The sequence below is a fragment of the Megalobrama amblycephala genome, linkage group LG24, assembly GCF_018812025.1.
Source record: "Megalobrama amblycephala isolate DHTTF-2021 linkage group LG24, ASM1881202v1, whole genome shotgun sequence".
Lineage (NCBI taxonomy): Eukaryota > Metazoa > Chordata > Actinopteri > Cypriniformes > Xenocyprididae > Megalobrama > Megalobrama amblycephala.
Genome location: NC_063067.1, coordinates 22,252,692 through 22,324,780, shown reverse-complemented (window position 1 = coordinate 22,324,780; position 72,089 = coordinate 22,252,692). Strand labels below are relative to the sequence as shown.

Sequence of the window (72,089 nt, the reverse complement as noted above, 5' to 3'; positions counted from 1 at the left end):
GCAGTTTAATATACAGGTGCTGGTCATATGATTAGAATATCATCAGAAAGTTGATTTATTTCACTAATTCCATTCAAAAAGTGAAACTTGTATATTATATTCATTCATTACACACAGACTGATATATTTCAAATGTTTATTTCTTTTAATTTTGATGATTATAACTGACAACTAAGGAAAATCCCAAATTCAGTATCTCAGAAAATTAGAATATTACTTAAGACCAATACAAAGAAAGGATTTTTAGAAATCTTGGCCAACTGAAAAGTATGAACATGAAAAGTACAAGCATGTACAGCACTCAATACTTAGTTGGGGCACCTTTTGCCTGAATTACTGCAGCAATGCGGCGTGGCATGGAGTCGATCAGTCTGTGGCATTGCTCAGGTGTTATGAGAGCACAGGTTGCTCTGATAGTGGCCTTCAGCTCTTCTGCATTGTTGGGTCTGGCGTATCGTATCGCATCTTCCTCTTCACAATACCCCATAGATTTTCTATGGGGTTAAGGTCAGGCGAGTTTGCTGGCCAATTAAGAACAGGGATACCATGGTCCTGAAACCAGGTACTGGTAGCTTTGGCACTGTGTGCAGGTGCCAAGTCCTGTTGGAAAATGAAATCTGCATTTCCATAAATTTGGTCAGCAGCAGGAAGCATGAAGTGCTGTAAAACTTCCTGGTATACGGCTGTGTTGACCTTGGACCTCAGGAAACACAGTGGACCAACACCAGCAGATGACATAGCAACCCAAACCATCACTGACTGTGGAAACTTTACACTGGACCTCAAACAACATTTCCTCCAGACTCTGGGACCCTGATTTCCAAAGAAAATGCAAAATTTACTTTCATCAGAGAACATAACTTTGGACCACTCAGCAGCAGTCCAGTCCTTTTTGTCTTTAGCCCAGGCGAGACGCTTCTGACGCTGTCTGTTGTTCAAGAGTGGCTTGACACAAGGAATGCGACAGCTGAAACCCATGTCTTGCATACGTCTGTGCGTAGTGGATCTTGAAGCACTGACTCCAACTGCAGTCCACTCTTTGTGAATCTCCCCCATATTTTTGAATGGGTTTTGTTTCACAGTCCTCTCCAGGGTGCGGTTATCCCTATTGCTTGTACACTTTTTTCTACCACATATTTTCCTTCCCTTCACCTCTCTATTAATGTGCTCGGACACAGAGCTCTGTGAACAGCCAGCCTCTTCTGCAATGACCTTTGTGTCTTGCCCTCTTTGTGCATGGTGTCAGTGGTCATCTTTTGAACAACTGTCAAGTCAGCGGTCCTCCACATGATTGTGTAGCCTACAGAACTAGACTGAGAGACCATTTAAAGGCCTTTGCAGGTGTTTTGAGTTAATTAGCTGATTAGAGTGTGGCACCAGGTGTCTTCAATATTGAACCTTTTCACAATATTCTAATTTTCTGAGATACTGAATTTGGGATTTTCCTTAGTTGTCAGTTATAATCATCAAAATTAAAAGAAATAAACATTTGAAATATATCAGTCTGTGTGTAATGAATGAACATAATATACAAGTTTCACTTTTTGAATGGAATTAGTGAAATCAACTTTTTGATGATATTCTAATTATATGACCAGCACCTGTAGTTGGCTGGGCAGCGGTTCTCTTCATTTTTGGTGCTACCCATGCTCACTCAAACAGTAGAGCACCACTCGCGTTGTTTTGGTCAAAGTGCGACGCGCATTGGTTGGGCGTTACCAATCGGTTCAATGGAGGGGGAGTATTTTTTGTCTAATTTATTATGACAAAGTCATATTTGATTAGAAACAAAATTATTGTTACAAATTAAATGAATTCTACATAATTTTCAGATTTGAATACCTCCCCCCATCCCCCCACAAACTACGCCCCTGTTTATGTTAGTAAATGTACTTGTTACCAAACAAATTCTGGGAAGATTTATTTTGTCAAAAATACTTGCCCCTGGTCTAGACGGTTGTTGTCCAGCAGATGGCAGTGTGACGATGTTCAGCTGTTAGCTCATTGTCATTCATCAGCAGCAGAAGAAACAACCGGGAAACTGCTTTGATAGGAATTAAACATCACTGACAGGTGAAAACATTTTTAAACACCTTATCATGTATTATTATCAACATTATTTACATAATTTACTCAAACATATGTAACGTTAATGTTAGTGGTTGATCTAAATGAATCTGTTGGTCCTGATGTTGATATCTTAAATTGTATTGCGTTTGTAACATCCAAAATGAGAAACTACACGGATTTATGTGTTTTATTTATTTCCATTTTGTGTCTGTATGTGTGTGTATGTAATACTCAGGGATCGGTCGTTATGTCTCAGAGGAAGAAAGCGGTTTCAGCTTCTCTGAATAAAACTCAGAGAGTAAGTAATCACACTCAGGTGTTTAAACAAAATATACTTATGTTAAGTTATGAATATGATAGTATATGATTAAATTGTTGCACGGTGTGAGAGATCACATTTGAACCGATGTATAATGTATAATGGCAATATATAATCATCTAAGGAGAAAACCAACCATCAAGATCGTGTTCTCAAAGTGTTGATCTAGCTTTCAAATTATGTTTATACAGGGTTCCCACTCTTTCATGAACACCAGATTCAAGGACTTTCAAGGACTTTTTCAAGCACCGTTTATTTTATATCAAGCACCTATCAAATTCACATTACATATGGAGTGTCATGAAAGACCTCTTACAGTACGTAACATTTTAATCATACTATTGCATATGCACCCATTTTAACCCGGAAGAGGAACAGAATCATTTGTACGTTAATTTTGGAAATATATATTTGCAGCTTTCTTATCCCTAAATGTTAATAATTATTCCATACTAGTTTTGGTTTTCATTTTTTATGAATCATTACTTCAGTAAAAACATTATAATATAGAGAGAATATTGTAAAAATACATTTTGCAATTGAGTGAAAAAAAAGGATTATATGGATCGTAAATGTGGCTTTAAGTCAGAATATATACAATATATTATAGTTCACGAGTTCACATATCCATATAATTAAATACAGTAAAGTTATGCGTATTTGGCGTGCTGTCCGGGGAGAGGGCTCCGAGCTTGAAATTTTGGCCCAAACCCAGAGTACTCCCCTCGGTGTGGTAAAAGTAGATAGAACTATAAGTGAGGAGATGGGGTGGAGGAGGGATGCTGATAAACTCTCAGACGAACAGAGGTAAGTCTGCTGTATTTATACCTCTAGTCATTGGTTGAGTTGAGTAAAACTGAATGCTCTCCACCTGTGCTAATTAGGTTAATCTGAACTTGCTCCTCCCGAACTTTGTTAAGAAAACATCATATATAAGCTTGCAATTCTGAGAAAAAAAAAATCAGAATTGTAATTTATATATCACAATTCTTATGAGTTTCTTGTTAAAGCTACTGTAATTGAAAAAAAAAATGAAATTGAAAAGAAATTGGAAAAAAAAAGGAAATTCTGTCATTATTTACTTACCATAAGAGTTGTTTAAAACCCAAATACATTTCTTCTGTTGAACATCCGAGTTTTTTTTTGAAGAATGTGGGTAACCAAACAGCTGGTCCCCAGTGAGTTCCATAGTAGGAAAGAAAATACTATGGATGTCAATGGGTAGTAGGAAATGTTTGGTTACCCACGTTCTTCAAAATGTGTTCTTTTGTGTTCAGCACAAGACAAATGAATACAGGTTTGGATCAACTTTAGAGTGACAGAATTTTCATTTTTTTCACAAGTCGCAGCATTTGTTGTCTGTCCCTTTAAGGCTCTTGCGCGCATTTAATATATTGACACGGATTCGATTTTCTCTCAACTGCTGAACTTTACACTTAACCGATGGTGTAGTGTAAACCTTGTGTGTATTGACTGTATTAGCAGAATAAGATGCGAATGATAACTTTGTCCAGCAAATGCAGTGTTTGACAGGGTTTTAGAGTGTGCGCGCTTCGGCTCAGAGAAGCCTGTGTTAGACGAGCACGCAGATAAAATGTTTCACTGGCAAGGCTTTAAAACGCATGCAAATAATAAACTTTTGTGATTGTGAATAACTGCAGTGTTCCGTGAGTATAACTCTATCGCTGTTTTAACATGTGATGTGAATGTATGTCGCTTTGTACTGCACAGTATGTTGAGACAGAGGCGCCAGGACTGCAACTAACTGACAGAAAGCGATATAGCACGATACAATATTTCTTCAAAAGCAGATCATGGAGACCTTTTAATCGTCCACGATCAAAATCGCACACACCTATAAGAATGTTCATTTCGGACACAACAAGTGTCACAGCTCAAATGTCCAAGCCCTGCCTAATAACAAGTAAGGGAAAGTACCGCAATAGAAAACACTCGGAAACTGATTGTAAAATAATATTCCAAAACAAATATACTAGGACTAAGAGGGGCATCTTATAATAAATTTTCACAAAATTTGTTTCAAATTTAATTCAAGCACTTTCAAGGACCAATATTGTTTTCAAGTACTTTCCAGGCCTTGAATTCATGTGTCTGAAATCCAAGTACTTTCAAGTACTTTCAAGAAGCGTGGGAACCCTGTTTATAGCAAAGCGCAGGTAAACAGAAGGAAACAGAATTTTGAGAGCTGCTTGAGTAATAAGTTAAACACTGTATATCAACATATATTGTCAATGATATTGTGAGATTGATTGTATGTGTGTGTGGACTGCAGCGCTCTCAGTTATTGCTGAATGAGGGTGATGAGGATGCAACCTTCAGCCAGATAACATCATCACAGGTCCAGAGAGCTCGAGAGAACTTCACATCTGATCAGATAGACCGCAAGGTACCTGTGAAGTCATTGATGATATTCATTTCTTTTTAAATCATATTCTGCATGTGAAACAGTCTGGTAATTAAACATCTGTGCTGGAGAGTTACTGAAAAGTTGTGAGTTAACCCTCTGTAAAAGTAGATTCCGTACTGATGGAGTTCAGTATGAATATGTATGCTTACTTTTCTATAAGCTAGTGTGCTCCAAACTGCTACTTTCTTACAAGAGTACAATAATAATAATGATTTAAAAATAAATTTGCAAATAATATTATAATGTTGTGTAGTTTATCATAATATAGACACAGCCAGTTTTATTCATTGAGAGATTTATTCGTGAAGAAATAATTACCTAATAATTTTATTGGAGTCATACACTCATGATGAACAGTTAGTCTATGCCATGCATGCATTAATTTGAACCACAACAGCTATTATGGAGGTGGCTTGATGTAGAGCAGGAAATGCAGATAACTTGATCTTGACCCTTAAGAAACTTTAATTAATGTTGGCATGTAAACAAATCTTCTTCAAACGTAAAATTAAACTAATTGCTAATTACAACACTGAAATAAAAATATAAAACCTGTACTAGAAATCATGAATATAAATATAAGTGCAAATTTCATTGATCTATTATAACTTTTATGTTGTTGTAGCTTGGCTGTTTTCTTAAAGGTCCAGAAATTCATCAAGCTTTTCGTCAGGTGTCTTTTTTAATTATATGATGCCACTACATTGCTGTCTTTCAATGCAGTCAATCGCTGCATTGCTGATCATGGTTTTGAGTATCAATACATCTGCCCTTTTCAATAAACACAAGAGCGCACAGTAATCTCAGACAATTTAATTAAGATATTTTAATCCAATCCACAAATTTGTTTGAAGAACCAAATTAGGCAGTTCAGTTATCACGATTAGAAGATCTGGCATCTGTCAAATCATCTCAGATTTATTAAGTGAGGTATGAAGAACGGACCCCATTTCATTGTTGATTCAGTTCAATAACTGTGTAAAGTTCATCGAATATGAAATTAGTTCAATTTATTTATAAAAGCAGCTCTGCAGAAAACAATGTCATTGTCTAGCTTAGTTCAGCTCTCAATAATCCAATAATGTCAGTGCAGTCAGATCAATAATATTGCTGAATATTAAGTGTTTCCAACTAAGCAAGCCAAAATGTTACAAAAATGTTAATCAGTAATAGTTATATTTTAATATATTTCTCTGCTTTATGCCAAGGTGGCAGAGGTGGTCCAATTCATCTTGATTAAAGACCAAAAAAAAATACCCATTCGAAGAGCAGGTTTGTCTTCTATAGTCAGTATATTACACTTTATTAGATCCCTATTATAGTTCTGCTTTTTAGAGAAATAATTATTCATAATAGAAATATTGTATTTATATTTGAAACATTTTTTTTGTCTTTCCTGACTTTTGACTGATTTCTGCAGATATTGGCAAACATGTGATCAAGGATTACAAACACATCTATACAGATATCATCAACAGAGTTTGCCGTACATTTGAGCAGGTACAACATGTGGAGAATACCATGACTAAATGGCCTTTTATGGGTGTGAATTTGAGCAGAGATGAACTCATGTATTTGATGCAGGTGTTTGGATTAAAGCTGGTGGAGACTGATCCCAAAAATCACATTTATATCCTGATCAATAAGCTGGAGCCCATTCATGGAGAGCCTGTGAGCATGTAAGTAACACACACACACTTTGGATAAACACTACTATAACACGCTTCCACGTACATGTATGCATTAGTCCCCCCCCCCCCCCCCACACACAAATAGCACAAATTCATCTTCTTTGAATCCTGTTTTCAAAATTTGCGTTTTTAGGCCCCCAAAATGCTTTTGTCATGTAAATGAACGGCCAAAACACATAAAAAGTTTTCCATTTTTAGTTGAACTTAAAGCTGCTGCAGCGGTCCCTTATTAGTGCTTCTACTTGATGTGCTTCTGCAGTAATTCAATTTATAAGTTTTAAGTAGGTTTGCAAAGGGGCGTAAAGTTTGTGATACATTTCCGGAAACTTCCCATGGGAACTTAACCTGGGGAATTTTTTTTTTTCTGGAAGCTTAACAGGAATTTATGGAAATTTGAAATTTTATATAAATTTATATAAAATGTATACAAACATAAAAATAAACATTAATAAAAATGTATTTCTGTGATGCAAAGCTGAATTTTCAGCAGTCATAACTCCAGTCTTCAGTGTCACATGATCATTCAGAAATCATTCTAATATGCTAATTTGATACTCAGTTATCAACAGTTGTGCTGCTTGTTTTTGGAACCTGTGATACTTTTTTCAGGATTCATTGATGAACAAAAAGTTAAAGAACAGTATGGAGTCAAAATGCCTTAAAGTTTTGCACAAAAATAAAGTTTTGCAAAACACAAAAAAGAATTGAGCAATAAAAAAATGTTTTGCAAACAAAAATAAAGAATTGCAAAGGAAAATAAAGTATTGAGCGGAAAAAGTTTTGCAAACAAAAATAATAAATTGCAAAATAAAATAAAAATTGCAAAAATAAAAATATAATCAATTACAAAAGTCAATGACAGCTGTAATCCTATTTTATCTTTGCCACATATTTTTCATGCTCAAACCTACTAAATCATTTGCAACGCTCATTTTATTCTGCGTTTCAGTCAAGTGTGCGCTCACGATACCGGTTTTCCTTTGCACTGCACTTTTCTGTGCGGATCTCTTTATGGCACTGGTTTGACGTGGGAGTGGAGTCAAGAAATGGGGGCACGCCCCTGCGAAATGCATTGGAGGGAAACGTAATCGGCGACAGGTGAAATAATTCTTTGAAATGGTTAAAAATAATGAATGGTTTGTTTTTGTTGGTTTGTTTAGCATATGTTGTCGCCGATTACGACCTCCTCCAATGCATTTCTTATAGTAATATGACCCGTTGCGCTCTGTCTCCCTGCCTGTATCCACTTCTGTGTCCTTAAACATTCGTTTTTGGGGTCGACAGCTTATAAAAACTTATTTCTGGGTTTTTTAGCTTGTTAGTTGCATTGTCACACAGCAGCTTTTAAGCATTGTTCTGTTTTTTTTAATGAGTCAGAAAAGACAAGAAGGCAGCCTCACGCAATACAAAGTCAATGGAGACAGTTGGATTGTTTTTTCCCCGGTGGGCATGGTTTTCAGATTATAATAAATGCGCTCTGTGTCTATGCTTGATCTGTTCTGTTGTGATCTGCGTCTCCTGCTGATGACGTGTTTCGCGGGGGCGTGCCCCCTTTTCTTGACTCCACCCCCACATCAAACCAGTGCCATAAAGAGAACCGCACAGAAAAGTGCAGCGCAAAGGAAAACTGGTATTGTGAGCGCAGGCTTGACTGAAACGCAGAATAAAATGAGCGTTGCAAATGGTTTAGTAGGTTTGAGCATGAAAAATATGTGGCAAAGATAAAATAGGATTATAGCTGTCATTGATTTTTGTAATTGATTATATTTTTATTTTTGCACTACGTTATTTTATTTTGCAATTTATTATTTTTGCTTGCAAAACTTATTTTTTCTGCTCAATACTTTATTTTTCCTTTGCAATTCTTTATTTTTGTTTGCAAAACATTTTTTTATTGCTCAATTCTTTTTTTTGTTTTTGTTTTGCAAAACTTTATTTTTGTGCAAAACTTTAAGGCATTAATTTGACTCCATAGAACAGCGTTTATTCAAAATAGAAATCTTTAATATCACTTTTTATCAATTTCACACATCCTTGCTGAATAAAAGTATTAATTTAAAAAAAAAAGAAAAAAAAAATACTGACCCCCAAATTTTGAACGGTAGTAAATATTGTTATAAAAGATTTCTATTTTAAATAAATGCTGTTTTTTAACTTTTTAATCATCAAAGAATCCTGAAAAAAAAGTATCACAGGTTTTAAAAAATATTAAGCAGCACAACTGTTTCCAACATTGATAAGTGAGTATCAAATTATCATATTAGAATGATTTCTGAACGATCATGTGACACTGAAGACTGGAGTTATGACTGCTGAAAATTCAGCTTTGCATCACAGAAATAAATTATATTTTAATAGATAGATACTTTATTAATCCATCGCAGGAAATTGTATGTAATGTATATTAAAATAGAAAACCATTATTTTCAATTGTAATTATATTTCACATTACCGTTTTTTTCTGAATTTTTGATCAAATGTGTATGTTATAGAGAAATGCACAGTGCGTGCGGGGTGTATGGCCTCAATAACCCTGCAGTAAGTAGTGTGCTGTGTGAATGTAATTGAGGAATGTGCAGGGTAAAAAATTCAACTGAAATTGCATTAAATCTGGTTGTTTTAACCAAGATTATGCTGCAAGATGTTTTTTTTTCTCCAACTACATTTAAGTTCCCTGTTATGAGCTAACCTACGATTTTGAAAATTCCATGTTTATTCCCATATATTCCCGTTAATTCCCATGGAATGTTTCCAGCCTTGTAAATTCCTGGGATTTGCAACCCTAGTTTTAAGTCAAGTCACCTTTATTTGTATAGCACTTCGTACAATACAGTTTGTTTCAAAGAAGCTTGAGCACATAATTGCGTGAGCAGGGCGTATTTATTTTCCCAAATGGGCTGATTCTGAACAGACTGTATCTTTTGAACTTCCTGTTGCCATGAAAATATCAACAGGTATTGGCGAAAATAGACAAACTGACTGACTCTGAGCTGACCTTTTGTGAGATTCATTCAAACACACCTGCACTAGTCTAGCTGTTTTGTGCTGCACTGATTCTTCTATTCACACAGGCGTCCTGAAAACCCAAAGAAGGGTCTGCTATTTGTCATTCTCAGTGTCATTTTCATGAAGGGTGGTGTCATCAAAGAGAGTGAGTGCTTGGCCATTCACACAATCACATTACTCTTCAGTTTCGATGGATGGTTTGTTAATGTGTTTTCCATGAATGCTATAGATCTGGTGTGGAATACACTCAAGAAGCTGCGGGTGGATCCAGGGTTTGTGGACAAGATTCTTTTGGAAAAAGTAATTTTACTGTTACTTTTCTTTAAATAATTCACTTGTGATACTTGTGTCTCATCACAGGGAGAAACATGACGAGTTTGGTGATGTAAAGAAGGTGGTCACAGATGAGTTTGTACGGCAGAAGTAAGAGAATGTGTCTTTCTGCAACAAAATGATTGGTTTTCTTTAAAGGTGATAAAGAGGATCTTTTCGTCGACTGAGAAACCAGAGACTGTTACTGAGTTTTTGAAATGAGCGCATGCGTAAGAACAGCCCCCCCTCCTTTCGAGGGAACGCCTCCCAAAACTCGTGCACGAGTATTGGAAAACGAGTGTTTACCACCGGCATTCGCTGTATCGTGTTAGTGGATTCATTATGTAGGACTCACCGCAGGTAACTCATAATCTGCCGTTGTTACTCCTGTCTCCGGACAAAAACATTGCATGCGGCGCCTGTGGAGTGTAGAAAGTTACTGGAGCGCGCATCCGCGCTGGTCTCTCACAAGGAACGTCATGGCAGTGATTGACAAGCCAGAGGGCCAATCCGTGCACGTCTCTCACAAGGAGTGTCACGGCAGTGATTGACAAGCCAGAGGGCCAATCATTTACGCGATGATCGCGTAAATGATTGGCTGATGTTTTTAAGGCCCTACCTCGTGCACAGATGATGTATATTAATATTATTCCTTTCAGTGCACTTAATAAATAGTATTTTATCAGTTAGTAAAGACAGTTTCAAGTAATATTGCAAAAATGTATAAAACAAAACATCCTCTTTAGCACCTTTAAATAGTGCAAAGTAACCCCTCCTAATTTGACCCAAGCCCTCACTTTGAATACTCGTAACTCAGGCTACAAGTACAGCAACTGATGTGCTCAGAGGTTGTGGGTTTGAGTCCCAGTGAGAATTGGTGTGTTCAGAGCTGCTGTTCCTTAGACCATGAACAGGTGGTTTATATCACACCATAGACAATGAAGGGGTCTAGCAGAATGAAGGCAAAGAAAGATTCATGATCTTCATCAGATGACTCCTGACATGTTTCTTTGACTTCTGAACCATTCAAGCTAGCAAGACAACAATTATAACCATTGGCATTGAGCAACTGTTTGGAAAGATTTCTAGTCAAGAGGGACTGTTAATGAAATTGGTGTACTGAGAGTGACTTAAGATAAAGCCTAGAGGGTAATGGTTAAAGATCTTTGGGCTGAAGGCACTTTTGACAGCTTTTTTACATTGAGACACACCTGCAGGTCAAGTTAGCAAAACTTTTTCATTTTTATTTCACATGTCTGTTTCAGATATTTGGAGTATGTGAAGATTCCTCACACAGAGCCGGTGGAATATGAATTCCGCTGGGGACTGCGGGCAGAGAAGGAGGTGTCCAAACTCAAGATACTGGAGTTTGTTGGAGAGGTTTGTTCTTTTTTACTTATTACATTCACCCAGGGATGTGCAGAGAGTTTCTCATAGGCAGGGGATCAATTTTAAAAAAGGGGAAATCTATAGCTATAATTTGACCACAGTATTATTGTTGATAATTTTTGTACGTTCTATTCATTTTGAAAATGGGCAGGGGATTGTGCCATTAATGTAATTTAAAATAATGTTTAATGTTTATGAACGTAATTAGAGGTGCATTGATAAATCTTTTTTTTTTCTTGTTTAACATTATTACTGTATTGTTCTGAATAAAAGATGACACCCCACCTCCCTATTTTTTCAAGATGAACATTTTGGAACAACAAATCTTGTATTTTATAAAGAAAATCTTCATAAAGAAAGTCTTTTTGCGCTCGTGATCTTCGAACTTTACACTCTGACACACCATATATGTATTTCTTGGCTCACTCGTTTTACATATATTTGACATCACCTATTGTAGTGGGAGTATTATTGACATGTAAAAGTCTAGACCCTGAATATAAGACAAACATGTTTTTTCAAATGTATCTCTAAGAAAAAAACATCTTATATTCGGAACAAAACAGTAGTGTGGGGCGCGCCTCCCTGGGGGGCCGCAAGGACAAGTCAGGAGAGGCGTGGAGGAGTAGGGCTATATCCTGGCGACAAATGTCATTTGATTAGGGATGGGTATCGTTAAAGGGTTAGTTCACCCAAAAATGAAAATTCTGTCACTTATTACTTACCCTCATGCCATTCCTCACCCGTAAGACCTTCGTTAATCTTCGGAACACAAATTAAGATATTTTAGTTGAAATCCGATGGCTCCATGAGGCCTCCATAGGGAGCAATGGCACTTCCTCTCTCAAGATCCATAAAGGTACTAAAAACATATTTAAATCAGTTCATGTGAGTACAGTGGTTCAATATTAATATTATAAAGCAACGAGAATATTTTTGGAGCGCCAAAAAAAAAAAAAAAAAAAAATGACTTTAGTGATGGCCGATTTCAAAACACTGCTTCAGGAAGATTCGGAGCACAAATGAATCAGTGTATCAAATCATGATTCAGATCGTGTGTCAAACTGCCAACAGCTGAAATCACGTGACTATGGCGCTCCGAACAGCAGATTCGATATACTGATTCATTTGTGTTCCAAATGACTACTGCGCTGGTGAGCGTTGTAGTCGTTGTAGTCCAGAGCTGCGCTTGGAGTATTTACAACAGTGTGATTCACTGAAGGAACCTGTAGGGGGAGCTTCGCAAATCTTACTGAGTTCCGCTTTAAAGCTTTAACGACTACAACACTCACCAGTGCAGTAGTTTTGCAAATACAGTACAAGAAATCTTGATGGAGGTGGGTAATTTTCGAAATTGTCTTATAAAGTCATAATATATACATTGTTTTTGAATTACTGTAAAGCATTTTGTCACTCTCGCGTGAACGTGAACATGAGGCAAGATTGTGTCGGGTCGGTGCAGCTCAAATTGCAAGTGCTGTTTTCTGGCGTAAGCGTGCCAGAGGGTGTTAGTGCATGCCTCAAACACACCACTACAAGTCAATTAACCATTCGTAAGGACTTAGAAAATTATTTATGAAGGTAAAAAAAGTTACTTGTTTTGCTTTAAGTTTGGGTTTAGGGAGGAAGGAACACGCACAGCTGTGAAGAGAATGAAGGTGTGCTAGACAACTAGTTTTTAATAGTTTTACCTCAGATATCTTCTTTATGATCCTTGGAAGCCAAAATTGAAATCAAAAATAAAATTTGCTTAATAATCACAGTCCTAAAGTGTAAGCAGATGTTTAGTTGTTTAGTTCTCTCTTCCATCGTCACCATTAAACAGGGTTTAAATGTTGTGCGCGCACTGTAGCTCCTCTGCATGAGCGCGATCTCTCTTCTGGATTGCAAAAGCAAAAATGCATCATAGACAAATGTCCTAATATTATTGCATACAGACACAGCTGGCGACTCTGGCGAGATAGAATTCACAAGATAATGTCTATATAGCAATAATAAATGTATGTGTATTTTCTTCATAATTTCTCCAGTACCGATAGCAGAACCGTTAACGTCAGAGCTTATCGATACACCAGTCTTTCAGAATTTAGCCCCGGGGGGCCAATTTAATACCGGGTTTCGGTACCCATCCCTACATTTGATAGAGATTTTATAATTGCGGTATGTAAATCAGTGTATCCGCACAGGACTTAAAATTACTGACATGTTAGAGTGATTGTAGGCGCGTGTTTGTCCTATTTTTAGATCCTTGGTTTTGACGTGTTTTTGTTTTCTTTAAAGGTCCCGTTTTTCGTGGTTTTTTGAAGCTTTGATTGTGTTTATAGTGTGCAATATAACATGTGTTCATGTTTCGCGTGTAAAAAAACACAGTATTTTTCACATAATTTACTTATCTGTATACCACTGTTTCCACTGTCATAAAAACGGGCTGATGACTTCCTTGTTCTATGAAGTCCCTCCTTCAGAAAGTAGAGGGATGTAGTCCAAACTGGCCGTTCGATGTAGGCGACTTCTGTTAAATAAAATATCTCGCTTGGCATTGAACTTTGAGCTTTAAAATTTTACAGATTTTATTTATACTCTAACAACAACATTACACACTAACTAAAGTTTGAAACATGGGATCACGAAGAACGGGACCTTTAACAAAATTAAAATAAAAATAAAAAATATTCCAATCCATTTATTGTCCATTTTTGGTCAAAAACAAACAACAACAAAAAATAAAGAAAGAAAAGAATTGTCTATTTCATGCATTTTACAAAACAATCCATTCAAGTACATTATGCAGGGGTGTGATTCTTCCGGAAAAATCCGGAAATCCGTCTTTTCCGACCTGAAAATGATGCTCTCGTAAATCATGCAAAAAAAATTGGGGGTGGGGGGTCAGGGTTGTACGGAGCCCCTAAAGGGACAAGGTGGTAGAAAAAAAAATGGGAAGGAAGGAAATTTTACTTGGTGGTGGAAAAAAATTTGGGATGGGAGGAATTTTTTTTTTTTTTCAAATCTTTGCGTTCCCTCGCAAAGAATGCGTTCCCTCGCAAAGATGTTTTGCGTTCCCTCGCAAAGATGTTTTGCATTCCCTCGCAAAGATGTTTTGCGTTCCCTCGCAAAGTTATAATTGTTCCCTTGCTGTGAGCTCGGACAAACACTTCCTCTTTAATGTCCCGCTGGCTGGCAGTAGTGTTTTAGTTAGTAACATACGTTAATAATGCACACAAATAATGCGCGGCTCATAGAGTTTGAACTTGTTGGACTCAAAAATGAATGCAGTCAGTGCTTATGTCAAGCAGTTCGGTTGGTAATATATTCACAGATTCAAGCTTCCCGGATTAATAACTCGTGAGCTAAACGTTGTTAAAACACAAATGCAGCTACTTCCAATCATAGTAGCCTAGACAACAAGCTACAACAACCCAATTTTCCTCAAATGTGTTTTATAATAAATTGGTCTCTATGAGCAGGCGGCGGAGATACACGCCTGAAGGGACCGTCTGAAAAGTGCAAGGGAACGATTATAACTTTGCGAGGGAACGCAAACATCTTTGCGTGGGAACGCAAAACATCTTTGCAAGGGAACGCAATCTTTGCGAGGGAACGCAAAACATCTTTGCGAGGGAACGCAAAAGATTTGAAAAAAAAATAAAAAATTCTCCCGTCCCAAATTTTTTTCCACCACCACATAAAATTTCCTTCCTTCCCATTTTTTTTTCTACCACCATGTCCCTTTAGGGGCTCCGTAGGGTTGCGCCGGTTGCGATGGGTCGAGTATTGGTAAACATAATGACCGCTCACCGCTGTCAACGTTTTTTGTGCCTCTGATTCATGTCGTCATGTCACTCCGCAAGTAGTCCAATCATTTGTCACGATTGAAGTTCAAAGTGTACGCGCACTGTTATGAATGCGCACACAACCGCGCCCAACCATCTACTCACGTGAACAGCTTCAGTGAACACTGATGATTCAGATAAGCAAATCCATATTGTCTTTCATTTTTATATGCAGGTCTAGTAAAATTTAACCAATCTATTGATCATTTTTGTCATGATTCCATAACATTAATGTTAAACGATTCTGGGCTAATTTAGCAAAGTAACGGCAAGGCTGCCAACTCTCACGCAATTGACCCAATTCTCACGCTCTCACGCCACACCCCCATATTCTCACACAGACTCGTGCAGCAGCGAGGAAAAAAAAAATCGCGCCGCATGATCTCGCAAAGCAACGCGCAGAGAGACCAGACAGACAGTGTACAGACTAGTGAGTTTTTGTGACAATTGTGAGGGAAATACACAATTTATTCCCATAAACGGTGTAGTCAGCCGTTCCCATCTGCACCGTGTGAATTGTGAACGCAGGCAGGTCAGTGAGTTACAGGGCGCTCCGTGTCTCCGTCCAGTTTAGGCTAGTAACTAATAGGCCTATGCTGTTATATAGTTTATAGGGGTGTGACGAGCGAGACTAAATTGTGACGAGATTTCTCGTCGAGGCGAAAAGTAGTCTGTGATGTTGCCATGACAGAGTGTTAGGATGATTAGGAAAGAATATGCCACCTCTACGTTTACATTACGCCTCCACTGTCCTTTTGCTTTGTATTTAAATAAAAAAAAACATTTAATTCAGTTGGATAACAGTCGCCTCCGCTCCATATTCACAGAGTTACACGCGATCACGAAAGTGAAAGTAAACGCGAGCGCGCATTCAAACAAGATTTCAATACCCCGCATTTTGAAAGCGGCTCCCTGATGAATACAGATATCTCTCAATATGAAAGCTATTTTAGGCTGGGCAATGTAGTTGTAACCATCTCTTAGCGCTGTATCAAAGAAAAATTGGTCTTATTTGCACTTTGAATATTGAGAGAGTGCGATTATGGTTGCATTTATTGTAAAGTGTTACCATAAAAATGAATAACAGTTTTCTCTTAATCTTATTAAGCACAAACAGTAAGGTTTCATTTGTTAACATTAGTTAATGCACTGTGAACTATCATGAACTAACAATGAATGACTATTTTTATTAACTAACATTAACATGTTAGATTAATAAATACTGTAGCACATATATTGCTCATTGTTAGTTGATGTTGGTTAATACATTAATGTTAATAAATGAGACCTTATTGTAAAGTGTTACCATTTTTATTTATACTGTTTTTATTTCTATGATCAGTTTGTGGAAAGGAGTTCAGTTAGGAGGTCAAAAGTTGTAGAAGTTCATAAATCATGTACAGTAAGATCTGAAGAGACTGAAATCATACAGAAGAGAAGTCAGTCAGTTGAGTTAGTGTCAAAACCTTTTACATTACTTGAGTATTGTTGTCTTTTACTGCATATGATAATTCATACTCAGAAAGTAGAACTGAAATGACATTCATTACAAGATGATTAGTTAAAACATTTCAAATACACCTGCAGACTATTTTTTTCTAGTCGTGTATTTCACCATCTTGTCTCGTCTCGTGAACTCAATCTCGAGTCTCGTCTTTTGAGATACCTGTCTCGTCACACCCCTAATAGTTTATATAGAATTAAGTTAGCATTAGCAGAGTTGTCTGTTTTGCAGCACTGAGCAGTTATTTTACATAACTTTATCATAAAAAAACAGTACAAAAGCAAGCCATGCCCCTCCATAAGCCCCTCCCCATAACAAAGCCCCGCCCCCATGGTAAGTGCACCGTATAGTTTCCTGCTTTTTTGTCCTTTGCCAATCACACCTATGATTATGGTCACATGGGTAAATGAAGAAATAAAAAGTGGAACATGCTTGTTATTAAAGGGTCATGAAACCCCCCTGTTTTACCCTGGTCGTTCACACCTCTGAGTTTCAAAAAGTCTGTGAAAATGGGCATGTAAAGCTCTGGAAAAGTGGGAGTGTAGAGGGGGGGAAGAGGGGAGAGAACAACCAATGAAGCACAGACATACAACACACTCATTATACAGAATAATGAATATCAATATATGAGCATGGAGAGAATGACAACAAACTCCCAAGCACAAGGGAGAAATGTGAAAGAATATTTAATAGGGCTAATAATAGGCTACTTTGATTACATTTACGAGCACTGCAGTCTCAAAATCAGTATTTTAGAATAATCGTGTCGTCGCGTTACAACTGTATCAGTGTCCAGTTTGCACATATAATTCATTTGAAGAAGACTTGATGAAATATGTGTGCATAACTACACCGTGCTGGTTAATGTTTGGTGCAGGAGAATGTGTGAAATAAAAACTTTAAACACGGATACTTTATTCTGTATGAGCTATGTGCCACGTGGCTAGTGTTATTAAACTCATTGCGGAGCTCCGCGCTGAAACCGAGCATATGCGCGCTCCGCCTGTATATCACAAAAACAATCGTATTTTTCATGTGTTCGTATTCAAACTCCAGTTCTGACTGCATCGCGAGCAAAATACAAACAACACACGTGCTGTGCTGAGGGAAACAGCCTATGGCTTGCGTATTTGAACGCAGCTAGAGCAGGCAGAGATGAATGAGCCGCACTTTTGAGACATTTGAATTCTCCGCTGTAATGCGATCTCAGGCGAACATATTTTCCATTTGTGCTGGTAGATTACAGCAAAACAATCCACATGCACACAAACCTCTGCTCTGGTCGCGTCGCAGGAAAACACATTGTGTTGTAGCACTGAGGAAACGAACACCAACGATATGTCTCTGAATGACAACAGACCGAGGCGAGAGAAGTGATACTTCCTCATGCATAATACCGCAATTATAATCGTATGCATACTACAGTGCAGTGATTGGATTGAATGAGCTTTATGTCATGAATATATATGTCGAGAATCTATGTCAGCATGTTCGAAAGTACACGATGACGTCAGATTTTGTGACGTTGCTCCGACTCAGCTTTTCAAACAGGAAGACAGAAATCGCTCTGAAAAATGCAAAAATAACTATTTTTCACTTATGAATAACATTAATGAGTACCTTTAGTGTTTTCAATGATGTGCAGCCTATACATATCTGTTTACATCTAAAAAAAAGTGTTTTGGGGTTTCATGACCCTTTAAAAGTGCAATAAACCACGCAGGAGAACTGAATTCAGTGCTTACATGCTGACAGGCGGCTTTCTGTGTGAGACACACTCGAAGTGCGCACAGAAAGCCGCCTCTCGGACAGTGTGCAATCACGAATTGAGTTTGGTGGCTTATTGCGCTTAAACTGTGAAATACACACATTTATGTGTCATAATACCCGTCTACAGCACCTCTCACATACACAAAATATACATATTGTTGGAAATCTCAGAAGCATAGACCAGGAGACTTTGGGATCTCTTGAAGCAGAAGTTACTCTTTATTGAGAAACACGCTGTGCGTCACTGTGGTCATCCAAAATCTAACTAATGCAGTGTATACATGATGTTTTATAGGCATTCAGTGGGCAGTCCTTAAAGGTGTTGCCCTTACACACAGCCTTAGAAGTGACCACTAAAACAAAAGCATCTGAAGACAATACAGGAAATTACCCCCGACTGTGTAGATAATAGTACCCCAAATGGTAAACAGTAGCTGGTCACGAGAACTAAGACTTTGTAAACATTCACACATAGTTTGACTTCCAGTTGGAAGATCAAAGCATTCAAATGCATAGGTGCTAATCCAATCAGTCTGACAGTATTGCCCATACCTTTACATTATCATAGAGACAAAGGCACTGCTGTATCTTGAGCTTGTCCTGCCAAATGGTCAGGATGTAGGATCCGCAGATCTTAAACAGATTCTTAAATTTGTAATTCCACAGTATACATTCTTCTTTGAAACAGTCTGTATTGTATAAAGATATAGAATATATATAACACTCATGCAATTACTACTCAATACACACATTACACACACACATAATAACATTCGCATATTCACTGCTTTTAAATCTCACATACATAGCATCCACTTTGCTTTTGGTGTTTTTTTTGTTTTTGTTTTTCCTTCCACATCATGCATTCAAATTGTGTAGTAAAATATAATATATAAATCGTGTAACCTCTGTGTAATGTTTTATACCCTTACATCAGTGGTGCAATTCTCCAGTTTCTAGAGGGCCAGAGCCCTGCACAGTTTAGCTTCAACCCTAATCAAGTCCTTCAGTATCTAAGTTTGGCACCCCTGTCTTTACATATTTGACATTTTAGCACCCATTTAACAATAACCATTATAACCTCCCTTTCTTGCCGTCTGCAAAAAAACGTGGTGATCTATATAGTGATTTATATAGATTTTTTCCATGGATAACTTTTACCTTTAATCCTAAATATGACTACAGCTTTTCAAAGTACAAATTGTTACTGTATTTATCATTACTTTATTACAAAGTAATAAAGTAATAAATAATACATTATTTCAATTTTCTCAGAGTTTGTAATTTAAATACTTGTGTATAATTAACCCTAATATTACTGCCTTGTATTAAATTAATCTTAATAAACCATGACCTCTCTTTTTCAAATGTCTTGTCCCAACCATGTTACATTTGGTCTTTTTCACCCCTGATATTTGATTTGCATCTATTGTCATGGGCTATTAATTAATAAACAGACTAAAACGCACATTGCTTTGCACATGGTTTTTAAAATAAGCTTCATTTCTTTTAAACAATTTTAGTTTTGGTTGACATGTGGCCCTGACATGTTCTTGACAGGATTTACCCTTAACTAATGACTGTTGAAAAGCCATGTTGTTTTATTCATGAGTGTAATGCATTTCAGTTGAGCACATATATTACACTAATGTATCTGAATAAGTTCTAGTGAGTAACACTGTTGTGGTATGGGTCTGTTCTCTTGAAGCTTTTTGAGCAGGATCCTCAGAGCTGGACACAGCAGTTCAGAGAGGCCAGTACTGCTGGTACCAGCAGCCAGAGGACATCGTAACCTGTGTTTCCATCAAGTTTAATGCTTTTCATTTATTACTGAACCATTTTTTTGCCCAATAGTTTTGTGTAAACACAAAAGTTATAAACACTTAACTATATTAATTGTAATATTTCTTTGTATTTTGTAAACAAAATAAAGTTATTTGACAACTCTCTCACTGCATTCACAGTGTTCTCTTACAACATTCCTGGTATGGTTTAGAGGTAATGTGGCCATAAGTGAAGCGTTAAGGCTCCGGTTGCCATAAAAACAATCAGTGACCTGAGACACCCTTAGCATAAAAAGATTCAACAGCTGAGACATAATCTGAACAAATATCACAAACATTTGATAAACAGAAATAGAATGAGTCCCAGGTGGGAGGTGGGGGGTCAAGTAACAACAGTATACGGTGTGGTTTTATGTTTTTGATGTTATTTATTTAATGGTTTGGATGTTACCTTAGATCTTGCTCTACCACACCCATATGACATTAATTTTATTTGTGCAGCAGATCTGCCAGTTCTTGTTGTCAGATGTTACTCCGCTCTTCCAGAAAGGCATTTGCAGGTTCTCAAACATGTCTGGGGGGACATATGGTTACACATGGTTTGGCTCTGTGAGGATGATCAGCTGTCCTTCTGTCTCCCTGTAACAGGACTATGGCAGGTTCATGCAGGTGATCATGGACACTGGGCATCTTTCCTGGTGTTTTCAGAGTCTCTCAAGTGTCATCAATTATTTTAACCATGACCTTAACAGCCTACCACCTGTCTTATGGACTGTTCCACAGGTGCATGTGCAAAAATTGTTTATGGTTCATTGAACAAGCATTAAAAACATTGTTTAAACCCTTTCCACTAATTTTCTGTAAAGCTTATTTGGATTTTACAAATTTTTCTTTAACATACAGTATCCTGAAAAAGGGATGTTTCTATTTTGGCCGAGATAAACTTTGTTTTTGTCAAAACCTGTATTATTTGAACTGTAAAGTTTAAATCAACTTTTTTAACAGCCATTTTATGGTTTGGATGTTACCATAGATCTTGTTCTACCATGCCCATATGACATTAATTTTATTTGTGCAGGTCTTAAAAAGCCTTAAATTTGATTTTAAAAATCCTGCAGATAGCCTGGACAGTTCATGTCAGATTTGTTGCTGATTTTAAATATTTAAACACGAGTATGGCAAGTCGTTTTTGAGATTTCTGGATTTCCCCATTCAAGTAGAGAGGACTTGGTCTTGACTGCCTGAAATAGCAGCCATATTTGCAGTGCCTCTGGGCAGCTGACTCGTCAAGTCAAGTCACCTTTATTTATATAGCGCTTTTTACAATGCAGACTGTATCAAAGCAGCTTTACAGTGATAACTGGCAAATAATTTTGGCTGCACAGCAGCTCTTAAAGAAAATGGTGTCATTGACCAGCTTAAATAAATTCAGTATTGATTCATTCCGTTGTAAAAATCAATAGTTATTCATTTTGGTAATTTATCTATACATCAGCACTGGGGAAAACAGTGATGTCATTGTCCAGCTCATTTCTGTTCGCATACAATGGTGGCAGGCAGATCAGAAACATTGTTGAATATCAAGTGTCCCCAACTAAGCAAGCCAAAGGCGACAGCGGCAAGGAACCCAAACTCCAACAGGTGACATCAGGTGACCAACCGGCGACAAAAATGGATAAAAAAACCTTGGGAGAAACCAGGCTCAGTCGGGGGGGCAGTTCTCCTCTGGCCAACAGCGAACAGTGCATGATTATGATTCAGGCAGCGTTACAGGTCATAAGTCCGATTGGGATCGCAGCAGTCAAAATATTTAATCCAGTTTCATCTAGTGAACAGACTTTTCTTGAATGGGGCTTTATCTGGGCTAACCAGTAATGTTCTTCCACATCCTGATTAAGTAATGCATTTCTATGTATCTACAGATAATAAAGTTATGAGATTTCTTGTGATGGGACCATAAAAATACTCCAGAAAAGACTTGATTTAATCTCTGTGTGGAGGAGTTGGATGTATGCCAGGTCTTCAAAAAACAGAAGACTAGGAAAGCTTCAGGCCCAGATGGTGTTTCACCTGCCTGTTTAAAAGTGCGCTGACCAACTGGCCCCAATCTTCACACAGATCTTCTGGAGCAGTGTGAAGTTCCCTGCTGCTTTAAACACTCCACTATCAATTCCTGTCCACAAAAAAAAAAAAAAAAAATTACTGGACTTAATTACTACAGACCTGTCGCTCTCAGGTCTGTGGTCATGAAGTTGTTTGAAAGACTGGTGTTGGCCTACCTGAAGAACATAACTGGTCTCCTGCTGGACCCCTTGCAGTTTGCCTAAAGAGCAACCAGGTCTGTGGATGATGCAGTCAACATGGGATGCATTATACCTGGGACTTATGCAAGGATCTTATTTGAGGACTTCAGTTCGGCCTTCAATACCATCATGTCTGAACTTCTCACAACCAAACTGACCCAGCTCACCGTGCCCACCCCAATCAGTCAGTGGATCACCAGCTTTCTGACCAGACAAGCAACAGCTAGTGAGACTAGAAAAACTCACATCCAGGACTCTTACCATCAGCACTGCCTCCCCCCAGGGTTGCGTGTTCTTTTCAATGCTCTTCTCCCTGTATATGAACGACTACACTGCAAAAGACCCCTCTGACAAGCTTCTGAAATTTGCAGATGAAACAAAAGTCATTGGCCTTACTCAAAATAGTGATGAGTCTGCTTAACACAAAGCATCCCTGAAGTGTCAGCAGAGATTGTGTCAACTAGACCATCCCCTGTGAAGGCCTCATTGACACGACAGCCAGTGGCACAGATCCCCAACAAACCGTTTCTATACCGGCGTGATGAATGCGATCTTCAAATAGATGTAACTGGATTAAATATTTTGACTTATGACCTGTAACACTGCCTGAATCATAATCATGCACTGTTCGTTGTTGGCCAGAGGAGAACTGGCCCCCCGACCTTTCTCCCAAGGTTTTTTTTATCCATTTTGTCACCTTTTGGAGTTTGGGTTCCTTGCCACTGACACCTTTTGGCTTGCTTAGTTGGGGGCACTTGATATTCAACAATGTTTTTGATCTGCCTGCATTGACGCCATTGTATGTGAACTGAAATGAGCTGGACGATGACATCACTGTTTCCTCCAGAGCTGCTGTATAGATAAATGAACTAGGGGGGCGCGCAAGATGGCGACCGTTGAGGAGGTAGTTTTCAGAAGCTGAGGAGAAAAGTTTGTTCCTTCACCTCATATCGTTCTTTTTTGTTGAATAAATTGACCAATCGGATGTTTAAATGTAATATCTTATTTTTTAACAACCAAATAACCCGGATAGTTGCTGTAAATTGCATTTGAACGTTGAATCTGACCCAGTGAGACTGCATCGAATGGCGGAAAAACGAAAAGAGAGAGAGAGTAAAAGCAAGGAAATATAGCCTAACAAATCCGCTGACAAAGATGAAGAACAAAGACGACGAAGTGCACATTTATGGCAATGACATTGAAACAATGCACGCATATGTAGTGCAAGGCGCCGGCAGCGCCATAGTTCCTTTACCGGATTCAACTCCCTGCACCCCTAATCCGAAGAAAAGCAGAGATGAACCGTCCCTGTCTGAAATTCAAGAAAACATTATGCGATGCATAAATGAAAGAGTCAACGGATTAGAGGAGCTCTTAAGGGTAAATACGGTGAGCATTGAAGCTTTAAAGAAAATGACGGAATTCCTCTTCAACGAAGTAAAAGATGTCAAAGATGACATGAAACAATTGAAAAAGGACATGAAAGTGATCCATGAAGTCAGCGATGCACATGGTAAGAAAATGTCTGAGATCGACTCTAGGCTTAACGAGGTAGAACGGTACAAAAGGAGATGGAATTTGAGATTGTACGGTCTGGCGGAGCAGTTGGGTGAAGACGTAAAGGCACAGGTGGTGGATATTTGTTGTGCAGTTCTTCCAGAACTTACCAGCAAAATACAACAAGATGTGGATATCGTACACCGGCTTGGAAGAAAAATTGATGGAAATGCCACAAGAGGGAGAACCATCATTATCCAGTTTGTATCCAGATCCTTACGAGACTTGCTTTGGAAAGCGGCGAAAAACAGCACCTACCTAAAGTCCAAGGAACTACAGTTTGGCGAGGACTTAACGAACATGGACAAAGATATACGTAAACAACTGTGGCCAAAGGTGGAGGCTGCTCGGCAGGTAGGAAAGAAGGCTTACTTCGTAGGCGTACGAGCCTTCGTTGATGGAAAGGAAATACCTCCTTAAAGACTAAATATGAGTAAAGTTATACGTGAATATGTCTTGATCGGGAACTGCATACGGACATGTCGGTGTCAATGCGGTCGTTATTGGAGTTATGACATTTAGAACATAGTATGTTTTTTGTTTTTTTCTCAATTTACAGACTGAATAGATCTTTGTTAATTGAAATATCACTATAATGTGGTGTTGTGCAGTATTTTTGGAGGTTTTGATTTAAGTAAATTATTATTAAGGTCAATTTGGGTTGAAGTTATACTGTTGAGGTGTTAGGAACATGTTTTGTTTCACATTTGTTAAGCCTAAGGTTGCTAATATAGCACATTGGTATCTTTGTCAGTTTTATCGTTAACTGTCAGGGGAATTCGTGATTTGCTGAAAAGGAAAGCAGTATTTTTGTTTTGCAGGAAATTTAAATGTGACTTCTATTATATTCAGGAAACACATTCATCTTTGTCAGATTATAGTTTTTGGAAGAGTCAATGGGGGAATGATTTATGGATGTCATATGGGAGTAATCGAGCAGCTGGTGTTGCGATCTTAAAAGGTACATTTAAGGGGAAAATAATTAAAACTAAAATGCACGATTCGGGTCGATGGGTAATATTGGTAATTGAAAAGAATACTTAATTGTTTATTTTGGGGAATATCTATGCAAGTAATTTTACTACACAAAATATACATTTATTTTTGAACTTTGAAGAACAAATTGAAAAAACAGTGGAACGATATAGCAATGCAAAATTAGTACTTGGAGGGAATTTCAATACAATATGGGATTCTGAAAAGGATTGTTATCCACCCCGTCCAAGTAACAAGTCTGTTCTTCCAGAATTATATAATTTATGTTCTACTTTTGATTTGATTGATATATGGAGACATAAGTGTCCAGAAAAAATTCAGTTTACATGGTGTAAAAAAAATCTTTCTCAACAGTCACGTATAGACTATTGGTTAATTTCAAGGAATTTAATGAATTATGTTAATGAGGTTTCTATAGAACCATCTGTTCTTACAGATCATAAAGCTATTTTTCTCTCGTTAAATACAACTAAATCCAAAGATATAAAAAAATTTACTTATTGGAAAATGAACCAGAATATATTGACAGATGTGCAGTTTAGAAATGAAGCAAAAAAGGTTATCACAGAATCCTGGAAGAAGGCAAAGCTAACTAACTCTTTTGGTGCAAATTGGGAATTCATGAAATATAACATCAGAACTTTAGCCATAAGGAGAGGAAAAGAAATAGCAAAACATAGACGAGAGAATGAAGAAAAAATTATACAAAAAATTATAAGCCTTTCTGGAAATTGTAATATTGATCAAGAAAATAAAAATAAATTACTACAACTGCAGTTAGAGCTGGATAAAATTTATGAATATAAAGCAAAGGGTGCTTTCATAAGATCAAGAAAGAAATGGTTAGAGGAAGGAGAAAAAAATACAAAGTACTTTTTTAGCAAGGAAAAAAGGAAGGTAGAACTTACATCTATGGTCAAATTGAATATTAATGGACATTTAACAGAAAAATTCTAAAGAAATATCAAAATATACAGCCCAGTTTTATGAGAAATTATATTCATGTGATAACAAATTGAGTAAGCCACAGTCTTTTTTAGAATCTATTAAAAATGACATTCAAAAGATAAGTGAATCTTCTAGTAAATTGTGCGACCAAGAGATTTCTTTAAATGAAGTATTTCACTGTATTAACAAACTAAAAGACAATAAGTCACCAGGAAATGATGGATTAATTTAGTGAATTTTATAAATATTTTCAAGAAGAATTGTCACCTTTTTTATTAAGTGTATTCAGTGAAGCTATACAACAAGGTTATTTATCCAGTTCACTGAAACAAGGCTTAATAACCTTATTACCAAAGCCCAATAAGGATTTATTATTTCTAGAAAATTGGCGTCCGATTACACTAATTAATAATGATGCAAAAATTTGTTGCTCGTATATTTGCTGAAAGATGGAAGAAATATCTTGATCCTTTAATTGATGATTGTCAATCAGGATTTATGAAAGGTCGGTACATTTGCAATAATATTAGGCTCATTTTAGATTTAATTGATTATAACGAATTTATTATAGATAATAGTTTTGTTTTATTTGTTGATTTTTTTAAAAAGCGTTTGATACTATTGATCATAACTTTATGTTAGAGACCCTAAATTTGTTTGGTTTTGGAGAATATTTAAAAAAAAAAGAAGCTATTCAAACACTATACAATGGCTGTAACAGCTCAATTAAATTATCACATGGAACATCATCCAGGTTTGAAATTAGTAGAGGTATACGTCAGGGCTGCCCCATTTCTCCATTCCTTTTCTTACTTGTAACACAAACCATGGCCATTCATATTAAAAAAGATACATTTTGTGGCATTAGAATTTTGGAGAAAGAGTTAAAGTGTTCTCAATTAGCGGACGACACTGTCATTTAAAAAAAAAAAATGAAACTGAAATTAAAAAAGCTATTGAGTGCCTTAATATTTTCTCGTCTGTTTCCGGTTTATGTTTAAACATTAAAAAATGTGTGTTATTTCCTTTGAAAACATGTATTCATAATAACATACTTGGTATTCCAGTAAAAGAGATTGTAGATTATTTAGGTATTAAGATCAGTAAGGACCAAAAGGAGAGAAATAATTTAAATTTTACACCAATTATTAAGAAAGTTAAACAAAAATTAAACTCCTGGTTAATGAGAGATCTATCATTAAAAGGAAGAATATTATTATCTAAAACTGAAGGGTTGTCACGCTTAGTGTATACATCTCTTGCATTAGATGTTCCACAATCTGTTATAAAAGAGGTAGATACTATTTTGTTTAATTTCATCTGGAAGAACAGACCACATTATTTAAAGAGTTATGTGTAACCCAATTGAAGATGGTGGTCTAAATGTACTTGACTTTAATACTGCTAACTGTGTATTTAAAAACAAATGGATAAAGAACTACTTGAACTCTAAAGATAAGATCTGGAATGTCATCCCTGAATTAATTTTTGATAAATTGGGGGGTTTAGAATTTTTTTTGAGGTGTAATTTTGATGTAAACAAGGTTCCGATAAAGCTTTCTTCTTTTCATAAACAGGTTTTTTAATTATGGATGCTCATTTTTAAGCATAACTTTTCTCCACACAATTCTGTGATTTGGAACAACAAATATATTAAGTTTAAAAATAAATCTTTATTTTACAGAAATTGGTACGATAATGGTATAATTTTGGTGAGGCAGCTATTTAAGAATAACGGACAGCTCTTTAATTACTGTGAATTCCTGAGTCATTATAAGATCCCTGTAACTGCTAAGGAGTTTGCAGTATAGTATTTGATGCTATTCCTAGTGGTCTTATTCAACTTTTATCAGGCAATATATCTTCTGAGCCTTTTCCCTTATATACAGATCAGTTAAGTATTAATGGTGTGAAAATTATAGATAAAAAATTGAATAATTTTTATATAAAAAAATTATGTAGATGTACATTATTGCCTAAATGCAAACCCTTTTGGAAATTGATATATAATCAGGTTGAATGGAAAGAGGTCTGGAGTTTACCTAGTAAATACTGCCTCACCAATAAAGTTAAAGAAATTACATATAAGGTTATTCATTTGATTTATCCAGCGAGACAAGTAGTCTCAAGATTTTTCAGAGACATGGAGACTACATGTGTCTTTTGTCATTCAGAAGAAGAATCCATAAAACACTTATTTTTTGAAAGTGTATTTGCCCAGTCATTTTGGATTGATATTGAATATCTAATATTCAAATTAACAAAATTAAAGATTCAACTATCTGGTAAAGATATATTTTTGTTATATAAAAATAAGATTTTGGAGCAAAATTTGATGATTAACTTAATAATTATGTATGGAAAATATCACATACACAGAAATGGAATAATAATAAACCTAACATTATATTGTTTAAAATTTAATTGAAGCATTATATTGAGGCCCTAAAAGATGCAAGAAATAAAAAGCGATACGGATGTATAGAATTTTTGAATCCTTTTCTTTTTGGAACACTCTGTAAGTTTTTTTCCCCTGTAGTTTTTTATTTTTTTCTTAGTTTGTTTCTTCTTTCTGTTGTTTCCTTTGATGCTATTATGAATGTAATACACATAATAGTTGAACACATTGTGATCCTCTGTATGTATATTGTTCTTGTTTTGCAATAAAAAAAAAAAAAAAAATAGATAAATGAACTAAATTAATAAGTAATGATTTTTTACACAGGAATGAATCAATACTGAATTTATTTAAGCTGGACAATGACACCATTTTCTTCTAGAGCTACTGTGCAGCCAAAATTATTTGCCAGATATCACTGTGAAGCTTGTGGCAGTATAGATATTTTCTGTACTGCTTCTGTTTATTTCATGTTCTTTGCCACCGCCTGTCACCTAAACTATAAGCATCAGGATTGGAGGAAAGGACTAATTAAGGGGAAGCGTGAAGGTATATATGGGCTAGGTTTAGAGACTGGAGGCAGGTTCAACTGACCAGAGACGTTGCGTTTCCTTTGGAGGCAGTCAAAGCCACTGGAAGGCAAGCCTGCAACCTTTAGCCAAAAAAGTGTAACGGCTAAAGCTAACGCTCCGCCCCCCGCAGTACGCAGGGAACGAGACCAGAGGCTGTTTTTTTGAATGGAAGTCAATGGACGAGAGGCTTCACTGTGCTGATTAAACAGCTTTTGTGGGGAAATAGCTAAACTTTTAATTAATCCACAGCCTGTTTGCCAATCTTCCGAATGTTTTACACTAAACAATACTTTCGTTGGGAACTATATGTAGATTTTAGCTTGATAAAAATGTATTTTTTTAAGAGAAGGCAGACTAGGGAATGTTGCGACTGACGTTCACTGCCATTACACAATAGGCTGAGAGGTGCCGCATGTGATTAAGTTAGCCGTTACGCTTTCTCCAATGGTAAGAGATACAGACCCTCTTATCTCCCCATTATATACAATCTCTGGAGGCAGTCCTTGCGAGTGGATTTTACGTTTCCGGGAATCATGGCGAGGAGGTGGGGTGCTAACGTTACCTGTTTAGCCTGTCGCTAGCGGGCGTTGTCGTCGGCCGGTGAATGCTCTTCATCAAGTTTGGGAACTTGACTGGAGAGTTGTACTATATTCCTAAAATTCGTCTGCTTGGTGCTACATTTTTTCTTTCATCTCTCTCCCTCTGTCTCTCGAACACATATACACAGCATTATTTTTTTTCCTGATGTTTGTATATTTGTTTTGCTATTTGTTTTCAAAGTTGATTTATATTGAATAATAATTCAAAGTGTTTTTTTCTTTTCTTATTTACAATTTCCCTATTCTTTTTGAAGTTGAGTTGTTTTTGTTCATAAAATTTGCAAACCTACTAATATTTCATTAAAAGACAAAGAAAGATGCATTCAATGAATTGATATTCTTTATTACAGTTTTTTACAATCACTTTGCTACTATTTTCAGAACCTTGATGTCATTTTTCAAAACTCTAGACACAAAACTCACAACGGTTATCACCTGTAACACAGGCTGTCTAATATTCAGACAATAATACCACATACTGTAAATCCACTGTAAAACACCTTGATATCCTGTCAGGTAATGCGCTGTACTTTATTCTGCACTGTCAACCTGCTGTAATGTTCAAAACATTGCATTGTGCATTCACATCTTTAAAGAAATCTTGCATTGGTTCAAAATACAAATTTACTTTGAAATACCATTGAAACATAACTATAGATCACCCACACACAGCAACCGATAGTTTCACTGTGTCATTGTTCGTACAATCATTAAATATTGTAGAACAAAATAGGTGATACAGGTTTCATTATGGTACTACATGTACAGTAAATACATCTCTGTAAAAGTACTGCAGTAGTAGAGAGAATACTACAGACACAGTGGAATCATTGAACAAAGTTTGTAATATATTGATGCAAAACACTACTGTTACGAATCCTGTCAGTTCCGGACTACATTTCCCATCATCCCCCCTGTCAATCACATGCACTCACTCCACCTATCACCTGTTGCCACATCCACCCTAGCACACCACACTGATCACCACACCCAGCTGCAGCTCATTATCAGGACTATAAAGGACTCACACTCACACCACCAGTTTGCGAAGTCTTGATTACCCAGTGTGTCATTTCTGAGCGTTTCCTTGTTTCCTGTCTGCCTGTGTTTGATCATGCCTGTTCCTGTTTATTGACCCGTTGCTGCCTGTTCTGACTCTTGCCTTGTATACTGTTCTGTGAATGATATCCGCCTGCCTCGATCTACTGCCTGTACCCTGACTACGTTTCTGCCTGTTCCTTACTGTTCCTGTTTGCCCCTGATCGACCCAGCCTGTACAACTATGCTCACTGTAAATAAAAGCTTGCATATGGATCTCTGCCTCAGTCCCGCTACGTTACAGAAGACTTCGCCACAACAACGATCCAGCAGCTTTCCCGGAAAACGTTTACACGGTATGGACATTACACAGTTATTATTGTGGAGTACACAGGGTACACGATCTTTGGAGGAATATGTGCAGGAATACTTGGACATTGCTTACCTCTCTGATCTACCGGACTGTGCTCTGATTGACTTCTTTTGTGATGGCGTCAACCAACCTCTCCAGAGTAGATTAAAACGAGAGGGACCGCGTTCATCACTCTGCGGTTTTATGGACTATGCTCTGTTGTCAGTTGGTTCTCCATTTACTGTGGGAGTCGCGGAGGAATGCGACACCCTGGTAGATCACGTAATGGCCGCCGCGCCAAGGAACACGCACCAGATGGCGGCGACAACAACAACAACAATAACAACACCAGTTCATGTCTCCGCTGATCGCTCAGAGTCACGTTACGTTACTGGTCCCATCCGAGAGCGGAGAGGATTACATTCCAGTGTGGTTGATCCACCGCTGATTTCAGCGCGAGCGGCTGGCATTCCAAGGCATCAACCGGCCGCTACGCTCCCAAGCCCGCCGGACGCTTCGCACGTGAGCTCGCTGGTAGCAACGCACACAAATTCAGCGGTTGCAACGCACTCAAAGTTGCCAAGGGCAACGCATTTAAATTCACCGGTCGCAACGCACTCAAGCGCCCTGGACGCGATGGACAAGATGGCCGCCCCTGCAGAGTCAGTGAACAAAGGGGTTGTTCCAGCCGTTGAGTCCGCTCCAGTCAGTGAGTCCGTTCCTGAATCAGCTCCAGTCAGTGAGTCCGTTCCTGAATCCGCTCCAGTCAGTGAGTCCACTCCAGAGCCCGCTTCAGCCAGTGAGTCCGCTCCAGCCAGTGAGTCTGCTCCAGAGCCTGCTCCAGCCAGTGAGTCCGCTCCAGAATCCGCTCCAGCCAGTGAGTCTACTCCAGCCCCGCATGCGCTTCCTGTCAGTCCCGTCATGGCCAGAAGGACTGTGTTCACGTTCTATGTTCTGGCTGTTTTGCGGGCCTGGAGGATGTACTCGGGCTCCTTTGACTATGGACCAGTCTGCCAGCCTGAGCCCGCTCCCGGAGCAGTCCAAGCCCCTGCAGTCCCGGAGCAGCTTGAACCCGCTGCCACCCCGGAGCAGTCCAAGGCCGCTGCAGTCCCGGAGCAGCCTGAGCCTGCTGCCATCCCGGAGCAGCTCGAGCCTGCTGGCGTCCAGAGCTGTCCGCTCTCCCTGACATGACCACGGAGGCCGTCACCGAGCTGTCCGCTCTCCTTGATACGGCCACAGAGCACCCTTGGTCGGCCCTGCCACCACCGCCCAGGCCATTTGTCCTGCCGCTGCCGCTCAGGCCATCTACCCTGCTGGCGCCACACCGAGCTCCTTGCCCTTGAACCCGCCAATGCCTCCGTTGATTTCCCCAAGAACTTTTTGAGGGTGGGCAGTATACCTAGGGGTGGGGAGCTGGTGGGTGGGGAGCTGGTGGGTGGGGACCCTGCCCAGCCACTGCTGTTATGGCCATTTATGGACTGTAGCCCACTAGGGCCATTTACGGACTGTAGCCCACTAGGGCCATTTATGGACTATTGCTGCGGCTGCCCAAGCCGCATGACCTGCCGTGGCTGCCCGAGCCACCTGACCTGCCGTGGCTGCCCGAGCCGCTGACCCGCGTGGCTGCCCGAGCCGCCTGTCCCGCCGTGGCCACCCGAGGCTCCTGACCCGCCGTGGCCGCCCGAGGCTCCTGACCCGCCGTGGCCGCCCGAGGCTCCTGACCCGCCGTGGCCGCCCGAGGCTCCTGGCTGGGCCCGCTCCTGACCCGCCGTGGCCGCCCGAGGCCCCTGACCCGCCGTGGCCGCCCGAGGCTCCTGATGGCTGCCCCTGGCCCGACCCACCGTGGCTGCTTGAGTTCCTGGACCTGCCCTGGAGACCTCCATACCCGCCTGCACATCCAGTATCTCCTGCCTGTAGGCCTCCAGGGCACCCACCCCCCCTCCCCAGTTGTGCCATCTACGGCGCGAGGACGCGCCTTCCGGGAGGGGGACATTCTGTTACGAATCCTGTCAGTTCCGGACTACATTTCCCATCATCCCCCCTGTCAATCACATGCACTCACTCCACCTATCACCTGTTGCCACATCCACCCTAGCACACCACACTTATCACCACACCCAGCTGCAGCTCATTATCAGGACTATAAAGGACTCACACTCACACCACCAGTTTGCGAAGTCTTGATTACCCAGTGTGTCATTTCTGAGCGTTTCCTTGTTTCCTGTCTGCCTGTGTTTGATCGTGCAGGCCTGTTCCTGTTTATTGACTCGTTGCTGCCTGTCCTGACTCTTGCCTTGTATACTGTTCTGTGAATGATATCCACCTGCCTCGATCTACTGCCTGTACCGACTACGTTTCTGCCTGTTCCTTACTGTTCCTGTTTGCCCCTGATCGACCCAGCCTGTACGACTATGCTCACTGTAAATAAAAGCTTGCATATGGATCTCTGCCTCAGTCCTGCTACGTTACAACTACAGTACAATCACAACATGGGTTTATTTGAATCAAAGCAAAAATAATTAGCTTTGAAATAGAAAAGAAAAGACAGTACTGTAAAACATCAAATGCAGTGTTCCTCAACTTGCTTGCTTGTACTGTAAGAAACAAAACAGGAGTGCACTGCAAAACATGCTGTTCTTACTTAGAGTTTTTGTCTTGTTTCTAGTCAAAATGTCTTAAAGATCTTAAATCAAGAAGCATTTTCTTGACAAGTAAAAATTATTTTCTTGTTTTCAGGAAAAACGTACTTAATTTTGACTTATTTTTCCTGAAAATAAGAAAATAATTTTTACTTGTCAAGAAAATGCTTCTTGATTTAAGATCTTTAAGATATTTTGACTAGAAACAAGACAAAAACTCTAAGTAAGAACAGAATTTTTTGCAGTGTGAGAAAGTGGTACAGTATTTGGGGCCATAGACACAGTATCTGATGAAGCATTATGATAAAATATTAGGCTACATCCATGGAAATTGTAGTCTAATTGGTTCATGCTCCATGCTAATTGGTGACAATGAATCTCGTTAACCTGAAACTTTCATGATTTACAGTAAACATGGAAGATTGTTTGTCTGTTTCCATACAACTATGCATTAAGAGTAATGCAACAGTTACTTATCATTTTGAGCAGTTCTATCAATTGATAGTTCGATCATTGTAAGAAAATGAATAGACACTCATTTGAAATGTAATGTGTGAATTGCCTTTTGAAATAGTAGTACTTTGATGTTAAGTTGTGTCATATTGAACAGGTGATTTTTGCTGAATGAACAAATGATCTAAGTTTTATGTGTATTGTATCCAAGCAATTGAGAAAAGGGTTAGAGTTTTGAAAAATGTTGTGATCATTGGTTGTGAGTTTTGTGTCTAGAGTTGTGACAAATGACATCAAGGTTCTGAAAATAGTAGCAAAGTGATTGTAAAAAACTGTATATAAATTTATGTAACGGATGTTTTTTTTTTTTCATTTTTTTAAATCTATCCGAGGTGAGTATATTATTATCTGTGGCAAGTGCATACTTGTCTGGCGCCCGAACTAAAATACTAATTGTTTACTCATTTATTTATTTATTTTTTTCTCAAGGTTTTGGGGACTAAGAGTCAACTTAGGACTGCGAGTGGCCATTATTATAAGTGCTGATGTGGTTTCGTGGTTAGCACTTAGCGTTACCACGCTGAGGACCTGGGTTTGATTCCCCTGACGGACATTTTCCTTTTTGTTGTTGGGAACAAGGTTATTATAGTTTTGCATTTTTCATTAGTTTTTATTTTTATTTCATTTTGACTTTTTGTTTTCAAATTCAGATTAGTTTTAATTAGTTTTTAAAGTGGGTTTGCTAGTTTAGTTTTTATTTTTTGAAAATGCTTAGTTTTAGTTTAGTTTTTATTAGTTTTAGTGTTAGTTTTAGTCTTTTTTTGTAATTTGGGTTATTTGTCAGAGGCAAGATTCAAAAAGGTCAGGAAAAAGTATTGTGTAATAATAACTCAACAAAAACATCATACAATTTTAGAAAATATTCATTCAAAAATAAAACCAGTACATAAAACGTACATATGGGCACAAATATGTAAACAGTCTCAACACTCCGCAGTAAGTGCCGCGTCAGAAACGGAAGTGCTAAAAATCGCTAAAAATGGGCTTCACTTGTCTCAATTGAGTTCCAATGGGGTTGCTGTGTCCATTTCTTTTACTGTCTATGGTCTCACCTCGCTCCGTCCATCCTTCAGCCAGGTGTCAATCAATTGGGGGCGGGTGCAGTAAATGCACTTATTTTGGATGTTTCTATAATACAAATTATTAATACTAATTCGAAGTTTAGTTTGCAAAAGATATCAGCAGTTTGGTTATGTTTGTAACTTCTTTTTTTTTTTTTTATCCCTTGGCCTCTTTGGCGCCCCCCTAGCGAGATTGCGCCCTTAGCATTTGCCTATACTGCCTATATAACGGGCCGGCTCTGACTGGTATATAATTTGGCTGCACAGCAGCTCTTAAAGAATAGTGTCAATGCAGGCAGATCAAAGCACTGTTGAATAAATGTCAAGAATACTGTTGAATATCAAATGTCAAGTCAAATGTCAAGTGTCCCCAACTAAGCAAGCCAAAGGCAACAGCGGCAAGGAACCCAAACTCCAACAGGTGACATCAGGTGGCAAACAGGTGGCAAATAGGTGTTAAATGGAGAAAAAAACCTTGGGAGAAACCAGGCTTAGTCGGGGGGCCAGTTCTCCTCTGGCAAACAGTGCTTTGTTACGATTCAGGTTGCTATCATAAGTCTGATAGGATCGCAACATTCAAAGTATTTATTTCAGTTCCATCCAGTTGTGGATCGTATTCATCACGCCGGTATGGACGGTCTGTTGAGGAACTGTGGCACTGGCTGTCGTGTCGATGAGGCCTTCACAGTGGATGATCTAGTTGACTCAATCTGTGTTGATACTTCAGGGTTGCGTTGTGGTCGTGTCAGGGCACCGGTCCTCGGTCTCATCTGGATATCTCATCTGCAGCTGCAGTTCACGCTCACGCTCTGCTAACGCACTGCTTCCGCTCTGCTGCCGCTTGCGGTGTGAACCCGGCCTAATAATCCTTTAACGGATTTGGAAATATAAATTTATAATGTGTTATGTGTATGCCAGGTTAAAGAGATGCGTTTTTAGTCTAGATTTAAACTGACAGAGTGTGTCTGCTTCCCGAACAATGCTAGGAAGATTGTTCCAGAGTTTAGGTGCCAAATAGGAGAAGGATCTACTGCCTGCGGTTGATTTTGATATTCTAGGTAGTATCAGCTGGCCTGAATTCTGAAATCGCAATAGACGTGAAGGACTATAATGCTTTAAGAGCTCGCTTAGGTACTGGGGAGCTAAACCATTTAGTGCTTTGTAAGTAATTAACAAGATTTTAAAATCTATACGATGTTTAACAGGAAGCCAATGCAGTGACGACAGAACTGGGCTAATATGGTCATACTTCCTAGTTCTAGTAAGAAACTCTAGCTGCTGCATTTTGTACGAGCTGTAGTTTATTTATCAAGCGGGAGGAACAACCACCCAGTAGAGCATTACACTGGGTTCTGCATTCTTCATTGAGAGCATATGTCGTAGTATAGATATATTTTTAAGATGGAAGAATGCGGTTTTACAGATGCTAGTAACATGGCCTTCAAATTAAAGATTGGTATCAAAAAGCACACCCAGGTTCCTAGCTGACAACGAAGACTCAACAGAGCAGCCATCAAGTGTTAGACAGTATTCTAGGTTATTACGTGAAGAAGTTTTTGAAGAAGGTCCAAAAATTACAATCTCTGTTTTTTTCTGAATTTAGTAGTGGGAAATTACTGCTCATCCAGTTTATATCAGCTATACATTCTGTTAATTTTGCAAAATGGTAAGTTTCGACAGGGCACGAAGAAATATTGAGCGGAGTATCATCAGTGTAACAATGAAAACTAACGCCATGCTTCCTAATGATATCCCCCAAGGGTAGCATGTACAGACTGAAAAGCAACGGTCCTAGTACTGAGCCTTGCGGTACTCCATATTGAACTTGTGATCGATATGACCCCTCTTCATTTACTACTACAAACTGATAACAGTCAGATAAGTATGATTTGAATCATGACAATGCAATTCCACTAATGCCAACATAGTTTTCGAGTCTATTTAAAAGAATATTGTGATCGATAATGTCAAATGCAGCACTAAGATCCAGTAACACTAATAGAGAGATACAACCACAATCTGATGATAAGAGCAAATCATTAGTAACTCTAATGAGAGCAGTCTCAGTACTATGGTACGGTCTAAATCCTGACTGGAAATCCTCACAGATACTATTTCTTTCTAAAAAGGAACACAGTTGTGATGAAACTGCCTTTTCTAGTATTTTTGACAGAAAAGTAAGATTTGAGATCGGCCTGTAATTGACTAATTCTCTAGGATCAAGTTGTGTTTTTTTAATAAGAGGTTTAATAATAGCCAGCTTAAAAGTTTTTGGTACGTATCCTAGTGATAAAGATGAATTAACAATATTAAGAAGAGGATCTATGACCTCTGGAACCATCTCTTTCAATAGCTTAGTCGGTATTGGGTCTAAAATACATGTTGTTGATTTTGATGATTTAACAAGTTTAGACAATTCTTCCTCTCGTAAAGCAGTAAATGAATTGAATTTTTCCTCAGGGATACTACAGTGCACTGTCTGACACGATACTGCAGTAGACGGTTGCATGGTTATAATTTTTTCTCTAATATTATCAATCTTGCAAGTAAAGAAGTTCATAAAGTCATTACTGCTGTGCTCTTTGGAAACATCAGAAGTTGAAGCTTTATTTCTTGTTAATTTAGCCACTGTATCAAATAAATACCTAGGGTTGTGTTTATTTTCTTCTAAAAGTTTTGAAAAATAGGCAGATCTAGCAGTTTTTAAAGCCTTTCTGTACTCAATCATTCTCTCTCTCCAGGAAATGCGAAATACTTGTAGTTTTGTTTTCTTCCAGCTGCACTCCATTTTTCTGGCTGCTGTTTTTATGGCTCGAGTGTGCTCATTGTACCATGGCATTGTATTAATTTCCTTCATCTTTTTTAAACGCAAAGGAGCAACTGAATCTAATGTGCTGGAAAAGACAGAGGCAATAGTTTCTGTTGCAACATCGAGGTCTTCTAAGCCAGTGGTTTTCAAACCCTTTTGAAAACTAAAATGGGAATTAAAGAATTAAAAGAATTAAAGAATTAAAAAATGGGTCGCCAGTGATTTTTCTTTTTTTTTTTACTAAAATAATTAATTCCGTTTTCTAATCATAATAATATTAATAATAATAACTTTGAATAGAAGTACTGAAAAAATCAGTACTTTCATTATAGAAGTAATGAAAAAATCATTCAAATACATGCAAAATAAATAAATAAAATAAATAAATAAATAAAAACAAAAAAAAAATCTTGCGCGCAGTGTTGTTGATACAGCCATTTTCTTTTTCTCACTGAGATGATGCAACATCTTAGGTAGCGTGACATTAGTAGCCCGTATTTAATTTATTTTATGCTGAACATGAGCAAGCCAAAGTCAAAAAGCATTTATGATTTTTTCACAAGAAAAAGAGGGCCAGAGACAGAGACCCCTTTAAATGAAGCAGAAAACGCAGCCAGTCATCAAACCCTGCCACAAACAGCGGAGATCAGCAGGGAAGATAACGAAGGCGATGCATGTGAACAGAGTAGCAGTACTTGCCCAGCAAAGAAAAAGCAGAAATCCGGAGTAAGGCCATATAAAGATGATTTTTTTAAGTTTGGGTTTGTCAACTGTTCGGACGCAGTCCGTGCTGCAATACCAATGTGCGTAATATGCGGTGAAAAGTTGGCAAATGAAAGTTTGAAACCAGCGAAGTTGGAAAGACATTTAAGTACACGCCATGCAGATCTTGCGGACAAACCATTATCTTTTTTTCAGAGGAAGTCTCAAGAAATTAAGTCATCAGCTCAGTTACTCAGCAGAAGTGTGACATACAATGACAAATTGCACTTGGTATCTTATAAAGTTTCATATCGTGTTGCCAAAGAAAAAGCGCCACACACAATTGCAGAGCGATTAATATTGCCTGCTGCACTAGACATAGTTAATACAGTTCTGGATGAAAAGGCATCTGAAAAGCTAAAACTAATTCCTCTTAGTGACAATACGGTGTCGCGTCGAATTGTGGATATTGCCCAGAATTTAGAAGAACAGCTCATAGCGAGACTGAAGTCAGCGAGGGATTTTGCTATTCAGCTGGATGAGAGCACTGACGTTGCATCAAGCGCTACGTTACTTGTTTATGTTCGGTACATTTGGCAAGGTGAATTTCTTGAAGATCTTCTGTGCTGCCTAACTTTGCCTTCTAGCATGTCAGGAGCACATATTTTTGAACAATTAAATGCATTCATAACAAAAAGTGGTCTGGATTGGGCCAATTGCAAAGGCATCACCAGCGACGGGGCGGCCAACCTCACTGGCAAAAATAGTGGAGTTGTCAGAAGGATTAAGGATGCAGTAGGACAAAACATTGTTTGGTACCATTGTTTTATTCATCGTGAAGCGTTGGCATCAAAAGGAATCCCACCTGAGCTTGAAATAGTGATGAGAGACACTGTCAAAGTTGTGAACTACATTAAAGGCAGTGCTCTTAAATAGCCGACTTTTCGAGGCCCTGTGTGTTGAAATGGGAGCCGAGCACAAACATTTATTCTTTCATACAGACGTGAGATGGCTGTCGAAGGGTAGGGTGCTCAGCCGAGTGTACGAATTGAGGTATGAAATACGTGCTTTTACTGATAAACTGTCACCTCTCGCAAGCCAATTCAGTGATGAGAAATGGCTTTTAACCCTTTCTTATCTGGCTGACATATTTTCTGTTCTAAACGAACTGAATCTAAAACTACAAGGACGGGAAGACAACATTTTCAGACATTGCGAACAAATTCAGGCTTTCCAGAAATCACTCGAACTCTGGCAGCTGCGACTCAAAACCGCGAGCTACTATATGTTCCCGACAATGATGAAACGCATTGAAGAAAACGATGTGCCCAACGAATCGGTCACTGGCCTCATTCAGTCACATCTGGATGCACTGATGGGGAAATTTTCTTGCTACTTTCCCCAGGCGAAGTTCGATGAATTAAAAGACAAGCGGTGGGTGAAAAATCCCTTTGACTTTGAAACTCCAGATTCAATTGCTGAACTGAATTTAACTCCTTCTGAAGAATCAGAAATGATCCAACTAACCAGTGACAACACTTTGAAAACTCGTCACAAAACAGAAAAATTGTCTTCGTTCTGGATTGGCCTCTTCACCGAGTATCCCATGCTGAGCAAAGCAAGCATTTCATTGCTACTACCCTTCACCACTACCTATATGTGTGAAACTGGATTCTCAGTTTTAACCAAAATGAAGACGAAACAACGAAACAAACTGAATGCTTCTCCGGACATGCGTGTTGCCCTCTCATCCAGCGAACCGGCTTGGGACCAAATTATGCAGAATAAGCAGGCCCACCCTTCTCATTAATATATATTAGGCCTACTCGTTCGCTCCATCGGCAGCAACCCACACACACTCGTTCGCTCCATCGGCAGCAACATCACACACACTCGTTCGCTCCATGGCAGCAACACACACACACACACACACTCGTTCGCTCGCTCCATCGGCAGCAACCCACACACACTCGTTCGCTCCATCGGCAGCAACCCACACACACTCGTTCGCTCCATCGGCAGCAACACACACACACACACACACTCGTTCGCTTGTTCGCTCCATCGGCAGCAACAAACACACACATTAAAGAGTTCAGTGAACATGAGCCTTGTCTTCTGTCACACACACACACACACACACACACACAGGCACTTATTTCAGATCAATAGGATAATTGTTTTCCTTCTGTTTCCTTATTTTTTGCTTTTAAACAGTTTGTGTGAGTGTGTGTGATTTTGGTTGGGTGACAGTTGTTTGTTACTTGTTCTGTTCTGAATATCACATTTAAAGGATTTGTTGTGGAATATGTTTTGTGTATTTTTTAAGCATGCAGCAAACGATAGTAGGCTTTTAATTGGTTAAAATTCTTATAATGGTTAATGGTTAACAGGTTAATGAGCATCCCATAGCTAGATCAAATTAGTGCAGAATCAACTTTGCATTGCAATCGCGTCAATGATCATCCAGTGCACGTGCATCATCAAAAGCGGTTGTTATTGTTATTCTTATGCTTGGCTTAAGAATAAGCCTATGGGTCGCGTAAAAAAAAAAAAAAAAAAAAAAAGGGTCGCTCTTGAAAAAGTTTGAAAACCACTGTTCTAAGCTGTCTGGTATGCTAAGGCGATGAAACTGATCAGGGAAATTATTTATAAAGCGATCTTTAGTGGTAGAAGTGATGGTTCTACCATATTTATGGTAGAGAGGCAGTTTAGCTGCTTTGACCAAATGTAGTATACATGAGACTAGATAATGATCTGAGATGTCGTCACTCTGCTGCAGAATTTCAACGGCATCAATATCGATTCCATGTAACAATATTAGATCTAAAGTATGATTACGACAATGAGTGGGTCCTGACACGTGTTGTCTAACACCAATAGAGTTTAGAATGTCTGTAAATGCCAATCCCAATTAGTCTTTTTTATTATCTACATGGATATTAAAATCACCAACAACAAGGACTTTATCTGCAGCTAGTACTAACTCTGATAGAAAATCAGCAAATTCTTTAATAAAGTCTGTATGGTGTCCTGGTGGCCTGTATACAGTAGCCAGCACAAATGTCAACTTACATAATGTTACTATCACAGAGACGAACTCCGTGATTCCCTCTTCTGGCCATCGGAGGGAGCCTTCACTGGAATACTAACACACTCACACCTACACCACACTACATTTCCCACAAGCCTCTGCCTCGGACTAATTACCCCGCCAGCTGTTACCCATTACCTGGACTATAAAAGACTCCCATTCCCATTCATGCTCCGCGAAGTCTTGTATTGCCACGGTATACATTTCTGAGCGTTTATATCCTGTCTGATTACCTGTTGCTGAACCTGTTGTCTCCCGTTAACGAACCATCGCCACCTGTCTTGACCTTTGCCTTGTCTACCGTTTGTGAGTGATATCTGCCTGAACTGGCCACTGCCTGTATACTGACCATTGATTCTGCCTGTCTCTGCTGTCCCTGTCTGCCCCTGTTTGACCCAGCCTGTCTGACTTCGATATTGTACAATAAAGCATGCAAATGGATCCCAGCTCTAGTGATGAATCATTGCAGAAGACTTCGCCAACACAAGATCCAGCTGCTTTCCTGTGTGCCACCATGTCTGCCCAAGCCAGCCAACTAGCAGCCCATCAGCACCAGCTCAACCGCGTTACCTCTATTACTGAAGACCTGGTGAAAGCGCTGCAGGGGCTCCAAACACCTGCTCCTTCTACACCTCCCGTGGCAGCCGCCATTACCCACGCGGCAGAGACGCCATCTCAAGTCAACCCGCGTCTCTCACTGCCCGATAAGTACGACGGTGATCCCTCCAAATGTAAAGGCTTCATCCTACAATGCTCTCTGTATCTCAGTCAACAACCAGCGATGTATTTCAATGATACTGGTAAGATCGCTTTCGTTTGTTCATTACTCACCGGGAGAGCTCTTGAGTGGATAACTTCTGTTTGGAGGGATGGTGGGGCTGCTTTTCCGTCTTACGATTACTTCATGCAGAGATTCAAGGAGGTGTTTGATCATCCCAGCGATGGCAAGGGAGCCGGAGATCGATTGTTGGAATTGACCCAGGGACGCAAAACAGCTGCTGAATATGCACTGGCTTTTCGCACGTTGGCTGCACAGACAAACTGGGTGAGTGATTCTCTGAAAGTATGCTTCCGCAGAGGATTAACACAAGAATTGCAATCGGAGCTTGCTTGCCGTGACGAAGGCAGAAATTTAGACCAATTCATTGAACTTGCCATTCAAATTGATAACCTCATGCAAGCTTGTAAGGCCAGTCAGCGATGCTCCATCCACTCCACTCCTTCTGTGAACACAGAACCACCTGAAGCCATGCAGATTAATTCCTACCATCTGTCTGAGGAAGAGAGAAGTCGCCATCAGCGTCTGTGTTTGTACTGTGGTAATCCCGGTCACATGAGAAATAACTGCCCGGTCTGTTCTCGTCCCGAGAAACCACGCTCGATGAGTGATTCCAACCATTACTACAACTCCGAAATGTGTGTGTCTGTACCCATTACGTTACAAATCAATGATATTCTACTCACCACGTCTGCTCTGCTGGACTCAGGGGCCGCGGGGAACTTCATGTCTTTGAGTTACGCCCAACAACATAATGTTCCTCTAATCCAACGTTCCTCTTCTCTCACAGTGGAAGCAATAGATGGCCGACCTCTGGGCTCTGGACGCGTCAACTCCATCACTCAACCCATCACCATGCAAACCGGTCTGTTCCACACTGAAAGAAAACAATTCCATATCTTACCCACTTCCACTTCACCTGCCTGCGTACACACAACCCACAAATCTGCTGGAGAGAGGGCCAGATCACGCACTGGAACAAACAGTGTCAAGAGAAATGCCTGTCAAACCAACCATCCCTACCCATCAGTTCCATCCAGTCCACTGAAATTCCTGAAACCGCTGAGATTCCGTCAAACCTAAATCTGCCCAGCGAATATCTGGATCTGGCCATAGCCTTCAGCAAGGTGCTTGCATCTAAATTACCTCCTCACTGCTCTTATGACTGTGCAATCGATCTGCTTCCAGGAACAACTCCACCCAAGGGCCGTATATTTCCTCTGTCACAACCCGAGTCGGAATCCATGAAGAAGTACATTGAGGAGGAACTGGCAAAAGGGTTCATCCGTCCTTCCACCTCCCCAGCCTCAGCGGGTTTCTTCTTTGTAAGCAAGAAAGATGGTGGGCTTCATCCTTGCATCGACTATTGAGGTTTGAACGAAATCACTGTGAAATTCAGATACCCACTACCATTAGTACCAGCAGCCCTCAAGCAACTTCGCACAGTCAAATTCTTTTCAAAGTTAGACCTCCACAGTGCCTACAATCTCATCCGCATTAGGGAGGGGGATGAGTGGAAAAACGCTTTCTCCACGGCCAATGGGCACTATGAATATCTTGTTATGCCCTTCGGGCTGGTCAATAGTCCGTCCGTCTTTCAAGGTTTCATAAATGATGTTTTCAGAAATATGCTTAACAAGTTTGTGATTGTTTACATAGATGACATCCTGATCTACTCGAACACCATGGAGGAGCATGTGCAGCATGTCAGAATGGTTCTTAAACGACTAATTCCAGTATCAACTCTATGCAAAAGCTGAAAAATGTGAGTTTCATCAGAATTCCAAGTCGTTCCTGGGATATGTTATCAGTCCAGATGGCGTGGCGATGGATGAAAAGAAAGTTGCCACGATCCTCAACTGGCCACGTCCCAACACCCTCAAGGAGTTACAATGCTTCCTGGGCTTCGCAAACTTTTATCGCCGCTTCATCCACAACTTTCAGTACTATAGCCACACCTCTCACAAGCATGGTCAAGAAGGGCAGTACTTACCTTCAGTGGTCAGCTCCCGCCGTCCAAGCCTTCCAGGACCTAAAGGAACGCTTCACAACAGCTCCCATATTACACCATCTAGATCCATCACTCCCGTTCATAGTGGAAGTCGACGCATCCAGCCTTGGGGCAATACTCTCACAAAGGCAAGGTAACCCACTGAAATTATACCCCTGTGCTTTCCATTCTAGAAAACTTTCGGCTGCAGAGAGGAACTATGATGTCGGGGACTGTGAGCTTCTTGCCATGAAGGCCGCCTTCAAGGAATGGTGCCATTGGTTGGAGGGAGCTTCTCATCCATTCGTAGTATTCACAGATCACAAGAACCTCGAGTATCTACGAGCAGCCAAGAGACTCAACCCTCGCCAGGCCCGCTGGTCCTTATTCTTCTCTCGCTTCAACTTCACAGTCACATACCGTCCAGGCTCCAAGAATGTCAAAGCCAATGCTCTGTCACGACAATTCGAAGGTAATCAGACCATACAACCCACAGAAACTGTCTTACCTACCTCCATTGTTGTTGCTCCCATACAGTGGGATATAATGACCGAATTGGAACAGGCCAACGCTCAGATTGAAGTCCCATCAGAATGCCCCGCAGATAAGGTCTTTGTCTCCGAGGATCTTTGTCGCCGAGTCATGGAAATGGTCCACAGCTCACCTGCTTCTGGCATCACCGCCACCATCCACCTCCTACAGAACCACTTCTGGTGGCCTACACTCTGCAGAGACACCACCCAGTTTGTCAAACAGTGCACAACCTGTAATATCCACAAACCATCTCACCAGTTACCAGCCGTGTTATTGCAACCATTACCTCTTCCTCAACGCCCTTGGTCTGACATAGCAATAGACTTTGTCACTGATCTCCCCGCATCCGACAACTATACCACTATACTCACCGTCATCGATCGCTTCTCCAAAGCCTGTCGTCTCATCCCTCTTCCCAAGTTACCCACAGCCATGCAGACAGCAGAACTATTATGTTACTGGGTTTTCCGCATTTATGGCTTACCTGAATAGTTTCTGACCGCGGCCCTCAGTTCACCTCCCGCCTCTGGTCTGGTCGGCTTTCTGTCAAGCCCTAAATATAAATGTCAGCCTGACCTCCGGCTACCATCCTCAATCCAATGGACAGATCGAATGCCTGAACCAAGAGCTGACTCACTTCCTCCGCAGCTACAGCTCACTTCCTCCGCAGCTACTGTAACCTTCACCAGAACGACTGGTCTCGCTATCTGCTATGGGCTGAGTACGCTCAAAACTCCATACGCAAACCTGCCACCGGCCTAACGCCTTTCCAATGCGTTCTGGGATTCCAACCACCTCTGTTCCCCTGGTCCGGTGAACCCACCAATGTGGCCGCAGTTAATGACTGGATGAATTGAAGTGAGGCAACCTGGAACAGAGCACATACCCACCTGCAGCACACCGTCCGCCGTCTGAGGGAACAGGCTGATTCGGCATCGTCATCCTGGTCCTGTGTACCGCCCGGGCCAATGGGTTTGGCTGTTGACGCGAGACTTACATCTCAGACTCCCTTGCAAGAAATTAAGTCCGAGGTACGTAGGTCCATTCCAAATCACACGTCAAATCACTCCTGTTTCATTCCGTTTGGCTCTGCCTAACCATTTTCGCATCTCTCCCACATTTCATGTATCCCTGCTCAAGCCTGCCGATGGTCCCAGCGAGGAGGGAGAGGAGGTGTCCGGTGACCAGGGTCCCCCTGCCATCATGATCGAAGGCGAGGAAGCCTATCGAGTCCGTGAGCTGTTGGACTCCCGACATCGGGGCAGAGTACTCCAGTATCAGTCGGATGCTTCCTCGCGCCAGGAGGCGCTCGCAGGAAGGGGGGCTCTGTCACAGAGACGAACTCCGTGATTCCCTCCTCTGGCCATCGGAGGGAGCCTTCACCGGAATACTAACACGTTCACACCTACACCACACTACATTTCCCACAAGCCTCTGCCTCAGACAAATTACCCCGCCAGCTGTTACCCATTACCTGGACTATAAAAGACTCATTCCCATTCATGCTCCGCAAAGTCTTGTATTGCCACGGTATACATTTCTGAGCGTTTATATCCTGTATGATTACCTGTTGCTCAACCTGTTGTCTCCCGTTAACGAACCATCGCCGCCTGACCCTTGCCTTGTCTACCGTTTGTGAGTGATATCTGCCTGAACTGGCCTGTATACTGACCATTGATTCTGCCTGTCTCTGCTGTCCCTGTCTGCCCCTGTTTGACCCAGCCTGTCTGACTTCGATATTGTACAATAAAGCATGCAAATGGATCCCAGCTCTAGTGATGAATCATTACACACTGTTAAATGTCGCTGTAGATTTAGCAGCACAGTACTGTAAAAACCTACAGTACAGTACCACATTTCTATATTACAGTAAAATACTGTAATTTATATTGCATTCTGGGTAATTTTGATTGAGCGGGAATATTTTACAGTATATTTTGGTGTTGCTGTAACCCTGCTGTAACCTGGCTGTAATATACCAGGCAATAATACAGGATTGCTGTAAATAATGCGCCACCTGACGTCACATCACATAGAAGAACACAGCCGCTGGTGACTGGAGAAGCAGAACGGTGTATTTCTGGAAGTTCGGTAAGTTAATTTTACTATTAGGTTTTTACAAAGTGCATCGTTTTTATTCTGGAATGAAACTAAACATTTAGCCAGCAAATGTTGCTAGCTGTAGTCGAAAACACCGTTATTAGATGTGTACGCGCTGTTTTGCCCCGCTGCTCTTCTGACATTTTAAAATCTAACTCAGTGAATTAGCTTAGGGGTTATTTCGACCAAACTCAATGTCGATGATTGTTGGAACCGTGGAAAGATGAACCGAAACGGGTTTGGTGAGTTTTAATTTGTTTCTGTCGAGTTTGAACGAAGTTTGTTTTACTAATGAGCGCGAGGTTGGAATCTGCTGGGAGATCGATAGACGGCCGTTTGTGTTTAAACAAAAAGGATCTTGCGATTAAAAAAAAGTCTATTCCTGTGGGGATCCTTTCCATAATGTTGTCCGATGCTAGCCTGTCAGTGAGAAAAACAAGCACTTTTATAGTCGTACACTGACGGTGCACTAAAGCTCAAACGTAGTTAACTTATATTTGCAGTCCGCTGACGGCTGCAGCGGCCGCGGTCATCACAGTTAGTGCTTAGGCACAAAAACATGAAAAAAGACGGCCCAGATCGAAAATACTTAAGTTTCACTTGAAACGTACTGTAAATGGGTGGTTTGGGGTCAGAGAGATTGGCTATTGTTAACTTGATCAGATTATTACTGCATCTGTTTGGGCAAGAAGACCCTGTTCTGTAGCATAGTGACTGTAATGACAATAAACGATTATGATAATTAAAAAAATATATTAATTGGGGTGTAAATTACTTTTATCACCGTTAATAATTATCTATTAGACAACAAAGCAAGTATAATGCATGCCATGGCAAAATATTCAGCAAGGTCTAGGATAATATTTTACTAACCTAGATGTATTATTGAAGTAGGCCTATATGAAATGCATGTGACAACAGTGTATGTGTTAGCCTATCCCCAACAAAGCAACATCAATGAATAAACATTTATTTTGATTTCTTTCAGCAGTGTGGTCCACTTGTCTTTGCATCCTGGGAAGTGCATTGCTGTCACAAGGAAGCGTATGAGTATTTTGTAAGTATTAGCCATAATAATACAACCTTTTAAACTTTAAAAATAAGTTGCATTTTGTTTTGCTACAGAATTTTCATTTGACATTTCTATCTTACACTGTCTGTTCATCTTTATTGGTGCTGTGGATAACAGTTTTTGTAATACATGTATTTGTGTGTGTGCCTTGACTCTGTTACAGTTTTGGCATTGAAGAGAAGAAATGTACTGCCCGACAGGGAGTGAGCAGAAGATCAGCACGGTGGTGCAGAGTGATGGCCATCAACCCACATGTCAACAGCTTCGTTCGGTCCTTTTTGTTTAAATGGAAGACTTCACACTGAGGGACTGTGGCCTGTTTGCAGCCATCCACGTGCCCTTCAGTTAGGGGTGAATCTTGTTGGACACTTGTTGTTTTTGCTCACTTTTTAAGATAAATCAAATTGCTGATGCACTGTACCAGGGCCGTTGCTGATGGGGCGAAAGATGGTGACAATTCTGAAATGTTTTGAAATGTTTAAATATATTGATTGAATAAAAATATATTTTTTAAATTTACTCTGTTTGGTTTGCCTTTTGATTTGTAATGTTATTCTGTAGTATAGTACTATTGTAATGTTACTAACTATAGTATGTATGTACTATTCTAACCTATGTATTATATAATTATATATTTTATCATTATTAGCAATGATTATAAGTAATATTTAACAGTAAAATAACAATATATATTACAATATAGTAAAATACAGTAAAACTGGATCAAATTACAAAATACTGTAAAAATACAGTAAAATACTGTTATGTAGTTATACAGTACTGTTCTTTGTACTGTAAAATTGCATTACAGTACATTGCTGTAAAGCAAAATACAGTACATTGCTGGCAACCCTGCTGCCAGTACTGTACTGTAAAAATACAGGGAAATTGTTAACAGTGCAGTTATGTAAAGTACCATCACTTCGAAGGAATTATATTTGAAAGACTTTTGACTAATACTGTAAATATTACTATAAATTACAGCAACACCTCCCCCTTTGCCTTTCTGTCGAGGATTGTGTCGATAATCATAACCTTGAGGGCTAGACTCATTTAAAGCAATGTAATCGTCAATGACATCTGGAAAGGCACCATCAATGCTGAAAGGTATATCCAAGTTCTAGAGCAACATATGCTCCCATCCAGACGTCGTCTCTTTCAGGGAAGACCTTGCATTTTCCAACATGACAATGCCAGACCACATACTGCATCAATTACAACATCATGGCTGCGTAGAAGAAGGATCCGGGTACTGAAATGGCCAGCCTGCAAGTCCAGATCTTTCACCCATAGAAAACATTTGGCGCATCATAAAGAGAAAGATGTGACAAAGAAGACGTAAGACAGTTGAACAACTAGAAGCCTGTATTAGACAAGAATGGGACAACATTCCTATTCCTAAACTTGAGCAACTTCTCTCCTCAGTCCCCAGACGTTTGCAGACTGTTATAAAAAGAAGAGGGGATGCCACACAGTGGTAAACATGGTCTTGTCACAACTTTTTTGAGACGTGTTAATGCCATGAAATTTAAAATAAACTTATTTTTCCCTTAAAATTATACATTTTCTCAGTTTAAACATTTGATATGTCATCTATGTTGTATTCTGAATAAAATATTGAAATGTGAAACTTCCACATCATTGCATTCTGTCCCAACATTTTTGGAATCGGGTTTGTATTTAAAATTACGTTTTGAGTGCATTAATGGAACTGTTATGAAAAGCTCAAGAATTCTCTCACGTAAGATTAATTTCTACTTGTTTATGTAAAAATAGTAATTGTACAGACCTATTACTTAATGTCCAAACCACTGTCTTTGTGCACAACAAACATAAAGTTTAGTTGGCCACCCTACAAACAAATCAAGTGCATCTGTATGTAAACCATTGCAGAAATCAATCCTTTATAGTCACTGTGCCTCTATCATGGTGCATTCAAAAAGTATTCAGATGCCTGTGATGTTGCCACTTTATGCTAAAATGTTTAAAAAATATAATTTTCTTCAATCTACATTCCATATCCCATAATATAAAAAAGTCTAAAAATGTCTAGCTTCCGCCAGATTGCCTTCCGTATCGAACTTAATCGAAGCTAGATATTTTACTTCATAACTTGCGCCAGGATACACAGGTGTATCCTTTGTGGAAGTGTGTAAAGATATACATTCTCCTCTCCCTTCACATCTTTCACAATAATTTAAATGTATGCTTTAATTTCGCAGTTTAACTTTACATCTTACATATTTCAGCAGGGTATCTTGCGTTATTAATATTTATTATGATCTTTTTTAAATAACCAAACTTTAACAACATGACGACAGATCCCTCGAGCGCAGCTGATGATGCTTTGAAGTGACGCTTGAGTGATCAAGAACATTCAAATATGACATTTCCTTTGATTCCTCCGTCCTTGTTTTCTTTCCTTGCATCCTAACCTCATATCCTATGGGAGGTGGAGCTGAGATGTGAGGAAAGGAAGAGAGAAAAAGAAACGAGGATGCACAAATAAGAAATGAGAAGCCCACCTTGTGTCTCTCTCGTCTACTTGTGATCCGATCGACCAAAACGCATCCTTAATACCAGGTGTAAACAGGGCCTAAGACAATGCAAGAGTGGCTTATGGACAACTCTATGAATGTCCTTGAGTGTCCCAGCCAGAGCCTGGGCTTGAACCCAATCCGACATCTTTGGAGAAACCTGAAAATGTCTGTCCATTGAAAATGTCATCCCCATCCAACCTGACAGAGCTTGAGAGGATCTGAGGAGAAGAATGGCAGAAAATGGCCTAATGCAGATATGCAAAGCTTGTCACATCATACATCAAAAAGACTTGAGGCTGTAAAAGGTGCTTTAACTAAGTACTGAGTTAATGGTTTGAATACTTATGCAATGTACTTATTTCAGTTTTTCCATTTAAATAAATTAGCATTGTCACAGATCTGTTTTTTTGCTTTGTCATTATGGTGTATGGAGTGTAGATTGATGTGAAAAAAAAGTAATTTAACATAAAATGTTTTATTCACTCTGGAAGAAATAACTGCACCTGTTTCTGAATATTAATTGATCTAAATAGTGTACTAGTGAAATGTAGATAAAGCAATATTCAGAAACAGGTGCAATGAATAAAACAGGAAAACTGATTGAATAAATAATTCAGTAATAAAATATATATATATATATATATATATATATATATATATATATATATATATATAGTCCTACAGTTTATTAATATGTAATGTAAGTTTATTTCAAACGAATGAGGAAAATAAAGTGAGTTGAATCCAAGGAGCTTTTTAGAATCATTATATGAAGCTAAAGGCGGCATCAGAAACTTAAGGCACCTGTGGCTGAAGACCATTTAAAAATGCTAAATAGCTACACAAAAAATATGCTTCGCGTAGGACTTTTGGGGGTGATTTCTTTTTCTTTCTTTTTTTTTTTTGCCACCACTTCCGTGTGTGACTTAAAACGTGATGTTAACATAAATGTTGCATTTCAGACGAGGTTGGATGTGAGAATATCTTAAATCAAATGTCTATGGAGTTAATATTGTTCTGTCTGGAGAGACCGAGTCGTTTACACCTCAATGACACATCTCTACCATTTGCTTCACATGACATATATGCTTTCAACTACATACTATTTATCTACCAGTGTTTTCTAACATGTAACAATGTCATGTTTGGTCTCATCTGACAGCTTATAAACTGAACTGAATGGCAGTGTATGAAAACATTAAAGTATCCTAATGTACAATCTAGTTATTGCTTATACATGCATTAAGGAGAATATGCTAATGTACTTCTCTCCCTCTTGATCACCACCCATTTGCTATATCTTTTGGTTTCCTGTCAGTTGGTTTTGGTGTTGGTATTCCACTCATGTATAACAATGCTTTGCTCAGGGTATAAGAAGGAAAGGTAACTGATGTTCTGAGAGAAAGGCTTTAACTCTGACACTCCCGCACACTGATGCGTAACCTCTTAATACAAGAAAGGCTTTTACGGCCGTTTTGCACAGCAGTGCATTATTCGTGACAACTAAGTTTTCTATACAGTTATAGTTGTTCCATTCTACTGTCTGTATATTTAAACATGTAACTTAATAAATAACTTTGCCTGCTTTAAAGGTTTTGAGAATCTTTCCTTTTGTAACTGATAATGTTGAAAGCTAAATTGATTGTAACTTTCATTATTTAAACGTTCAGGTTATATCCTATGTTTTTCTATCAGTTCAAAGAAAGACTTTTACCTTTAATGAATAAGATGTAAAAAATAATAACTTTAATGGAGTCAGATTAATTATATTGGAGTCAGATAAATAACTGAATTATGCACGTCATCCTTCAACTACTTTTTGTTTCCGATTATTGGTTCAAAATAGCAGCATAAGTTTCCAGCCTTATAATAGTTATATATAAAACAAAATAATCACGTATAGAAAATAAGTTTACAAGGAGTTTACAGCTGACAAAAATGCTGTAAAAAAAATGGTGAACAGGTGAGTTGGGCGTTTCTCAATACCAAGTACGCAAAGTTTGGTAATTCTACATTATCTGCAAAATGCAACAGCAATCTTGATAACATCATTCGGCTCACTCTGGCTACTCTGGTTATCTCTGTTATGTATAACCGCCAGCAACATGTTATACAAAACGTTATAAAACACCAATCTGCCCCTTTTCATTTTCATTTAAACATATTAATAATAGACACACAAATTTGGTTCAGGCCACGACAATAATACTGTGAAAAATTACTGCAATTTAAAGTAACTGTTTTCTGTTGTATATTTCAAAATTTTAATTTATTCCTGTGATCAAAGCTGAATTTTCAGCATCATTACTCCAGGCTTCAGTGTCACATGATCCTTCAGAAATCATCAGACTCACCTGTTCACCACTAATTTTCATCAGCTGAAATGTCTTGAAATGTGTTTTGATGCATGTTTCTATCTTTTATGTCCCCTATTCCATTGTACTTGTATGTTCTTGTAAAGCGCTTTGAGGTGCAACTTTTAAAGGTGCTATAAAACAAACTTTATTAGGGGCCAAGCACCGAAGGTGCGTAGGCACCTATTGTATCCGTTGGCATTCTTTTTATTATTATTATTATTATTTTTCCGCTCTTGAAGTCTATGGACAGCCCATAGAACCGCTTGTTATTATTATTATCATTATTATAAACGCATGTTTCTGGGCTTCACTCGGAAGACTAGTGTAAATTGACCTATAGCAAAGCACCATCTGCTGTTTTGGAAGAGGAAGTTGCTCAACTGCATTTGTGAGAAAATATGCCAGCACACATTTGTGAGAAAATCAAGCCGAGAGATCTCATAAAAAGGCAAATGTCTTACGATCGTAACAGACAGGTGTGCATTTGTATGCACTAGATTTGGTATTTGTTCAAAGATTACATGCCATTTGTAGGATGGTTTGTATTTGTGAAATATGATGTAGACTCATTTATTTATACAATACATATATTTGTTACTCATCTGTGTTTTCACTTTAAAGGTGCAATATGTAATATTTTTACAGTAAAATATCCAAAAACCACTAGCAGTGTTATATATTTTGTTCACTTGAGTACTTATAAAGCCCAGATGTTTCCAACTATTTGACAAGGGAACAACTGTTTTGATATATTTATAGACAGAAAATGAATTGTTGTTATATAGATACACGTTTAGTCTAATTGTTTAAATCAATTTACTTGATTTTTTCCGAGTACCATGCTTTACCATGCCTCAGAGAAAAACACTATTTTGTCAAATAGCTAACATAGCATAATCAGATGCAGCTTTATTTTAATAACTGTAATCCATAATTTTCTCCATCATACAATACGTTTTAAAATTAATCGCATGCCATTTATCAACACAAGCCATCCAGCATTTGAATATGATATTCTAAAATCGATCTATCTTACTGCAGTGTGTCTCAAACAAGTGTCTCACATCAGCCGCTATGCTGGATTTATTTAATTATGGCACAATATTAACTCTATAAATGGAGTAAACTCCATTAACTCCATAAACTCCATTAACAACCACTTCAGACCTCAGTGAGTTCCAGCAAAGAATATACACCAACAAGAAGCGACACTCAATAGAACGTTCCATTACAACACCGGCGCCCAGCAGCAGCCCTGCGTGTCCGCCATTTTGTGGTGAAAGTGGACTCGGCAGTCCACTAGTTTCTATGGCAATATCAGCTGCTTTGAAGAAGAAAAAAAGGTACATTAAAGCATTAAAGAATAAAATACTATCACTAGTGATCATCAAATCCTTTTAACAGTTTATTTACAACATTTACTGTAGGAGCCATACAATTTACTGGTGACTTAATTTAAAAAAACTGTTCTATTGCGCTTCTGATTTGGCTGTGAAATTCGCCGATTCTGGGTGCGTAAGATGATGTGAAGGATTCTATGGTTTAGTTAGTATTTTCACCCCATAATGGCGGCCGCACTACCGGAGCGCCTGACTGTTGCCCAAGAAATATCAGTGTCGCCTCTTGGGTTCTAAGCTCTTTGGTTCCAGTCAATCACGCGTGACGTTCACATGTTGACCGCATAAAATTGAGTGGGAAATAGAAGGTAAGGAATAAGATTGTAAACCTATTATCTGGTCTACACTCCAGAGCAGAAGGGGGCGGTAATGCGCCAATAAGCTGGATGCCAACCGCCGTAAAACAGGAAAGAAGAAGAATGTTGACCACGTGATGTTGCCATGAAACAATGAGCACATCGTGTTTTGTGTATATTATGGCAAAATAAAAATAACATAAAATCGCTTTGAAAACAGCGGACGAAAAGCAAAACGAAGGCATCATTACATAAGCTTAATGTCTAATGTTAAAGTATGTTTTTACGTTTATGCTCATTGGAAGCAGGACTTACCCAGAGCTGCCGACATGGAAGTGACATCAAATGACGCTGAGGTCGGTGTTGATTGGTGTACCAGTGTACCCCGTGTTCACACGCCGAATGTCCGACCCATGGTCCGACCTTTGAGTGGCGTTCCAGACGTTATTTCTTAGAAGGAGGTGGGAAAATTCCAACTCCCGATCTGTCTGGAACGCAGAAAAATAGCATGCCCTTCAGTAGTCCTGCGACACTGTTTTTGCTCTCCTAATATTATATCATCAGTACTGTTTAGATTTATGTGTCGTTAGTAAAAATTGGCATACCTCAAGGCCAAGGAAACCAGTTACGACTACAAAACTACAACTCCCACGATCGCTCATGGTGGTATACGTTAGTATTTCCGGTGCCCCTGCATTTCTGCGCCCATCGGCTGACGAGTCGACGACTGGACGGACGGTGGGAAGTTTACAGTTAACCTTACCTTTTACAATAGATCAAACTAACATTACAATTAACTTGGTTATTACAGACAATATAACAACAACGAACTACATCCATAACTAAAATCAGTGCCATTATTTTGTTTACATTTTACGTTTTTGTTAAAAATGAGGAAGTTTCTCATGACTTCTTTAGCATTCAGCAGATTTTATGTCACATTTTTTCGCTGTGTTTTGTGTATTCACACATCACACTATTTCTCAAGATTGTGTAATTTGTATTAACGGCTGCCAGGCTGCTCCTTTATTTTAGTTAGACATAGAGTTTATGTTTATGCTTAAACAAATCGTTCCCAAAATTATTACATGCCACATCTGATTCACCTGGAGCAAATGTTTATTCAGCAAAACTGCATACATATGTACATTCCTAAGACACGTAAATCCTTTCAAATGTCTTTTCAAGTCTGTTCTTTGCTTTGACGTCTTAGTGTGGGTGAATGCTGTCACTGAGGCGATGCCCTTGGAGGTGACATGGCCCTTCCCACAATGCCCCCGTCTGGGCTGGAGAATATCCAGCCGAGTGGTCATGGGAATGGTGGGCTCATACAGTTACCTTTGGACCAGTGAGTCTAATGTTTCTTCATATTTGTATCTTGAATAATGTGTGCTATGGACATAATGGACTTAAGACCGATATAACTGAATGACCTTCACTTAATTTATCTGACTCTGTAGAGTATTTTAACTCTTTGATGGTGCACAACCAGGATGTTTTGTTGGACCTGGTCGAAGAGCGTCCTCGGGACACGCCTCTTATCACATTATGCAATCATCAGTCCTGTATGGATGATCCACACATCTGGGGTAGGCGGAGCCTCAGATACATGGTTATTTTAGAATAGATTTGCCAGTAGAAAATATAAATGCAGTTATGGTGTTTTTCAGGAGTCCTGAAGCTCCGGAATCTATGGAACTTTAACAGGATGAGATGGTGTGTGAATGAAGGCATCATTTGGAGACTCATGTAACAGTGTTGTCAGTTCATATCATATCATTTGTTATCTGTGTGTGCCCAGGACACCTGCTGCCTCTGATATCTGTTTCACAAGAGAATTCCACTCCAGATTCTTCAGCAGAGGGAAATGTGTGCCTGTTGTTAGAGGTAAACTCATCTAATGCCACATTTTTTCATTTCTGCAGTCTCTTTTTTTATTTTGCATGGTTTTAAAAATGTTTATACTAAATCAAAATTCAGTCAATAATGAAATTTTCAAAGTAGTCTTATTAGCATGCCAAACTGAAACACTGATCAAATGGATTTTCTGAAATAGGCGTGTGCAGCAGAGTCAAAATCTGATTTCAGTATCCATATTTGGATAAAACCAGAGGTGGCCGGGGCTTTGACCGAAAATTCTGGAAATTACATGAGAAGCATTTTAATTCTGTTCCCTTTATAGTTTTAATTTAACAAATACACCTTGTATAACTATTAAAATATTTTTTTTTTATTATAATTAAATTTTTTCTTTAAATATCTTCTAATTAAATCAATACTAAATGTTAAATAAAATGGGGAAAATTTTTTTTATTTTTATTTCCCAAACAAATGTTGTGAGTTGTGTCAGGACAATCATCCTCAACCTCAAATAAGAGGATTGTACATAATTTAGCTGATGGAATCTGAAAGAAAATATTCAGTGAATGAAAATTGCTAAAACATTTTTGGTAACACTTGACAATAAGGTCTCATTTGTTAACATTAGTAAATGCATTTTACTATATTTATTAACATATCATGTTGCCTATCATATCGTACAAGACATGTCAAGTAGTGGAACATGTGTATGATTCGGTATCTTAGTTCATATTACTCTTGTCAAGCTCTTTTTTATAAGAGATGCACAAAGCAACAATGCAGCTATTTGATTTGCGACTGCTGCGCTCATTTAATTCATAGAGTTGACAGTAATTTGTGTATATATTGTACAAGGTTTAAAACATTTAAAGGTGCCCAAGAATGCTTTTTCACAAGATGTAATATAAGTCTAAGGTGTCCCCTGAATGTGTCTGTGAAGTTTCAGCTCAAAATACCCCATAGATTTTTTTTAAATTAATTTTTTTTAACTGCCTATTTTGGGGCATCATTAACTATGCACTGATTTTTTTCAGCGCGCCGCCCCTTTAATTCGCGTGCTCCCTGCCACACGAGCTCTCGATTACATTACAGCACATTTACAAAGTTCACACAGCTAATATAACCCTCAAATGGATCTTTACAAGATGTTCGTCATGCATGCTGTATGCATGCTTCGAATTATGTGAGTAAAGTATTTATTTTGATGTTTATATTTGATTCTCTATGAGTTTGAGGCTATATACTCTGTGGCTAACGGCTAATGCTACACTGTTGGAGAGATTTATAAAGAATGAAGTTGTGTTTATGAATTATACTGACTGCAAGTGTTTAACAATGAAAATAGTGACGGCTCGTCTCCGTGAATTCAGTAAGAAACAATGGTAACTTTAACCTCATTTAACAGTACATTAGCAACATGCTAACGAAACATTTAGATAGACAGTTTACAAATATCACTAAAAATATCATGCTATCATGGATCATGTCAGTTATTATTGCTCCATCTGCCATTTTCGCTGTTGTTGTTCTTGCTTGCTTACCTAGTCTGTTGATTCACCTGTGCAGATCCAGACGTTACTGGCTGCCCTTGTCTAATGCCTTTCATAATGTGGGAACATGGGAACATGGTACACCCCGCTGGCGGTGTTATATCCGCGTGTTTTCCGGAAGTCTTTTAAACAAATATTGGGGCGTACTCACCCCGACTGTTACGTAACAGTCGGTGTTATTTTGAGATCCGCGTGTTTTCCGGAAGTCTTTTAAACTTTTTTTCTTATAACAAAAAGTGCTTTGAGCATTTAAATACAATAAAACCGTTCACAAAAAATGTATACAGTAAAACTGTTTCACATACACTGATCAGGAATAACATTAAGACCACCTTCCTAATATTGTGTTGGTCCCCCTTTTGCTGCCAAAACAGCCCTGACCCATCGAGGCATGGACTCCACTAGACCCCTGAAGGTGTGCTGTGGTATCCTGTAAGTTGCGAGGTGGGGCCTCCATGGATCGGACTTGTTTGTTCAGCACATCCCACAGATGCTCGATTAGATTGAGATCTGGGGAATTTGGAGGCCAAGTCAATACCTTAAACAAAAAAACTTCAGATTAACTTCAGAATTAGCATTAACTTCTTGAGCAATTTGAGCTACAGTAGCTCGTCTGTTGGATCATACCACATGGACCAGCCTTTGCTCCCCACGTGCATCAGTGAGCCTTGGCTGCCCACGACCCTGTCACTGGTTCACCACTGTTCCTTCCTTGGACCACAAGAGCTGCATTTTTGGAGATGCTCTGACCCAGTCATCTAGCAATCACAATTTGGCCCTTGTCAAACTTGCTCAAATCCTCACGCTTGCCCATTTTTCCTGCTTCTGACACATCATTTTTGATGACAAAATGTTCACTTGCTGCCTAATATATCCCACCCACTAACAGGTGCCGTGATGAAGAGATAATCAGTGTTATTGTCACTGGTCATAATGTTATGCTTGATCAGTGTATTCACTTTACAATAAGGTCTCATTAGTTCAAGGTCAAGTTTATATAGCCCTTTAAAACAACATAAATGCTGACCAAAGTGCTGCACAACATACAAGACAAAACATACTCATACAATACAATTTAAATACTAATAAAATATATCGAAAGAAAACAAAACAAAATTAATAAAATGAAGACAAAATAACATGCAAAATAAAACAATTGATCAAATGATCAAAACAATGATCAAATTAAGCATATGCCTGAGAAAAAAAAGTATGTTTTAAGAGAAAATTTTAATGTAGATAGAGTAGGGGATAGTCTAATAGACAAAGGTAGGAAATTCCAGAGCTTAGGACCAAGAACTGAAAAAGCTCTGTCACCTTTGGATTTAAGTCGAGATTTTGAAACATTTAATATCATCTGGGTGGAAGATCTGAGCGTTCTCACAGGAGAGTAGGAGTGGAGAAGGTTTGAAATATGAGAAGGGGAAAGACCATGAAGTGATTTAAAGTCCGCGTGAACCAAAAGTTGCAAATGACTTTTCTCCAGTGCTGTGACATATTTCCAAGTGAAACGGAATATTGATTAGCGGGCAGAGTTTTACTTTAGCGCTCCTTTTCTCCATCTCTCGCTCATAGCAGACTAACTGTCGGAGGGGAGTGGTTTAAGCGATTTCAACCCAAGCCGTCAAACTGATGTCATTAGAGAAGGGGCACCATTGCAGAGGGGAGGAGCATTTTCAGATTTTGATAAAATTGTTTGGCTTCGTAATATTTATTTGTGTGGATTGACTTGCACGGATGAATTGTTCACCGCAAAAATAGCAATTTGAGCTAACAAAATAAATAAGTTCAATTTTGATTTCATGTGTACTTTAAATACAAATACTAAAACCTTAAAATCAACTCTAACAGGTAACCAGTGAAATGATGCTAACACACTTGTAATATGTTCTCTCTTTTTTTGTCCCTGTCAAAACGAGCCATGGCATTCTGTAACAGTTGTAATCGCGAGAGCGAGGACTGATTTATTCCAGCGTATACAACGTTACCACAGTCCAACCTGATTGAGATGAAAGCATGAATAACGGTCTCCAAATCACTAAAACTCACTAAAAATATTTTTAAACTTGCATAGTTAATGTTAGTTAATGCATTAACTAACATTAACATTGAGCAACCTTTGTTATTGAAGTTAAATAAAATACAACAGATCATTGTTAGTTCATGTTAGCTCTGGTCCATTAAATAATACAGTTACAACTTTTTGTTTTAATAATGTATTATTAAATGTTGAAATTACATTAAGATTAATAAATGCTTTAGAAGTATTTTTAATTGTCAGTTTGTTAACTAATCAATTAACTAATATTAACTATTGGAGCCTTATTGTAAAATGTTACTGAACAATAATAAAGAATCTGAACATTTTCATTCAATATCTAGGGCATGTTGTAGTCCAGATTCAAATGTAAAAATGTTTAAGTTTGAAAATAAATAACCTTTTAAGTCAAAGTATTTAGGTATTCAGTGCTGAGATAAACACCATTGCAAATACAAAAATCTAAATGACTGTTTAATACAGTTAAATAGTGTTAAGAAACAGAAAGTAGCACAGCTGCTTTGTTTACAGGGGTTACCGGGGTAACGGCTTCATTTCTGCTGTTCCATAAGCCAAAAAAAGGAACAAATGAATGCTGTTCCATCAGTATTATCTGCTGTCAGAAAGTAAATGTGCAATTTCATTTAGTGCGTCTCTCCTTCTGCCGTGAACTTCCCATCCGTGTTGGGCTTGTTTACATAGAGTGTAGATGCAGTGTTGTACATTTAACCAGTTGATGGAAAAGTATTTTTAAAATGCATTCTAAAAATCTGAATAAACAATTAATCATGGTATTTCGAAGTGCCCATGATAACAATACCAAGCATGTTCATTATTGTAATATGTCATATTACCGTATATCGTATATATGTCTATTTGCGATCATTGTGCTCATTTCATTTGAGTTCACTTCACACACTCATTATTATAGCATAGTGATATTAGACTTTTATATAATAAGGCTGGGAGAAAAATCGATTCATCTAACTATTGCGATTCTGTTTTTTTTGTTTTGTTTACTATTTATAATCGATTTTCTTTTATTCCAGAATTGATTGGAAATTGCTTTATTTTAGTCCTTGCTTATAGACAAGGTGGACAGAAGTAAATAATGTAATAAAGTAAAAAATAAAGTTATAATGCTCTTGTTTCAACAGAGGGAGAATTGTGTCGTTATCTATGCATGTATCTATGCATGAAAAAGCGATGTGAAGCTACCCAGCACTTCAAAAAAAGCAAAACTCATCACAAAATCAATTGCAATCAATTCCTAATACATTTATTTATTTGTGGCGGCCTGCCACAGTATCAACATTGACCGCCACAAATAGATTTAAACTGTTCCAAAAACAGTTCTGGTGGGATGTGTGGGAGAAGCGTTATATCACTTTATGAATATTAATATTGTATATGAATGTACTGAAAAGCACTTGCGCTAGTATTTACACTTTGTGTCATATCAATGCTGAGAGTAGACAGTAGAGCTGCATGATTAATCTTTAATAGATTGTGATCTTAATTTTATTCCTAAATGACAACAATGTAAAAAAAATTCTGTGTTAGCCACTGCCGCTGATGCAGAGAGAGAGCAGTTGTCATTATTTCAGCCTCATAGTATCATTATTTCTGATACAATAGTTCAAATTTTCATAGAAGTGCTAGGATAAAAGTTTATAGATCAAATATAATATAACACTGATGTCTTAGGTAGGAATCAAAATAGTTATCGCCTTTTTCAAAACGGTGCTTCAAATAATGACTGTATCGTTTACATTGTTTCGCCGCCACTAGGTGGATGACAAATGACTGTTAAAAAATGTGTTGGACATTGAATCATTTGCTGCATCCAAAAAACGTAGGCAGCTACTTGTTGTCTCGCTGCCTTATAGGCAATGACTGCAGGCAGAGTTTGTGCATGAAGGCACCTCACGAAACTGATTTTGGACAGACTTCTGAAGCAGCGTAACAGTTTAATGATCTACAGCAAAATAGAGCAAGCTTTGGTGAGAACTAAACAAATATTTAATTACTACATTAGTAATTTCTCACTAGTAATGACATCAGAAGTGGAAAACGGTGGTCAAAAATGTACATTTACACACAAACTAACCAGAAACCGCAACTTTGAGACCCCATCTTTCTGTTTCTAGCTCAACTGTCACCAAATGGAACGCATAGGATTATGGGATATCAAAGGCAGCGAAGGATACATCTATGCTGCCGTCAAAAATCGATCAGATGAAGGTATCTCAGGAGACAGGAAGTGAAGCTAACATTGGATTCGGACGTGCCTTGATGCCTTCCTACCTCGGAATGCGTCCTCCGAAGGCAGCATTTTTAAGATTTGGATGTAGCCATTTATTCAAGAGAATGCAGTACTGTAATGTATGATGCTTCTGAAATAAAACTCAAAAAGATGTGATGAATTGTTTTTGTAAATATGACTCATCATATATGACAATAAATAGATGCGTTGCTATTCGTGGAACGATTGTGAGATTTTCAGTATGCATTGCGATTCTCTCTCCTATCAATTCTGAGCTTTAGTTTTTTTTTTAACAGCAGATGGCGCTCTAGGCTAGTTGTTAACTGCACGCTCAAATGCTTACGAAGAAGAGCGTGTGTAAGTTCACATAAGTGGTTAAATGTGCTTGTACCTCAGAATGCTTTTATGATGCAAAATTAATGTAAACACAGCCCACTGTGAACGCCCTTGTAATTCGCTTAAACTTTTTCAAACTTTATGAAAGATTATATTTTATGGAAGATTCAAGTGGTGTGTGTATAAAGAATTAGAAGCAAGCACATGGAGTACGGCTGTTTCTAAAACCTGCAGCTCCATCTGCTGTTAAAAACTAAGCTCAGAATTGATTGGAAAGAGAATCGCAATGCATATTAAATACCTCAAAACCGATCCAGAATCATTTGAAGAATTGCGATGCATTGGTTTATTGTCCCAGCTTACAAGATATACATCATGTACAGTCTGTATAAGTGTATGATATAGCTTTTCCCCATGGTCTAGTGTTAGAAAAACAAACAAATAAAAACTGCTATACATTGAATCACAATTCTTAAATAATTGCAATGCATTTCGTACTGGCATCCAAGTATCGTGATGGTATCGAATCGGGAGATAGATGTATCCTCCCAGCCCTATTATATAGCAATAATATCATGCTGTCCCCTGGCTTACCTGTTATCCAGCAAACACAAGAAGTGTCTGTCAAATATTTTTCCTATTATTCGGTAGAATTTGTTTTTAAAACATTATCTATGCCTTTCCCAATAAGGTAATCCGTTTCGGGCACATTCCTAGTCTGAAACATTTGACTTTTTAAAAGCAATATGCCTTGTATTGGAGGCAGGTACTTGTGTTTACATGTAGTTATGGTCACTAATGCTTTGGAAAAGAGATGGTAAAGAGTAAGATTAAGCTTAAACTTATGAGTGTTAAGGAAACCATTACAAAGTGCTCTGCAACAAAAGAAGAGTAATTTATCTCTACCTAATTGCTGCAACAGACTGTTAGATGTGATAAATCATGAGTACATGCTAATAGTACAGTTCTCAGTGCTTGTTAAATCCAATTTATATAGAAGACACTGGAGTTGATAAGGTTTTTAAGGTATTTATTTAGATTTTTTTTTTTTAATGCATTAAGCAGTCCCTCTGTTTTTTAGGAGATGGAGTCTATCAGAAAGGAATGGATTTCCTTTTGGAAAGGCTGAATCATGGGGAATGGGTACACATATTTCCAGAGGGTATAGACAGCAGAGGACACTCATAATTTTAACCCTAATATTTGTTTAGTGTACAACTTTCCTAATGGCTTAAAAAATATGGTACATTTTCTCCTCCCAGGTAAAGTTAACATGAGCGGAGAGTTCATGCGGATAAAATGGGGTAAGATTCATGCTCCAATAATTGGATACCACTTGGTTTACCCTGGTTTTTAGTTAAGTAAACTATTTTGTTTCTTGTCAGGAATTGGACGTTTGATTGCTGAGTGCTCTCTTCACCCAATCATTTTACCTATGTGGCATATAGGTAAGTTATGCATGTACAAGTTCAGGTGACATAAGTTGCTGCAATATTATTGATATTTGTTATTAATAAAATATTACTTGTTTATATACCATATTTTTTTCAGGTCTGAATGATGTCCTACCAAATCAAACTCCATACATCCCTCGAGTAGGACAGGTTAATACATATTTTCCTTCAGTGATGTGTCATATCTCTTATTTTTCATTGTCACACTTAGCAGAACAGAGAGTTTACTTTCCTTTTGTGCAGCAAATAACTGTTCTAGTTGGAAAACCTTTCACTGTCAGACATCTGGTGAATACAATGAGAGCTGAAAACACAAGTTCGGTAGGTGGTCATGTCGCATTGAGATGTGATGTACTGTTTAAAAAAAGATAATAAACATAGTCCTGTAGTTGAGTAAATTTGTTTTCTCTACAGATGGAAATGCGAAAAGCAGTGACAGACTTTATTCAGGGGGAATTTCTCAGTTTGAAAGCCCAGGCAGAGGCTCTTCATCACAGGATACAGAACCGCACATAACGGTGAGGAACTCATCGCAGGATAAAGGGCTATACAGTACATTACCCATCAGCTAACACTGGCCTTACAACTCAGCATAGACATTGAGCAGAAAGAAACATACAAACTACGTATGAAGAGGTTTACATAATCCTTTTAAGGAGTGTTATATCTGTGATGAAGTAACCATATCCATTGATTTATGTGTGGACAATCAGATATGGGCTAAAGGAATGCAGAGCTCTTGAGTTGTGACTTTTTAAGCCATGTTCAGGACCTCAGGACACAGTATGTGACTGGAAATGCCTTTTAGACTGTGGAGCACAATATGTTGCATTCTCCCATAGTCTTGTTCTATTTAATTGCACAGAATACTTGACCTATCAAAAAAAAAAAAAAAAAAAAAATCATAGAATGATGAAAGTAGCTCCTGTACTAGTAACACATGTCAGTGAGTCATTCTCCTTTTTTCTTTTTATTAATTTCCTTAAACATTTGAACATGTTAAATTTGTTTGCATGCTCAGTTGTCATAGCTGGATCAGTAATTGTCATGACAGACATATTAACAATGCCAAATTCTTGATTTACTGTGGGAATGCTAAAGAATTTAGTAAATCTTTTTAATTACAGATTGAGACATTTGAAATGACTGTACTAGCTGTTAAGAGTTTTTATATTTGGTGCAGTATTTGACTGTACATACACTGTAAATACAGAAATTTGACTGTGAACACAGAAGCTGTACTGAATTATTTCACAATGCACATATATTTCATTTGTGCCTAACCCACATAATTTTCATTCTCGTTTGCAATGATGGAACAGACAAAATATATAAAAATCTGCTGTACTATAATACTTAAAGTCATATCATGAAATGAGAATTGATTAGAAGCATGTGAAAGTTGACCATGTTTTGTTAAATACATTTTAGGGACAGACATTTGATCTTGTTCAAAATAAAAAAAAATCAACTAAAATAAAAAGATAATACTGGCTACACTGTCATTTTTATAAAACATTATTTTACAGCTAATGCTACTTTCTTACAAGAGTACACTATTGAACCAGGGACAATAATAATTTAAAGGGGTTATGAACTGCATTTTGAAAATAATTTTATGTTTTCTGAGGTGGTCTGGAACTTCATTAAAAAATAAAGTTATAAATATAATAAATATGTAGTTTTTTTATATAAGTTTTTAATTAATAAAATATAATTAAAAACATTAAAAAGCAAAACACACCTGGTGCACATTGTTTGTTCTTCATTTTCAAGAAGTAGATTTCAAAAACCTGTGTATTTTTGAGTGGATACAGCTAGTCTTGAGCCGTCCATCACCCTTTTTTCCCTTTAAGAACTTCCAGAACAGAATATTGCTTGAACACAAAACAACCAAGCTTATCTTAATTATAACAGGCAACATAACTAATGTATTGGCAATGTATAACTATATGTTTATGTCTTGAAATCTTTGAGCCATGAGGGAGTTCTATGTACTCTTGATGGACGTCCCTCGGCCCGCTGAGAGTTCTCCATTTTATCACAGACGGAAATTTCCTCCGCAAGCTCGGGTGCAGGATTAGACATCTGAACAGCTTTTGCCAATTGTAAAGAATGCCATTTCCTTCCATCCTCTAGTAAGTAGGTATTTGGACCCACTTGTTCCTCGATTCCAATAGGGTCGGAATACTTGCAGTGTCCCTTCGGCACATGAAAGGGCTTGCGCATCCGCACCATGTCCCCCTTTTTCAGGATAACCGGTTGATAACCGATGCTCAATTTGAGATTGCACAGAACAACTTGCTTGCGAACAGCCGCTTGCTGGAGAGTGCTGGCAGGAGGATGAAGTGTAACGTTTTATTACCATTCAGTTTTGCTCTCATCTTCCGTCCATGGAGCAATTCAAAGTGTGGAACTCCCGTGGTGGTATGTGGAGTAGAATGGTAAACTTGGAGAAAAGTCAGTAACAGTACGCTTCCATGGCTTAAACTGTACTATAGCCTTGAGTCTGGATCACTTTATACATTCCAGGGAACCAGTACAGTTCCTGTAAGCGCTGCTTTGTCTGCACAATTCCCTGGTGACTCTCATGCACGAGCGCTATTACCGTATGTAGCAATGTCAATGGAACTACTAGACGGGTGTCTCTGAATATCGCATTGTCCTTGACACTCATTTATTTCCTTACATCAGTGGTTCCCAAACTTTTTAGAGTGGAGTTTAGACTGATGCATTTACCATCCTTCCGCATACCCCTCTGTTCCACTTAGACTGCACTTCCACTTTTCCATTATGATACAATATTTGCCCCCTAAATTGACTTTCCATTGCATTTATTATCTTTATAAATACCTTTACATCATTAATAATGTTTTAAATAAAAAAAATTCAATAGTAAAATATGCAATGATGATTAAAAATGTGAAAAGTGATTATTTTGCATACTAAAGCCGCCAGTAGGTGGCGGTAAGTCTTAATGCATGAGTCACCAAATCATTCATTCATTCAGTAATGAACCAAGTGGCTGTCGGTGCATTCCAAACGGGATGTATTGCCCTCCGAAGGGCACTTCGAAGTGAAAATATTCATGGCCGCCATATTGAAGGGTCATTCCAAACCAAAGTGCTCAAAACTGGCCACTTCAAAGGGCCCTTCGGAATGAAGGATTTCGAAGGGTACAACTGATGGACACTTCAGACCCCCATGATCCTTTGCACAGTGAAGTTGTTTGACGTCACAGGAGGTTTGGAGTTCGATTTTACCTATGTATGTATAGTATTTTTCTATACTACTGTAATATTTATACGAGTTAGATTTGGCACATTATTATGGTCAAAACGACATTGTACTTCAACAAAAATACTTTGCAGCTCCCTTTATCAGTCCATTCAAATACATAAACACAATATACAATATGGTGCTGTAGCATATGCACACTTATCAGGACAGTCAATAAAATCTGGAATCTTCAGAATGCTTTTAGCATGCTGGACTGTGTTGTAAATCTCACATCGGCTCCGGCCGGTCTGCGAAAGACGAGCACCTTTGACACTTCCGTGGACCCTTTGAGGTAAAACAGAGAACCTCATTTTCTAGCTCTTGGGACATCAAAGGGCCCCTCATGTGGACTAAGTGCCAGATCACATTCCAACACACACCACACACACACAGACACACAAAGATACACAAACATGCATTGAAGACTGTCTGTGTAAAATATAATTATGCCTAAATGTGACCACCGTTGTATGTCAAATTGCATATAGTTATCCCCACTGTATAAGCTTAGCTAGGATTGTAGTTGTGTTAGTGTCATTTCTAATGATAAATTTGTCTGTAAACCATAACTTCTTTTACATGCTTTTCTTATCTGTCCAGTTTGGATTCGTTTTAAAGCTCTTTCCACGTCTCATTCACCTATGTATGTCACGTAACTACAAAATGCACTGTTCTATGTGTAATGGTACTTTGAAGAAAATACACCCCTATCTGATACCTCCATAAATTATGCAAATCAAGCCACAAGACAAGACAAAAAAGGGTTTGCCTGCCAACTTTGCACCTATGTCATTGGCTATTCCAACCAAGGAGGTGTGTTAGCGTGGTTTTCCATAAAAGCACCAACACACAACTTTTCTGTGTGTTCTCCCGATTGCCCTGATCATCCCTCGCCCACTCACCCACGTCTCTCCTGGACGTCACGGCGACGCGCTTCCATCGCGCTCATCTTTCGGGACCACCATCTCTCCGGCGAAACTAACTTTCACGTCCTCAGTTCAAACCCTCCCGCGGAAACGGAAGAAGCCAATGAACTGCAGCAGCACTGAACCGAAACTCAGCAAGCAAACTGATGCAAGTAACCGTTTCTCTTTTAGATAATGAAACTGATTTCTGTGCTGGCTTTCAAGGACTGTTAGTAGGTTTTTGCTACTTGCTTTCTCTCTTTCCCTTTCTTTACTTTCACTCTTGTATATATGTGTATATTCTGTATTTAGACGTATAACCTCTGTAGTAGTAGTTTTCATATATTAAACACATTGTATCCATGCTCGATTGTTCTTTTGCTCGTTCAACAAAAACCAGGTCACTTTAACATTTCGATCCTACCCTTGCTTTACGTTTGGATGCTAGAATAGAAAGTCTTTCTTGTGGCCAGAGAAAAACCTTCCTTTTTGTAATATTCTGTGAGGAGCTAGCGGTTTGCTGGACAAACTAATAGTTTCTCTAAATAATTATTAAACCAGAACTAATCATATATGTAATTGATTATAATTCGTTGTAATTAATGCACAATATATGTTTATTTCCCCCTTGGGTCGGTATATGCATCATAATTAATCATAAAGCTTTATGATTTATTATATTCATATATCTAACCCATAAATTGATTAATAACTGTACAAAATCGCTACAGTGCGATAAACCAAAAATAAATAAACTAACGTTAAACAAAAGGCACAGCTTACACAATCTACTCCTCCTTGATTGTCTCGTTAAGATGACGCAGAAGTGCGTTCCAAAAAAGAGTTTTTTTGACCCCTAAACCCTTCATACCTTCGAAGCTCTCACTCCGGAGGGTAAACCCTTTTAAGGGATTAGGGTATAGGGATGAGCCCTTCCGAATGGAACGCAGGGTACATTTATGAATGAATCACTGAATCAAGACTTTCACAAACGATTCTGTAGTAAGATCAACGTTTGTAGGGAAGGAAGAGGACGGGGTCGGTGTTTAACTGCTGACTGAGCTTTATTCAACAAATCAAAAATGTCCAACAGAAAGACTGTGCAACGCACAACAACAAAATAATTAATCCACAAAGGGCTTCACTCCAGCAGTGTTGTCGCGCACCAGCATCTCAGTCAGCAGTTCCCTTCTCTCTCACACACTCCTGCTTCTCGTTGCGTTTTATCCTGTCTCCGCGCCAATCACTGGAATGAGAAACAGGTGTTCGTGATTTACATTTAATCCGCTCACTCACCATGCATCTCCTGACGCTCTCTCCCGTTGAAGACCTCGCTGAACCACGCCCCCTTCGCCACATACTCCCACCGCCCGACTCAGGCCGGGGAGCCGTCCGGCCTGCAGCCCCCCCCCCATTTCTGGAGAGGAAATTGCTCACAGCCATCTGAGCACCCGGCCTGTGGACCACCTTGAACTTAAAAGGCTGTAAAGCCAGATACCAAAGAGTGATCCGTGCCTTGGTATCCTTCATGCGGTGGAGCCACTGCAGGGGAGCGTGGTCCGAACAGAGGGTGAATTCTCGTCCCAGGAGATAATAGCAGAGGGTGAGGACGGCCCACCTGATGGCAAGACAGGTGGGCCGTCGGTGCTGTACGGTGCTGTACTTAGCTTCTCTCTTAGAGAGCTTACAGCTAATGTACAGCACCGGCCGTTCCTCCCCCTTTATCTCCTGGGACAGGACAGCACCCAGCCCCCTGTCCGACACACCTGTTTCAATTTGGGGACACACCTGTCCATGCCCCAAGTGGAAGCCCAGATACCTTACTTCCACGCGCCCAATCGCACACTTCTTCGGGTTGGCCGTGAGCCCGGCCCCTCTCAGCGATCTCAGGACGGCCCTCAAATGCTGCACATGCCACTGCCAGTCATTACCGAAGATAATAATACCATCCAGATAGGCAGCAGCATATGCACCATGGGGCCGCAAAATTTTATCCATGAGACGCTGAAAGGTAGCTGGTGCCCCAAACAGCCCGAACGGAAGTGTAACAAATTGGTGTAATCCAAACGGCATTGTGAAAGCTGTCTTTTCTTTGGATAGTGGCGACAAGGGGATCTGCCAATATCCCTTCGTTATGTCCAGTGTCGAATAAAATTGAGCCGTACCCAGCCGGTCAAGCAATTCGTCCACCCGCGGCATTGGATACGCGTTGAACTTTGACACTGCATTCACCTTGCGATAATCCACACAGAACTGCACTGAGCCGTCCGTTTTGGGAACCAAAACTATCGGGCTCGCCCAGTTACTGCTGGATTCTTCTATTACTCCCATTTCAAGCATTGCACCTAATTCTGCCTGAACTACCTTTTTCTTGTGTTCAGGTAATCTATATGGCCGGCTGCAAATGACCACGCCTGGCTCTGTCTCGATGTGGTACTGAATGAGATCCGTACGACCCGGTAGGGGGGAGAACAAGTCAGCAAACTCTGCTTTTAATTTAGATAAATCAGTGAGCTGGGAGGGCGAGAGGTCCAGCACATACTGAATTTCGTTTTTGGCCTGAGATGGTCCGTCCTTCCAAGTCTCTCTCAGGACGTCCAGTACCCTGCGGGGATGGCGTCCAAAGAGAAGCTCGAAGGGGGAAAACCCCGTGGAGGCTTCCGGAACCTCTTGTACTGCGAATAACAGGGGTTCTAACCACCTATCACCTATTTTTGGCGTCCTCTTGAACGAATTTACGAATCATGGATTTAAGCGTGCGATTAAAACGTTCGACCAGCCTGTCCGTTTGTGGGTGAAAGACGCTGGTACGAACCGATTTAATGCCCAACAATTCGTAAAGTTCACGTAACGTGCGTGACATAAACGCTGTGCCTTGATCAGTTAGGATTTCTTTCGGAATCCCCACTTGGGAGATTAAACTAAACAGTGCATCCGCAACACTCTTAGTGGAAATGTTGCGGAGAGCCACTGCTTCGGGATATCGCGTTGCATTAAAGGTGGTACAGAGGATGTTTTCGTCGACTGAGTTTTTGAAATGAGCGCATGCGGAAGAACAACCCCCCCTCCTTCACAGCTCATTTCAAGTGAACGCCTCCCAAAACTCGTGCACGAGTGTTTGTTTACCACCGGCATTCGCTGTGTTATTAAGCCGGGCACACATTTAACGACTAGCTAAAACATTCTGACTGTGCTCAACATACGGCGATTGTTTCCTGCTCCTGAAGCAGATTTATATTCTTTCACATGGAATTTGAACACCGACTGTAATCGCAGACTGAACGCAACTGGCTCTGACTGGACGCGTTTGAGCGCGATCAGTCATAAGTATCAATTTACATTCATAATCGGCCTTACAATCGTTAAGCCGCGCACACACTTAGTGGATTCATTATGTCGGACTCACCGCAGGTAACTCATAATCTGCAGTTGTTACTCCTGTCTCCTGACAAAAACATTGCATGCGGAGTGTGGAAAGTTACTAGAGTGCGCAGCCGCGCGTCTCTCACAAGGAACGTCATGGCAGTGATTGACAAGCCAGAGGGCCAATCCGCGCACGCCTCTCACAATGGCAGTGATTGACAAGCCAGAGGGCCAATCGTTTACGCGATGATCACGTAAACGATTGGCTGATGTTTTTAAGGCCCTACCTC

At 39.1% G+C, this 72,089-nt stretch overlaps 2 protein-coding genes across 5 annotated transcripts; both read left to right on the top strand.

Annotated features, from left to right (window-relative positions):
- The first annotated feature begins 1,934 nt into the window (after nucleotides 1-1,934).
- ndnl2 (necdin-like 2) lies at nucleotides 1,935-20,268 on the top strand. 3 transcript variants are annotated; one of them, XM_048178162.1, is made up of 12 exons: nucleotides 1,936-2,073; nucleotides 2,306-2,368; nucleotides 2,581-2,706; nucleotides 4,683-4,796; nucleotides 6,026-6,089; nucleotides 6,238-6,317; nucleotides 6,402-6,496; nucleotides 9,580-9,659; nucleotides 9,744-9,786; nucleotides 9,875-9,937; nucleotides 11,092-11,206; nucleotides 20,028-20,268. In XM_048178162.1, exons 2-12 carry the CDS (start codon nucleotides 2,318-2,320, stop codon nucleotides 20,109-20,111), a joined length of 915 nt encoding a protein of 304 aa, XP_048034119.1. In that variant the 5' UTR covers nucleotides 1,936-2,073; nucleotides 2,306-2,317; the 3' UTR covers nucleotides 20,112-20,268. The 3 variants fall into 3 exon arrangements, 2 of the variants coding, with proteins under 2 accessions (XP_048034119.1, XP_048034120.1); XR_007182957.1 differs by lacking the exon at nucleotides 9,875-9,937 and having other exon boundaries at nucleotides 1,935-2,073; nucleotides 9,744-9,814; XM_048178163.1 differs by lacking the exon at nucleotides 2,581-2,706 and having other exon boundaries at nucleotides 1,937-2,073.
- A 34,900-nt stretch (nucleotides 20,269-55,168) lies between these two features.
- On the top strand, nucleotides 55,169-65,740 carry tafazzin (tafazzin, phospholipid-lysophospholipid transacylase). 2 transcript variants are annotated; one of them, XM_048177774.1, is made up of 11 exons: nucleotides 55,171-55,486; nucleotides 55,962-56,096; nucleotides 56,209-56,337; nucleotides 56,419-56,464; nucleotides 56,550-56,635; nucleotides 63,880-63,960; nucleotides 64,061-64,102; nucleotides 64,184-64,246; nucleotides 64,350-64,402; nucleotides 64,496-64,573; nucleotides 64,667-65,740. In XM_048177774.1, the coding sequence occupies exons 2-11, from the start codon at nucleotides 55,988-55,990 to the stop codon at nucleotides 64,766-64,768; spliced, it is 789 nt and encodes a 262-aa protein (XP_048033731.1). In that variant the 5' UTR covers nucleotides 55,171-55,486; nucleotides 55,962-55,987; the 3' UTR covers nucleotides 64,769-65,740. The 2 variants fall into 2 exon arrangements, with proteins under 2 accessions (XP_048033732.1, XP_048033731.1); XM_048177775.1 differs by having other exon boundaries at nucleotides 55,169-56,096.
- The last annotated feature ends 6,349 nt before the right edge of the window (nucleotides 65,741-72,089 follow it).

Excerpts from the sequence above, each read along its gene's own strand:
- ndnl2 (XM_048178162.1), top strand. The coding sequence starts at position 2,318 with ATGTCTCAGAGGAAGAAAGCGGTTTCAGCTTCTCTGAATAAAACTCAG. Across the intron at positions 2,707-4,682 it reads GTCATGAAAGACCTCTTACA|CGCTCTCAGTTATTGCTGAA; the intron begins GTACGTAACATT and ends TGTGGACTGCAG. Across the intron at positions 4,797-6,025 it reads CTGATCAGATAGACCGCAAG|GTGGCAGAGGTGGTCCAATT; the intron begins GTACCTGTGAAG and ends CTTTATGCCAAG.
- tafazzin (XM_048177775.1), top strand. The coding sequence starts at position 55,988 with ATGCCCTTGGAGGTGACATGGCCCTTCCCACAATGCCCCCGTCTGGGC. Across the intron at positions 56,097-56,208 it reads ATACAGTTACCTTTGGACCA|AGTATTTTAACTCTTTGATG; the intron begins GTGAGTCTAATG and ends CTGACTCTGTAG. Across the intron at positions 56,465-56,549 it reads AACTTTAACAGGATGAGATG|GACACCTGCTGCCTCTGATA; the intron begins GTGTGTGAATGA and ends GTGTGTGCCCAG.